General features: G+C 44.7%; 1 protein-coding gene across 1 annotated transcript; it reads right to left on the bottom strand.

The window, feature by feature from the left end:
- Positions 1-15,342: 15,342 nt before the first annotated feature.
- LOC146027148 (tetraspanin-3-like) lies at positions 15,343-62,329 on the bottom strand. Its single transcript, XM_083158112.1, has 7 exons — positions 62,176-62,329; positions 47,810-48,001; positions 45,513-45,587; positions 38,928-39,011; positions 19,671-19,823; positions 19,083-19,166; positions 15,343-15,547 (listed from the first exon to the last, which is right to left on the bottom strand). The coding sequence occupies exons 1-7, from the start codon at positions 62,236-62,238 to the stop codon at positions 15,461-15,463; spliced, it is 738 nt and encodes a 245-aa protein (XP_083014238.1). The 5' UTR covers positions 62,239-62,329; the 3' UTR covers positions 15,343-15,460.
- Positions 62,330-72,089: the final 9,760 nt, after the last annotated feature.

Here is a 72,089-nt window from a genome sequence, read left to right as displayed (position 1 = left end):
TTGTCAGAAAGAATGAACTAGAATAAACCCCTAAGTGAGAAAAGGTTTGAGCTCAAATTCACTATTTAAGCCTCTAGGGACTAATGTATCCATCGCATCTCGGTCCTAGAGAGGCGTTTTGCTAAATCATTAGTGCGGATTTTGGGTAGAATTAATTGAATATAACAGAATTTTTTTATATGACATTCATTGGCATTATGTATAATTCTAAAATGCTCAGACACAGTATGATTTTGAAATTATTTGCGAATGTTATATATGTGTTCTGATGTTCTAGTCTTAAGCTGCCTAGATGTCTTGCCAATATAGGCAAGACCGCATCTACATTCTAGAACATAAATCACATTACGAGAGTGACAGGTAATGAATTGTTTAATTGGAAATGATTGGCCATTCACAGTGCATTGGTCAAATTTTCTATCCTTTGATTTGACTGTCCTACACATCAGGCAGGATCCAGAACGGTGGAACCCGATGGTCCTGATTGGCGCAATTCACCATCTGTTGAACTATGGACAAGATGATCCCTTAAAGATGGGGCTTTTTTATAGATGAACTGCAGTTTTGAGGGGAGTTCTGGTCCTATAAGGGAATCACTTTGAAGTAAATGCCAGTTGTTACGGAAAATCTTTTCCACATCTTTGTGTACGGTGCTATATTTACTAATGAAGGCCCATTTAAACCTATCGTTATTTGCAGGTTTAGGTTTAACCTCCAATAAAGTAGATCTTTCAACATTTTCAATTCTTTCCTTTGCTTTCTTCAAAAGGCTGTTTGGATAACCTTTTACACTGAGACGTTCTGACACTTCATTAATTTGTTCATTACAGATTAATTGGTCAGTACAATTGCGTTTAATCCGTGAAAATTGGCCAAAAGGGATGGCATCAAGCCAATTTCTATGATGCTGACTTGTGATTTGAATAAAACTATTGGAGTCTGTCTCCTTCCTAAAAGTTTTAGTCTTTAACATATTATTATTAATATATAGCTTGAGATCCAGAAAGGAAACGCTCACCTGACTACAATCAAAAGTTAATTTGATTTTGCGGTCATTTTAATTTAGATGAGTACAGAAGACCAAAGATCAAGATCTGATTTCTCCCCAGACCAAATAAACAAGATGTCATCTATAAAACGACTCCAGGACACCAGGCCTACCCCCAGCTCGCCATCTGGCCACACTATTTGATCTTCCCAGTGTGCCATGAATAATTTCGCGTAGCTGGGGGCAAACCTGGTGCCCATTGCAGTCCCCATACATTGAAGGTAGTATGATCCCTCATGTAAAAAATAATTATCATGAGGATGAACGAAATACTATCTAACAAAAATGTTTTTAAGAGGTTCTGACAGATCACTTTTATTCAAAAAGTACGTTACTGCTTCCAAACCTTTGTTAATATCAATAATTGTATACAAAGTACCAACGTCAGCTGTGCATAGCCACTGATTGGCTGACCATTCTATATTTGTTATTTTATTAAGAATATGTCCAGTCTGAGGCATGGCCACGGAGAGCAGGGAGTGAGACGTGTGTCGCTGGTCTCTCCCGCTCCATGGAGTAACTAGATATCCTGGCCAAATCCCCCCCCCCCCCCAGAAACGAGTGACTACTGTGGGCAGGGGAAAAGAAAGGAGACGGTCCCATTACCTGGTGCTGCGGGATGTGTGTGAACCCGGGTGCTGGACAGAGGCTGGCGGTGATGGAGCGGTCCGGCGTGCGTCTCAAGCCGGAAACGTGAGGTCAGCGACGCCGGGTGAGAGCCGGAGAGCCGCTGCAGTGGGAGAGCCGTGGAGGAGAAGCGCTGACCCGGCTGCAGGGGACAAGCACCTCACAGAGGCAGAAGCAGCTCCGGCGGAAGAGTTCAGGACGGAGGCTGGTGGTGACGAAGCGGTCCGGCATGCGTCTCAAGCCGGAAGCGTGAGGTCAGCGGGGCAGCGACGCCGGGTGAGAGCCGGAGAGCTGCTGCAGCGGGAGAGCTGTGGAGGAGAAGCGCTGACCCGGCTGCAGGGGACAAGCACCTCACAGAGGCAGAAGCAGCTCCGGCGGAAGAGTTCAGGACGGAGGCTGGTGGTGACGAAGCGGTCCGGCATGCGTCTCAAGCCGGAAGCGTGAGGTCAGCGGGGCAGCGATGCCGGGTGAGAGCCGGAGAGCCGTGGAGGAGAAGCGCTGACCCGGCTGCAGGGGACAAGCACCTCACAGAGGCAGAAGCAGCTCCGGCGGAAGAGTTCAGGACGGAGGCAGGTGATGACGAAGCGGTCCGGCGTGCGTCTCAAGCCGGAAGCGTGAGGTCAGCGACGCTGGGTGAGAGCCGGAGAGCTGCTGCAGCGGGAGAGCTGTGGAGGAGAAGCGCTGACCCGGCTGCAGGGGACAAGCACCTCACAGAGGCAGAAGCAGCTCCGGCGGAAGAGTTCAGGACGGAGGCTGGTGGTGACGAAGCGGTCCGGCGTGCGTCTCAAGCCGGAAGCGTGAGGTCAGCGGGGCAGCGACGCCGGGTGAGAGCCAGAGAGCTGCTGCAGCGGGAGAGCTGTGGAGGAGAAGCGCTGACCCGACTGCAGGGAAAAAGCACCTCACAGAGGCAGCGGAGACAAGCCACAGGAGTAGCCGCTGGGGGATGTCACGTGAAGGGGGACAAGACCGCTTGGAGCCTGTAAAACAAGGTTTGGAAGGGGCAGTATTTCCTTCCCCCCCCCCCCATTATCTCCTAGACACTGGGGCTGCATCAGACTGTGAGTAAGACTGTTTACATACTTTTTCTGGCTAATACCTGCACGTATATTAGACCCGGTTTAAAACTATATGAACAGCAGCAAGTGTCTATAGGTAACATTACCATACAATAGGAGTCCCCCAAATACTCCCACCCCCGCTGCACAGACTGTGAAGCAAAAAACGTAAGGAAGGCTGATTATATAAAAACACTGTTGAAAACTACAGGAACCGCAATAGAAAACTACAGGAACCGCAATATTGGTAATAAGAAGTGTTACTATACAACAGGCGCTCTCCAGTCGTTTTTCACCCTCACTGTAAGATAAAAAGTGAAAGGAAGATAAAAGGGAAAAAAAAAACCCTCATTGAAAAGTGTTAATATGGGGAAGACTGAAAAAGCAGCCGCAGCCAATAAGCTTGCGAAATTCGCTAGACAACCCGTCACCCCAACACCCCCCACCAGAGCAGAGACCTCTCCCCCAGTCACCCCCCCCCCCCCCTCAGCTAGAGCCAAGTGACTCCTCCATCCAAAAAGTACTGGATGCTTTCACGGCAAGTGAGGGTCGATTAGCCAACAAAATTGAAAAGGTCCAGGAGGACCTGGATGTGATCCGGCAATCGGTTGAAAGGGTTAATGAACGAGTCAAGGAAGTAGAGAACCGTACCTCATTACTAGACGATATGGTGACTCCCCTGGCAGAAAAAGTAGAGAACATGGCCACTCAAAGAAAATTAATTAATACCAAACTGACAGATATGGAGGGGCGCTGCCGGAGAAGTAATTTAAGATTCGTGGGACTGCCTGAGAAAGTAGAGGGGGCAAATCCAGAGCAGTTCCTGGAAAATTGGTTAGTTAAAGAGTATGGTCAAGAGGCCTTCACCAGATATTTTTCGGTTGAGAGAGCCCATCGTGTCCCTATGAGGGCACCACCTCCGGGAGCACCGGCCCACACCTTTATTGCAAAAATGCTTCACCATTCAGACCAGGACACAATCTTGAAGTTAACCAGAGTTAAAGGGCCACTGATGTGGGAAAATAAGAGGATCTCAGTGTTCCCAGACTACGCAGTGGGCGTACAACGGGAAAGAGCACAGTACTACGAGGTTAAGAAATGCCTTAGAGAGCTGGAAATCCAGTATGCGGTGCTCTTTCCAGCCAAGCTTCGGGTGATCCACGAGGGCAACACTAAATTTTTCCTAACGTCGAAAGAAGCAACGGCCTGGTTGGACTTAAAATTTGCAGGCAAACGTGCAACAGACTCCAGTTAAATTGGCTAGTTGGAAATGTCTATAGTACGGGCATATGAAACCAAAGGAAATTATATATATATAAGACGAGACTTCCCCTTTTTTATTTCCTATCCCTCCCCCCACCCCCCTCAATCCCTATTTCCCTATTTCCTTTTTTTTTTTTTTTTTACTCAGAAATGTTATGTATGAACGATATAATAGCAGCTTGTAAAAGGCTAGTTGTTTTTAGGCATTACATTTATTAGAGTGGGAGGCGGGAGGAAGGGGGTAATAGACCACGAGGTGGTATGGGGTGGAGAACCCAATAAAGGTATATGTTCATTAGAGGGGGCCAGTGGGTAGTCTCCTTATGTGAGGGGAAGGGAAGGAAAATAAAATAAAAAAATAAATAAAACTCACTGGGGGGGGGGGGGGGTTTAAAAGGTATGAAGTTTTGGGGAGCGGGAGAGAGCTCCTAGCTCGTGGCCATTATATAAATTGCCTCAAGCGATGTATGTGTGTTTGTTAGTTAAGGGGATCAGACAAGGGGAGGGAGGGCAGGTAGTGAGGCATGTCAAATGTAAAAGAGAGGGAGGGCATGCAGGGTGGGGGGTGGGGGGGAGTGGGCACGGGAAGGGAATTAGGTTAACAAAATCAAAACTCAGTGTATGATCTACTCTTGAATGGCCCATCATGTGGGAAAGGTACAGCCCCCGTGGAGAGCTTTGACCCATGGTAATGGCGAAATATAGTCTCCTCACATGGAATGTGAGGGGGATCAATGATAAAATTAAAAGAGCATTGGTTATGCGCCAGTTCAAATGCTATGCGGCAGACAGTATTTGTTTGCAAGAGACGCATCTTGTCGGAAATAAACTCCTGTCTCTTAAAAAAACTTGGGTGGGTTGGGCATATCATGCCCCCTTCACAAGCGCCTCTAGAGGAGTTTCAATATTAATACGTAGGGGTATCCCATTTTCATTGATTGTTAGTCAAGTTGAACCAGGAGGGAGGTACATCTTCATTAAATGTAGGTTGGGTCCATTAGAAGTCTTAATTATGTCAGTGTACAAACCACCACCCTTCAACTATGAGGTTCTGAAAAAAGTGGCCGAATTTATGGCTTTATCCCCCAGTACCCCGGTTCTGATACTAGGAGACTTCAATAACACACAATTTATCCAGTCCTAGATAGGAAAAGTATCATAAACAGAAGCAGTAATGCCCAGGGGGAACGGGTTTTCAAATCTGGTTAAAGAGATGGGGTTAGTGGATGCTTGGAGAATAAGACACCCGGTGGAGCAGAAATTCTCCTGTTTCTCCAGCACACACTCCTCGTTTTCAAGAATTGATATGGCATTGGTATCAGGAGACTGGGTACCCCGGATTCAGAATGTAAAATACCTCACAAGGGGCATATCTGACCACTCCCCATTGGAAGTTAGTGTGGACCTGGGGGAGGAAAGGGGTTTCCCCTTGTGGAGATTAAATGCCTATTGGTTGACACATTTTAAGGTGGGGGACAATTCAGAACCTCAATGGCAGGAGTTTTTCGAAACTAACCAAGGGTCGGCACCTGCAGAAATTATCTGGGACACCTTTAAGGCAAACCTTAGAGGGCTGCTCATAAAGGATATAGCTAGGTTAAAAGCCAATCATAAAAAAAGAACAACAACTAGAGCTAACCTGTTGTACCCTGGAACAACAATACCTACAGGGGAAAACACAAACCGATAAGGAAGCGTGGGTAAAGGCCCAAGATGAATGGCGTAAGTGCCTTACAGATAAGACAATGTATAGAGAACTATTCGCTGGACATACCAGATATGCAGAAGGGGACAGGCCCGGGAGTTTCTTGGCTGGATTGGCAAGAGCAGACCGCTCTTCCAATACGGTTACAGAAATTAGGGTGGAGGAATAATTAGACAGACCCCCGAAATAGCCGAAAAATTTAGGCAATATTATAAAGAGCTCTATACATCCCAACAGCGCCATACTCTCGACAACACCTGAGCATACCTCAGGGAAATAGAACACCCTACTCTGTCAACTGAATCCAGGAACATGCTCGATAGTCCTATCACATTAACAGAAATAGAATCAGCAATAACGGACATTCCTGGAGGCAAAGCCCCTGGAATGGACGATATTCTTTAGGAACTGTACAAGAGGCACAGGAGTTTTTTTTTCACAGAAATTCCTGGACCTCTATACGGAGCTATACGCTGGAAAGAGTATACCCGCCTCCATGAGAAAAGCCTTAATTATTGTATTACCCAAAAAGGATAAAGATCCTGGGCTGGTAGAATCTTACCGACCAATTTCGCTACTAACAAACGATCTAAAGATTCTGGCCAAGATATTGGCAAAAAGACTTAATCAGATTATAAGCGAAATAATTCATCCGGATCAGTCCGGCTTTATGCCGGGGAGATCAACTACGACTAATCTGAGAAGGTTGTACTGCCATCTTCAGACCCCACAAAATAACAGGGTAGATCCAGCAGTCATTTCCTTGGATGCAGCCAAGGCTTTCAACAGCATTGAATGGGGTTATCTGTGGGAAGTCTTGGAATGGGTAGGAATAGGCCCGATATTTATTAACTGGATCAATATGTTGTACGCGGCCCCGGTGGCAAGGGTCTCTGTCAACGGCTATATCTCCCCCAGTTTTGAGGTAGGGAGGTGCCCAAGACAGGGATGTACTTTGTCACCGGGGCTGTTTGCAATAGCCATAGAACCCTTGGCCTGCTTGATTAGGGGCAGCCCAGTAATTCAGGGTTTAAAAAAATAGGAGTAAGGGAAGATCGCATTGCATTGTATGCGGATGACATATGGTTATTTATGGACAATTATAATGCAATGCCAGAAATCCTGGAGATAATAAACAATTTTGGAGGACACTCGGGCCTTAAGATAAATTGGGCTAAATCATGTATAATGCCTCTAACAGATACTCCGCCCACAGGGCGTATAATAAACAGTCCCTTAAAATGGGTAGAGGAGTTCCAATATTTAGGATTTCGGATCTCGAGGGAGATAAACAGGTTTGAGTTGCTCAACTTAACATCCTAAATTGAATATGTGAAATCTAAGATTGGACCATGGAGCAAATTACCCCTGACGTTGACAGGGCAGGTCAACCTAGTAAAAATGGTCATTCAACCAAAAATAGTATACATACTCAGGCACTCGCCAGTTTATCTCCCCCGTATTATCTTCCAGCTAATAGATGGTCTAATATTGTCCCTGTTGTGGGGCAACAAGAGAGCCCGACTCAGTAGGGATACCCTTACGAAATGTAAAGGGGAAGGTGGGTTGGCTCTACCAGACCTCTGGATATATTACCTCTCAACCCATCTGGCCAACATAAAAAACTGGGTACAGAAAGGGGGGGGGTATGATTTAATACACAAACTAGTGGGTATAATATCAGGCCACACCCCTCTGCAACTGCTCCTAAGCGGAAGTCCGAAGCAAAAATGGTCACCAATAATCAGACAAGGAATTATGGTATGGAGACAGGTGGAAGGGCTACTGAATAGTCAAGGCCTGGACCCTGAAACACGGTTGCAGAACTCTAATCCGCTGAAAGAGCTAAAAGAATTACAAATGAGGGAAACATGGGGAGAAAAAAGGTATTAGAGAAATAGGACAGCTATATAACGATACCGGGCTCCGTTCCTTTCAGTCATTAAAAACAGAACACACACTACCTAATAAATACGTGTTTAGGTATATTCAATTACGACATGGCCTAGAGAAACAGTTCAAAGGTGGGAAACCAGACATACAGGACTCAAAGACAAATAAAAGAATAAAAAAGATTCCTAGGAGGCATGAAATATCATTTTGCTATAAAGCCTTAATGCAAAGTAAACAGCAGGATAGTTTAACAAATATAAAAGCAAAATGGGAAAGGGACCTGGGCACTATATCGGAAGAAGGGTGGAACAAAGCCCTGGCAAATGTAAGATTAGTCACAAACCAAGTAAAGTTCCAACAGGTCCAATTGTATCTGTTACACAGGACATATATGACACCAGAGCGTTTGAATAAGTTCGGAGGCAGAGCGGAAGCAAAATGTCCCAAGTGCCGGGACACTAATGGAACGTTTTGGCACTTGATATTGACGTGTCCAGGGGTAACAGGATTTTGGACAGGGGTCATAGATACAATGGTAAGAAAGGGCAGCTGTACACCTAAAGCATGTAGTTTGGCAATATTAGAAGACGGAATGCAGGACAAATATGAGAGACAATATATGTACCCTGGCTAAAGCATAGCCAGAAAATGGATGGCAAAAGAGGGTCCAGAGGTGGCCATGTGGCGGGCATTAGTAGAGGAAACCATCCCCCATGAAAGATATGTACATGTTACCAGAGGAACAGAGAATAAATTTCACTCAATATGGAATAAATGGGGCATTTAGTTCAAGGAAAGATGGAGATAGACAAAAAATGATTTAAGTAGATTGAAACGTGGGCTGTTAACTTAAGGGGGGTGGGGTGGGATGGAAGGAGGGAGGATAACGGAATAAAAAAAAAAAAGATGGAAGTGTGTAATTGTTATGAGATAAATTTAAGTCAGGCTCGGCTCTGCATTAAGATCCCCGCACGTATTAAAGATAGATAGGGGGTAAGGGAAGTAGAAATAGTTAAGTCATAAGCACTTGAGAAATCTTTTTCTTTGGACACTTAATTTTGAACGTTGGCACGTATCGGAGAGGAAAACGGGAAAGTAAGACGAGAACCTCCCATATATACCTATACAAGTGAGAAATGATATATACACACCTAGTAAGTAGACACTATAAATCACGAGAGGAGACCCGGGGGAACACGAGAAGTATAATAATAAATCAGAACTAATTTTAGCACTGGTTCTCGATTTCGGTAGTAAATATAGACTAATATAATAATAAGAGAATATAAAAAGCGGACGAGAGATGGTGCTGCAGCGCCGAACTACGGAAAATAAAAGGGAAAAGACTAGGTGTGATACATAAGTACACAAAACACAGCACTGTAAAAAAGTATTTTAATGTATGATGTTAAAAGGAACTGTATATAAATTTTTGTACAAATAAAAATCGAATAAAAAAAAAAAAAAAAAGAATATGTCCAGTATCTCTGAGGTATGCTTTGGTATTTAATACTAACGGTTGCAGATATGAGTCTACGTACGCTGAGAGGTTGCTCGTGAGGCTATTGCAGCCCGATATGATCGGGTGGCCAGGGTTTTTTTTTGGATCTTTGTGGACCTTTGGAAGTACATACATTGAATTTTTGAATATATGTGAACCCAATATACCATCAAACTCTTGTTTTGAAATGATACCACCCATCAAAGCTTTAGTTGTTAATGTCAATAAGGATTTTTATATTTTGGATGTAGGGTCTCCCCTTAGTTTTTTGTATGTATCGCCCTAGTCCAGTTGTTTATTGATCTCAGCTAAATAAGCCTCTTTATTCATAAGTATGCCCCCCCCCCCTTATCTGCTGGCTTTGCAATTAGCGATTGGTCACCTTTCAAGCTTTTTAAGGCCTCAGACTCCTTTTAGTAAGATTTAATTTACTTTTTATGGAATAAATGGGGCATTTAGTTCAAGGAAAGATGGAGATAGACAAAAAATGATTTAAGTAGATTGAAACGTGGGCTGTTAACTTAAGGGGGGTGGGGTGGGATGGAAGGAGGGAGGATAACGGAATAAAAAAAAAAAAGATGGAAGTGTGTAATTGTTATGAGATAAATTTAAGTCAGGCTCGGCTCTGCATTAAGATCCCCGCACGTATTAAAGATAGATAGGGGGTAAGGGAAGTAGAAATAGTTAAGTCATAAGCACTTGAGAAATCTTTTTCTTTGGACACTTAATTTTGAACGTTGGCACGTATCGGAGAGGAAAACGGGAAAGTAAGACGAGAACCTCCCATATATACCTATACAAGTGAGAAATGATATATACACACCTAGTAAGTAGACACTATAAATCACGAGAGGAGACCCGGGGGAACACGAGAAGTATAATAATAAATCAGAACTAATTTTAGCACTGGTTCTCGATTTCGGTAGTAAATATAGACTAATATAATAATAAGAGAATATAAAAAGCGGACGAGAGATGGTGCTGCAGCGCCGAACTACGGAAAATAAAAGGGAAAAGACTAGGTGTGATACATAAGTACACAAAACACAGCACTGTAAAAAAGTATTTTAATGTATGATGTTAAAAGGAACTGTATATAAATTTTTGTACAAATAAAAATCGAATAAAAAAAAAAAAAAAAAGAATATGTCCAGTATCTCTGAGGTATGCTTTGGTATTTAATACTAACGGTTGCAGATATGAGTCTACGTACGCTGAGAGGTTGCTCGTGAGGCTATTGCAGCCCGATATGATCGGGTGGCCAGGGTTTTTTTTTGGATCTTTGTGGACCTTTGGAAGTACATACATTGAATTTTTGAATATATGTGAACCCAATATACCATCAAACTCTTGTTTTGAAATGATACCACCCATCAAAGCTTTAGTTGTTAATGTCAATAAGGATTTTTATATTTTGGATGTAGGGTCTCCCCTTAGTTTTTTGTATGTATCGCCCTAGTCCAGTTGTTTATTGATCTCAGCTAAATAAGCCTCTTTATTCATAAGTATGCCCCCCCCCCCCTTATCTGCTGGCTTTGCAATTAGCGATTGGTCACCTTTCAAGCTTTTTAAGGCCTCAGACTCCTTTTAGTAAGATTTAATTTACTTTTTTTTACTTCTTTTTGTAATATTCTCTAATTCTTCACATACAATGGTGTTAAAACAATCAAGGAAAGATCCCCTGCAGTGGGTGGGGTAGAAGGTGGATGCAACCTTGAATTTCGAATGTGATGTGCTAGGGTTGATGTAAGTAACCGGTGTATTCTATTTTTCCTTTTGTGCAAAAAAAGCGTTTTATCGCCAATTTACGTATATATTTTTGTACATCAAGAAATAAATCAAAAGATGTGGGTTGAAAGGAGGGAGCAAATTTGAGTCCTTTACTCAAAACACTCAGCTCAGCACTTGTTAAGGTGCGGTCTGATAGATTGAAAATTTTAGTTTCCATTTCATTTTTATCGCTGATAATGTTAAACCTAGACTCACCAATCTGACTGTCAAACAGAGAATCATAATTCGTCATTCCGCACAACATGTTTCCAATGCTGCACAGTCCAGTGTCTGTGTGCTTTATACTGCTCCATCCGACATTTGGTATTGGTGATGTGAGGCTTGCATGGAGTTGCTTGGCCACTAAAACACATTCCATAAAGCTCTAACAGCACAGTTTTTGTGCTTACGTTATTGCCAACAAACTTCTTTTGACTAGCTAACTATCTACCTGCCCTATCTATGGATAGGAGTCTGGGGTAGGCAGCAGTGGGTTGAAGTGGGCAGAGTTACATGGGAGTAGGATTCACGGGGACAGCCATTAAGCCAAGTTAATGGAGTCACAGTCAGTGATTGAATAAGTGTGTATGGGCAATATGTATAGAAGCAGACACGTTACAGGTAGCATTATGTGTGTAGGCAGGGCTGCTACTGGAGGAATTATGCATATAAACAGCTTCATACCTCCACACATGCCGAGAGAACAGTAGATAGTTAACCCTCTGAGTGCCAAGTGTGAGTAATCCTCAAAATATCCACTAAAAATACCAGCAGCGCTCACAGCACAGACATTCTTTTAGTATAGATACAAATACAGCCCAGTCAATTAATTTCAGTTTAGTTAAATATTGCATCCAAAAAAGAACAGTCGCTGTGAGCGGCGCTAGCATTTTTAACGGATATTTTGAGGATCCCTCACAGCAATATTGGCACTCAAAGGGTTAATAAAAAGGTTTGCATGGCAATTTTCACACCTTTTTTGGCACACTGTCTTGACACGAGGGTGGGTTGTTATGCTTTGTGGCTTTTTGATATTTGTGGTTATGTTTAATCCCCATCTTAGGTCGCTGGACATGGTTGTTCCTAGGAATTTGAAGGATGTGTTGGCTATTGTTAGCGGGACCAGTGCATTTGTTTTTTTCCTGTAGTCGACCACCATCTCAACTGTTTTGGTGGGGTTTAGATCAAGGTTGTTGCTGCTGCACCACTGTGTCAGCTTCTCCACTACACGCCTGTTTGCGGTCTCGTCATCATCCTTGATTAGGCCGATGAAAGTGGTGTCGTCTGCAAATTTGATGATTTTCAGCTGAGGTGCAGTCATTAATTTAGAGAGAGAAGAGCAGAGGGGAGAGGACACATCCTTGGGGGGCTCCAGTACTGATTGTTCGTGTGCTGGACGAGAAGGCACCGGCTTTGATCACATGTTCCCTTGCCGTTAGAAAGTCCACTATCCATGAGCATGTTTATCCTGGGATTCCTAAGGAGAGGAGTTTTGGCTGCAGAATGCTAGGGACGATAGTGTTAAATGCTGAGCTGAAGTCCACGAATAGGACTCTCACATTAGGTGCCTGGGTGGTCGAGGTGTTGTAAAATATGGTGTAGCCCGAGGTTCACTGCATCCTCTACACTTCTGTTCGCCCAGTAGGCAAACTGCATGGGGTCAAGGTGAGAGTTGGTCACTTCTCTCGGGTGCTTCAGTACTAGTCTTTCGAATGCTTTGATGGCTACTGAAGTTAGTACAATTGGCCTGAAGTCATTTAGGTCCTTCGCAGGTGTTTTCTTGGGGACCGGGACGATGATAGAGTGTTTGAAGCAGGCAGGAACCTTGCACAAGTCCAGGGAGGAGTTTTAATATCGTTATGAAGATGAGGCGAGCTGAGCTGCACAGGTCCTAAGGCTGGATGGCGACACACCATCCGGTCCCGCAGCCTTCCTAGGTTTTATTCTTTTGAGTACTGCTTCTACCTCGCCTTGGCCCACGTGGAGGGCCTGGGAGTGGTGGTCTTTGTGATAGAGTGGGGGAGGTATGGCCTTCTCAAATCTGCAGTAGAACTTGTTCAGGTCTTCTGCAAGTTCATGGCTGGTTTCAGACTGTGGTAGGGCTTTCTTGTAATTTGTGATGGTTTGCATGCCCTTCCATACTGCCACAGGGTCCTTTGCTGTGAGGTTGTGCGTCAGCTTGTTTTTATATTCCTTTTTGCGAGTTTGATACCCTGAGTCAAAGAGTTCCTTGCTCCTTTGTACTCTGCCCTGTCCTTGCTGCTGTATGCCTCCTCCTTGGCTCAGTGGAGTTTCCTGAGCTGGCTACCGAACCATGGCTTGTTGTTGTTGTTGAAGGATCGGATTCGCTTGGTTGGTACACATAAGTCCTCGCAGAAGCTGATGTAGGATGTGACTATCTGCTAGTTCATTTATGTCAGAGTCCAGTCAGTGCAGTCGAAGCAGGCCTGGAGCTTTTGTCTCGATTGACCAGTTTTTGACAGACTTGATACCAGGCTTAGCAGTCTTTAGTTTCTGGATATATATTGGAAGAAGGTGGACTGTGCAGTGGTCAGAGAGATCCAGTGCTGCATGGGGGAAGGATCGGTATGCAGACTTTATGGTGGTGTAGCATTGGTCTAGCGTTCGCTCCTCTCTTGTGTTGCACGTGACCTGCTGCGTGTATTTTGGGAGCTCCTGGCTCAGGTTGGCACAGTTGAAGTCACCGAGCACAATGATCTGGGTGTCTAAGTGTGAGTCTGGGTGTCTAAGTTCGGTGGCCGTTATCAGAGTGGCCAGCTGAAGTTGGGCTTCTGTTGGACTTGGTTGTGGGGGGATGTATACTCCTACTAAGATAATAGAGGCAATTTCCTGAGAACAGTAAAACGGTTTGCATTTGATGGTAAGAGTCTCTAGTTGGGGGCTGCATGACTTGCTTAGGGACTTTACGTCGGTGCACCACCTGTCATTTATGTAGAGGCAGATGCCCCCTCCTTTGGTTTTGCCCGAGAGCTCTTTGTCGTGGTCGGCCCTGAAGAGGCTGAAGCCTGACAGTCACTGAGGATTATCTTATGGAAAGTACATTTTGGGCCAGAACAGGTTCAGGTACCCAGTTCCTGATGATGCCATATTTAATTAGAGGTTCAGGAACAGAGCTCCTGCTGAACAATAGCACTGGGGATGTGTAGTTGCTCCACAACTGGAGAGACAGAGGTTGGCCAAGTCAGATATGATACTGAATTTAGGCATCATATCTATTTAGATAATATCCCAGTTTACCTATATGGTCAGGAATTTTCACCGTATTATCCAATCTTCTATCTTAATATTATTCTGCCATTTCTTCTGGAATAGTTTCTCACAACCTCAAAATTAAAGGTTTCTAAAACTGAGTTAATATTCCACCATCCAACAGAAATCACCTGCCTGACGTATTTTAAAACAACAATAAACTACTACCATCCAGCTTACCAAATAGGTGTTCTAATTGTCTAATTGCAAATAACTTATTTCATGCACTATTACTATTATTCAGAATTCCAACATCCTCCTTACTGGACTCCCCCCTAAACAGATATTCACAGCTAAATGTTGCGGCTAGACTACTGATGTTCTGCTCTTTATGGGGCAGATTTATTAAGCTCGGTGAAGTGATAAAGTGTTTTCTTTTTATCACCGGCCAATCAGCTCCTAACTATGAAGTTACAGGCTTGGTTTGTAAAATGACAGGTTGGAGCTGATTGGCCGGTGATAAAAACCAGACACTTTATCACATCACCGAGCTTAATAAATCTAGCCCTCAGTTTGTCCTTACATTGTTTGTATTTTAGAGAATCAAATGTAAAATATATCTACTGATTTACAAAGCTATCCCCAGAACTACTCTAACTGCATCTTTTTCTTCAAAGTCTCTCCCAACTCAAACCATGTTTTGTTTTTTATGCATGGTAACATTACACTGGTCATTGGATATAAAGGATTTGCGCGCAGGATCCTCATTAGTTAGAATTAGAAATGGCCGTGCGGGTCATTTGATATAAATGATTTGTGTCCACTAAGCAATATGGCCGTGTGGGTCACGACATACAACTAGGGTATTTTTACACATAACAGGTTCTCAGTATAAACAGGAAGAAGATGGCCGTGCGTTTCATTACATTATAGGAAGCCGGATCATCAGCGTGACCAAGAGCTAACTAGAAAGAAGATGGGTGTGCATTCCACGGCGCGCTTCAGGGGACTTCCGGTTATACGAATACCGGATCATTCATGAACTCGAACCAGAGCTTTTTTGTTCATTTATTATGTATTGTTGTACTTAGATTTTATAGTTATAAATGATAGATTTTCCATTATTAGCACATTGAAACTTTTCTTTGGTTTGCAATCTTTGTTACATCACAATCATCTGATATATTCATTGCTGTAATTTTGAAATAATAATAATAATAATACACAAATGAACACACATAAAACAGAATATAGATAAGTAACAAATATATTCATATTTTTAGAGATTTCACTGAGTAGATAAGTGATAAAGACATCAAAATACAAATAAATGAAAACAAAAACATAAATTGCATATGTTGCAGTGAAGTCTCTTTTTGGAAGAGGTACTATGCAAATACTCCAGAATCAAGTATCCGGAAATCTTGAAATGGGTTTCGAGTCATCAGTATCCCATCAAACACCGCAGCCAGTACCTGGTAATGGAGATTAATCCAACATTTCAGTCTATATTGCATACAATGATAAAAGCATACAGATCTTTAAAAGTTGAAGTGCTATTTCCAAGATCAAGATTATAGTCTAGTTTTCTAATAAATCATTATTCAAATCCCTACAAAGTTTCTCTCAGGCACCATTTTCTCATCAAAACACATACCATTACCTATAGACTATACTTACATACACCTTGTACACTACCTGCTCATAGGAGAAATGTTACAAAGATGGGAGTTCTATTTCACATGGGATGTTGCTATGAGGGTTGGCTACCTCTGGTCTAAACAGTGTACAGTTTGCATGAACATAGGTTAAAATTGCATTACAGTTTTTGTAGATTACACTATCTTTCTGCCACTTTACAGTATATGGAATTCCATGGGCCCACTTCTCTTCAAAATGCCCACTTTATAAATGAAAGCAGGACAATAAATATATGTATATGGGAAGATTATAGCAAAAGGATTAAGTGTCTCTTTGACATCAATGTCCACCTTCTCATCCAAAAAAATCTGTATCGGCTTTGCTATTGTGGCTTAGAATGCCACTGCCATAAAGTAGCAGTACATATTTTCCATCTGAACAGCTAAACTGGTCCTCTAGTGAACCAGAAAACATCCTACCAACTTTTTGTATTGAAGTTTATTTGGCCACGGACATCTTTCCACTCCATCTCAATTCATTTTCAACAATGGTTTTCTGGATTAAAAAAAATTATATTATAACATAATATAATATAATGAAACAAAGTCGGAAGACATAGGCATATATTCAATGCCGTGGGCGAGCGGTGACTGCGAGCAGGACTTTTTGCTCGCAGTCATCGCTCACCCTGTCAGTATTCAACTGACCCCCCTCATACGCAAATTCCCCCTCGCTCCGTTTTTTGAGCGAGGGAGAATTGGCGTATGTGCCTCCAAAAGCTGCGAGAATCGAGGCTAATTACAGCGAGTTTGCTGCAATAGCCTCGGCTCTCGCAGTTTAAGGGAATCCTCGCAGTTCTGTGACTGCGAGGATTCCCCCGGAACGTTGCATAGTGCGAGCGGCCAGCGCGGGGGTTAAACTGCGAGGATCACTGGTTTTCTGCGATCCTCGCAGTTTAACCCCCCCGCTGGCCGCTCGCAGCGGCATTGAATACATGCCATAGAATTGACCGGCAGGAAAGGCTTCAAAGCTGGTACTTTTTAAATCAACTATATTCCTGGGTGATGCCGACTTGTTTATTTCATTTAATTTATTTGCTGCTGCTCTATGGACACAATTCAGTATTTTTTCTAACGTCATGGAGTTCGCAAGGTGATTAGGCATCTGGGGGTGGAAATTGGACGTTTAGTGGGAGCATAAAAAAAAAAATATACAGACATGCCTATACAAATGCTGCTAGAGTCAGGGAAAATGCTAGACGTGCCTGAGCATTTTAGGGGAGTGTTTGCGACTTCAGCTCCAGGCCAGATATGCCATTTTCCATCACACCGCCAAGGCTCGGGTTAAGCAGCGCTGTGATAAGTTGTGCCCAGTGTAAAAATCATTTGACGGTGAGCCTGTTACGATGGGTTTTGCCCATTTTTGTACAGCTGCGAATGGATGTGTAGCCGTACACATTCATACGAACAGGGTGCACATTTAGTCGCATGGCGGGATTCTACTCTAGCGGGTCGGTGGCTTAATGTTGCGTATAGTGTAATTATGCCACACACCATAATGCCCATTACACTATATGCCACTTCTACAATACACTGTAATGCCCATTACACATATATTATATACATGTAGCATTGGGGAGCCGGTATTCAAGTATATATACTGTATACACAGACTGATATAAAAGGATATGGAGGGTTCTCTATATACCTACTGGAGGCAGAAGCTGCATTCCTGTCCTTGACATTGAAAGCCTCTTTCTTTCCAAGGCAGCTTTTCTACCATCAGCTCCTCATTGTTTGTGATGACGGAGATTCTCTTTCGCAGGACTGAGTGCAGTGAGTGGACTGTGGGAGGGCAGGGGAGTAGGGGGAAATTATCTGCATGAAAGCTGCTTTATTGACCCAACAGCCAGCCTCTGCTCACTCCCTCTCACCTCATTCAGATTCTGCTAAGCCCCGCATCTGGATCTAACTAAGCCCCACCCCCTTTGAGCCCCTGCATCCTAGGTGCCTGCTGAGGTCCCAACACAGCAGTGGGCAGCAGAGGCCTGTAAAACAGGGATGGGGAACCTTCGTCCCTCCAGCTGTTTTTGAACTACACATCCCAGGATGCCCTGCTACAGTTTTGCTATTTGGCCATGCTAAATTATTACATGGCATGCTGAGATATATAGTTCAACAACAGTTGGAGGGCCGAGGGTTCCCCATCCCTGCTGTAAACAGACAGTCAGAAGGCAGGGAGAGCTCCTTTATGGCTATCAGGTGTCCCTGCAGCAGCAGATACTGGCTCCACCAAGCCAATGTGGGGTCTGTGGCAACAAAGTTTTCTTTTAAAGTAGAAGACTTAAGCTGGATACACACTAGACAATATTTAGAATTTTTTGCCAGATTTTGACTCAATCTGAGGATATCACCAACGACCACATCATTCTTGATTTGGTCACGGACAATCTTTAGGTGCCAGATGTAATTGCCTCAGGGTGTGGTGGTCGTGTGGTCGTATGGGATAGCAGCCGAACTCAGAGGATTTTTTTTTAAGGGGGCAATAATTTAAAATGCAAAACCATCCTGCACAGCCCCTGAACTCATAGGCTATTCCATATGGGTGGCCCTAGGTCTTTTGCAAGATTGCACAGTGTGTCTGCACTATATCATTTGTCTGGGAGTTCAAGGGAAATCTTTAACAACATTGCATGGTTTGCCTGTCATCTAATGTGTTCCGTGATTAAAACAATGAGGCGGATTTAATAAGTGATATTCTAGTTAGCGCTCACTATTAATCTTAAATGGTGCTCCAACCTAGTCTTCATTCTAGCACCCGCCATCTTTGAAAACCCATGTAGTTCCTCTTCCCTGCCTGGGGTGTTGCTGTCTGCTGTGGGATTTCTAGGTCTGGTTTGCATATCAGTGCTGATATACAGACCACACTGTGCTAGAAGCACTACAGCAGACAAGGACACTCCAGGCAGGGCAGAGGAACTGCATGGGTTTTCAAAGATGGCGGGTGCTAGAATGAAGACTACCAATCAATGAGCTCCTGACTGTCATGTATTTGAAATATATGACAGAAGCTGATTGGTCTGAGCATCTTTGAATATCACTTGTACTGTAGTTAAATATTTGCCTTAGAATTCTCTCACATGCAGCACGCTGGTCCAGTTTATACAAGACCTTCTCTTTCCCTTTCAGCTCTTCTAGTCTGATTAGCAGCAACCATCAAGATTATAAAGGATTGCTGGAAAACCAAATAATTAAATCTAATAAGCCTCTCAGGACATGCAAATCTTGCAATTAATATAACAAGGGAGCTTTTACACTTTAAACACAGATCATTGAAACCGGTGTTTCTTAAAGAAAACTTTTTCCTTACCTCCACGCTGATTATAGCAATGCCAGACCAAAGCAACCAAATGAATAAGAAAGTAAGTCTGTGATGCAGTTTAACAAAGCAACCCTATGGAAAGAGCAAAGATTAAATCAGAGGAATAGGCGCGCGCACACACACACACTACACGATTCAGTTTTGCAGTGCAACCTAGGGGTCCCCATACACTGAGCGATTTACTTGCAATTTGGGTTATTTTCCCGTGTTTGCAGCAATCAATCACAGGAAAAGAGGCCAAATTCCAGATGACTCGCACCAGACCCTCTGAGTCGCCTTTGCTGTAGAAACCAATCTCCTGCATTGCTTCGGTGCCGGACAGACTTGGCTGGGATTGCATGCAATATATGCAAAAAGTCGCAGGCGGCTCAAGGGAGCACTGCGTGCGTCTTCTCCTTGGGAAGAAGTCACTGCAGTGTATGGGGGGGGGGGGGGGAGGGGTCTTTTGAATATTGGTAATTAAATTAAACAACTAAATTACTAGCGAATGAATTAGCAGAATAATTTGCATATTGCATAAGGATTTACGAGTGGATACCAGCAATCCATTCACAATGAAATGTGTGAGTTATTTACCTCTTTATATAATTTATTTGACTCTGTAATGTTTCCAGAGCATGATGAAAAAGCCAGATTACAGCAGCTCTTTGGTACATTGTGATTTCCAGAGTGTTTGTACCATGATGTTACTTCCCAGTCAGAATAGTTTTGAAGACCACAGCAGTGGAGCTAATAAAAAAGGGATGTTAAAAAGAATGTTTTGCATTACATAAGAATGTTGTGTTAATAAGATAACTACAAGCACTTAAGGCCCTTTTCTAACCAGCATTTATTATTATCCTTTCGTTACATGGTGCTAAAAAAGGTATATGCCGCACCCAATCAATCACAGAGTACATAAACAAATAGGCAAAACAATAAACAGTGAGTAAAGCCCCATACACACTATACTACCGTGGCTGATATAGTTAACCATATTGGCTATGGCCGGCATTGGCCTTACACACTGAACGGTATCAGCCACGATACCGTTCAGTGATGTCACTGGGGCATGCTGAATATGCAAGTCGTTTGGCTATATTGCCAAATTGACCTATAAGTTCAGTAGATTTCACTCATAGTTAACGATCCGGAATGTACACACCAGACGATATTGTGCATATTGCTCCAAAGCCCCTGTCGTCTAGTGTGTATGGGGGCTTTACAGTTTAAGACAATGTAGGACAAGTATAGGGTATATCAACATGGCTTCATCAGCAAACAAATTCAGGGATGGTAAGATAATATATTATGTGCATCAGGACTGAATTCAAATCACATGTATAAACATATAAAACTTTAATTTATTACACTATTATATTAATAGGTGTCCACCTATTAGAAAATATACACATTAAAAGTAAATAAGTACTGGCAGTACCAGGGGCAGATTGGGTTGGAAAAGCAGCCCGGGAAATCTTTGGAAACAGCCCTAATAGGGGGCAGGGGCAGCTGAGAGGCAGGGTCTGTTGACAGGGAAGGATGCTCTCCTCTCAGAGCTTTATCAAAAGGGAAACTGTTTTCCTGAAATGTTAGCGTATAAATCAGTGCTTACGTAAATACCACCTCCACCACAGCTATCAGAGGCCCTTTTGGTCACCGAACTTCCCACTCTTAGCAGGCACGTTTATTCAGTAAGGTCATCAGACCTCACCAAAAGTAGATGGCAACACAGACTCTGTTGCTTGGCTACCACCAGATACAGGGACATGACAGAATAAACAGTTACATTGAACTAATACAGTGGTCTCCATCCTTAATTGAGCGTGAGCTACTCAAGACAAAAAAAAAAACTCCCGGGGAGCTACTAAAATTTGTCCAGTGCCCCTGATACATTGCCCTTGCACAATATGCTGCACACTGTAATGCCTGACACATTATGCCACAGACCACAATTCCTCATGTGATGTCAAACACCACAATGCCTATGATACTGATACTCTGCTGCACGCTGTAATGCCCCTGACACATTATGCCTCACATTGCATACCTCCCAACTTTGTCAGCGGAGAAAGGAATACATGCGCGTGCCACAGGCAATTTTGTGGGCACCATTTTTGTCGGTGTGAAGGCATGGCCATGCCCCCAGCCCATCTGCCTGCCTGCTGGCCGCAGCAGCAGGGACATCGGCGGGTGGGTGGCCAGACACATGGGCAGGCGGGTGGATGGCTGTACACACAGGCGGTGGGCGGGCAACAGTGGTCGAGCCACCAGTTTTGCTCAGGCGAGCTACTGGTACCTCACGAGCGACGGGTTGGCGACCACTGCACTAATACATAGTAGAAGATATCATAGCACAGTATAAAAGCACCATTGGCCGTGGTAATCAGTTACTTATGTTAACATAATGAAAGCATGATTTAAAAAACAGAAAGATAAGCAATAAATGAATGAGAAACATTTAATCAATAACACTGAACAGACATTAGTTGTACTTCAAGCTAGAGCCTTTAAGATTAAGAACGATATTCAATACCGACGTGGACGGGGTTTGTGCAGCAAGGATGTCGTGTTTTCTGCGAGGATCGCAGAAAACAAGCCATCTTCGCCATCTAACCCCCTCACCAGCCGCTCACTGTGTTCAATGTTCCAGGGAAATCCTCGCCATCAGAGCACGGCGATTATTCTCAGAAATGCGCGGTACGCTGCAAATGCAGCAAGCCCACTGCGTTTTGATGGCCACACTCACCATTTCCACCTCACTGAAAAGAATCAGGGGGAGATTCTCTAAGAATCGCGGCTCAGCTCCGCCCCCTTCTCCGCTCATCGCAGACATAATTATCACATATGTTCTAACATATGCGATAATTATGGCAAAGGATAGCTCCTGAGTTAAGAGCTGTCCTTTGCGATAGAGTCAGCGGGTCCCATGGGGACCCCGCGGCTCTCCCCTCCCTCTCTTACCCGGCGCTGCTGCTGCTGCACCGGGCTCTCCTCCTCCCTGCACCCGGAAGAAGATCAGTGCAGGGAGGAGGTCACAGGTCCGGGCAGCACAGCTCTGTGCTGCCCGGACACAGGTGAGGGGGCGGCAGTGGGATGCGGTAGAAGCCCATTGGCTTCTATGGGGCATCGCCAGATTTTAACATGGCAGGGGATGCTTACAGCATCCCAAAATGCGGTAAAAACCCTGATAATGGGTTTTTTACCGCATTTTTAGCTTAGAGAATCTCCCCCCCCAGTGAGGTGGAAACGGCGAGTGAATGGCGGTTGGTTGAATAAAATGTGCCGGCCCACCAGGAAAAAGGCCGGTTTCCCACCAGGGCCAATCCAGGGGGGGCGATCAACACCCCCCCCCCCTTGTCGGGATTTCGGCGGTCGGAATTCCGGCGTCGGGATTTTGAACACAGGGATCCCGACCGCCGGGATTTAATTGGGAATCCCCATATACAGCAGTGTTGAAACAATATTCCTTACGTCTATAAAACAATGATTTGAAGGATAACGTGTCATGATTACACGTGGAGGTTTGTCGTCTGAGTAAATGGGATCTACCCCTAGATGTTGATTTACAGGTGGGGACATTTTTGTTTCTTTCCTTCTTAGATATTATCCAAATTTGTCCACATATAGATGGAAAAAAAGAAAAAATGCACAATGTGTGGTACAATTTCTCAACAACAGGAAATCAATTCAAGGTGGGTCGACAAATGGCATACCCCACTCACTCAAAAAGGATGCTAATACAGGGGTATCAAGATATCTTTAAGATGGGTGGCATACCCGTACTCACAATGTGGTATGCTATATAAAATAAATTAAAGGTTTCTTTTTTAATCTTCAATCCTTTTATTTGATATAAGAAACATACATAAAACCAAAATATAAAATTATTTAAAACTGCTTGAGACTCCGGGTAGGGGTAGTGATAGTGTGGAGTCAATACACCTAGCTGGGGATCCGGATCCAAGCAGGTGTGGACAACCACAATTACACTTACCCGTTCCTTGTATGTTCTCTTGCAGGTATAACACTAAATTTGGGTCAACATGTTTTGAGACTCTGGGTGACATTTAATGAGATGCAAAAATTAGATTTTTGCGATTTTTAGGCAAAAAAACGCAGATTTTGTCGCGAACTTGCACATTCTGAAGGTGCGATTTTTAGTATCGCCGGAACTCGCATCCAGAGATAAGTGTGCGCACATTAAGTGTTAGGGGTGCACAGGCACCCCCAAATGCTTTGCCCACCCAACCTCCCTGCCGCTACCTTTTACCAAAGACTTTTACTTTTTAGAACTGTATTCCATTAAAAGAAGCACCATCAATTATGTGTTTTTCATTGTTATTTGTTCTAGACTATTGTCATATCACTACATACTGTACCTGCATCATCCATATATGTTTTGACCGTATTTGCATGTACTGTTGCACAGAGTAATTAGAAGATTAAAGCTGAAATAGGTAGGTTATTATGGTGTGGCCGAAAGACGTTTTATATTGTAGTGAGTGCTAATAGATGATGGTACAGTAGACACGCCTGATTGGCGGTGTTAGACACACCCAATAGGTGGCGCTAGGCACACCCCTTTGACAGTGCTCCCCCTAATAAAATGTGCTGCACATGCCTATGCATCCAGATGTTAAAAAGGTAAAAAGATAAGGAGGTGGAAAGGAATCCAAATATTTGTATGCCAAAGAAATCAGTGCTTTGTATGTTGATTGGAGGTTATGAGAGATCAGACAGCAACTACTATTAACAACATCTGCCCATCACAGACTCACAAACTAATCTGGCTGCACAGTTTGCTGCAAGTAATAACATGTATTTAAAACTGCCAACTCTATGAAATTACACTTGAAATAAAGCAGCGGGTTTATCTCCTTATTTTCCGGATTCAAATTAATAAATAAGGATCAACCAACCAGAACATTTGCAAAAAAATATATATGTAAATTTAATGAGAGTGGAGGGACACCCAACTAAGGAAGTATTTAATATTTTTTCAGCTTTCTATTCTGTAAACAGGAAAGTGCAGAAGATACATGAATAGGTTACTAAAAATCGCCACACATGCAGACCAGGTTCTGACAGGCGAATTTGCCAGAACTATGCACAGATCATTGTGATCTGTGCATGGTCCGGTCTTTAAAAAACGTGTAAAATGTAATTTTGCAAAAAAAATCTGGGGGTCCCCCGTATTTTGAAACCAGCACTATCCAACAGCCCCCCGGCTGTGGCATGACACCGCGGGTTGTTGAAGCCCGGTGCTGGTTTCAAAATACAGGGGACCCCCAGATTTTTTGTTCCCCATATTTTTGGAACCAGGACCGGTCTTAGAGTCTGGGGCTGGTTTCAGAAATACGGGGACCCCTACGCTTTTTGTCCCCCGTATTTTTGGAACCAGGTCCAGCTCAATGAGCCCAGGACTGGTTATGCTCAGGAGGGGGAACCTCACGCCCCTTTTTTTTAAACACAAATTTGCACATTTTCATGGACTAAAAATCGCACTTTTTTGCCCGCAACACGCAGCTCATTAAATATGTGAATTTGCGGCAAAAAAAAGCTATTTCAAAAAGTGCGATAATGGTCGATTTTGAAATGTTACTAAAACTCTAATCCTATAAAATGTCACCCTCAGTCTCTTCTTCAGGGCTCAGACTAGTGTTAACAATGTGCCTTTTTTATATCCTTATTGGAGCCTAACTTCCGGTTCTGGTCTGAGACTCAAAATATGTTGACCCAGAGTTATACTGCTTTCACATTGCAGAAATGGGTAATGACACGGTATTCTTAAATGGGACTTTAAAACGGGTCTGAGCCTTGAGACCTTTCACATTGCAGGTGAAAACCGTTTTAAAAAGCATTTAATACCATTCAAAATTCAACCCGTTTAACCCCCAAGGGACACGTTTCAAGCCATTGAAATAGAGCCATTCACACTGCCTAAAATACAGCTTTAAAACGTGTAGGACTCTGCTTTTTAACCGTGTTGAAATACTGGTTATCTTTAACCGGTAAATCAACTTTGGCACTTTCACATTGCAGCCTTAAACGTTTTAAAATGGGAAAAAAACGGCAATATACCGTTTTAAAAGTGCAATGTGAAAGGGGTATTCGTGTAATACCTGCAAGAGAACATACAAGGAACGGGTAAGTAATTGTGGTCATCCACACCTGCTTGGATTCGGATCCCCAGCTAGGTGTGTTGACTCCACACTATCACTACCCCTACTCGGAGTCTCAAGCAGTTTCAAATGATTTTATATTTTGGTTTTATGATTTCAAGTTTTATGTATGTTACTTATATCAAATAAAAGATTAAAAAAGAAACCTTGATACATGTTATACAGCATACCACATCATGAGAACGGGTACCCACCCATCTTAAGGATACACCTTTATTAGCATCCTTTTGAGTGAGTGGGGTATGCCATTTGTCAAACCATCCCGGCCTCCAGTCCCCAGTGGAACACTCCGACCGCTGGTGCAGTCCTATTAATTGCGCTGATTCAGTCTATTAATTATCCGAGGGTATCCACTGGTTCCGTTTTGTGTGCTGCCAATAACTGTCCCCGCTGTCCTCTACGCCTCATAGATGCTCGGCGGCTACCTCAGGAGGTGGGGATTGGAGGCCGGGATCCCTACCCACTGCTGAGACCTATCCAAGTATATTTTCTAATACACCATGTGCACATAGGTGGGACGGACCATAAATAATACTGCATGTTAATATACTAACCAGTTAAAGCAAATAGGCTTGTTGCTGGCTATAATATTTTAATACTATATTTTTTTTAAATAACCAATATATTTTGCACAGCGCTGTTTAAATCCTTTCTTTTGTGTAGAGTTTCTTATCCTGAAGGGGTCTGGTAATCCCCCTCATCAGAAACAGCTGCAGTGCAGAATATAACAATCTGCGCTCAGAAGCTTTTTACATTTGGTCGGCCTGAACAATACCTGATTTATAATCTGTAGTTCAGTTCATTCCAATGGTGCTCGATGAGGTTGCAGTCAGGGCCCTGTGTAGGACAGTTCAGTTTTTCCTACAACAAACTCATTACACCATGGGGGAGATTCTCTAAGCTAAAAATGCGGTAAAAAACCAGTTATCAGGGTTTTTACCGCACTTTGGGATGCACTAAGCATCCCCCGCCGGGTTACCGCGGCGGGGGGCATCACCAGAAAAATCTGGCGATGCCCCATAGAAGCCTATGGGCTTCTACCGCATCCCACCGCCGCCCCGCAACGACCCTCGCCGCCCCGCAACGACCCTCGCCGCCCCGCATGGCCCCCACCCCCCCTCACCTGTGTCCGGGCAGCACAGAGCTGTGCTGCCCGGACCTGTGACCTCCTCCTTGGTGCAGGGAGGAGGAGAGCCCGGCGCAGGAGCGCCGGGTGTGGGAGGGAGGGGGGAGCCGCCAGGACCTGCTGGCACCTGGCGACTCTCACCGCAAAGGACAGCTCTTAACGCAAGAGCTGTCCTTTACTATAATTATCGCATATGTGCGATGGGCGGAGAAGGGGGGCGGGGATTCTTAGAGAATCTCCCCCCAAATCTTTATAGTCCTTGCTTTGTGCACTGGTTGGAATAAGCAATCTCCAAAGGGTCACCACAAATTTGTAGGTATAGCATTGTTCAAAATGTTATGTCAAAGCATTAATATTACCCTTCACTAGAGAAAAGGGCCCAAACCCTGGAAACATAGCCCCATACCATTATCCCTCCTCCACCAAACTTCACAGTTGGCATAATGCAGTCAGACAGGTAACCTTCTCCCAGCATCCATTAAAACCAGACTTGCCCACCTGACTGCCAAACAGAGAAAAATAATTTGTCACTACATAGAACACATTTCCCTTGCTTCACGGTCCAGTGCATTTGTGCTTTACATTACTCATTCCAATGTTCTCCATCCTGCCACAGTACCAGGCTTGGAGTTACTGAACTCTTCAGATGGATTCATTTTGTATTTCAAAAGTTTGCAAATGGAGACTGCATGGCTAGGCGCTTGATTTTATACACTTGTGGCCAACAGGTCAGACTAAATAATTAGTGGCCAAATACTTTTTTCCATATAGTGTAGCTAGATCTATTACCCCTTTCACACCGCACAAATAACCCAGGTCTGACCCGGGTTGTTGCCGGGTCACTGTTCTGTGTGAAAGAGCCATTTGAAAAAATCCAGTTCCAGCAACCTGGTATTCTGACCCAGGTTAAAAGAAGGGTTAATCCAGTTTAGGAATCTGGTTGCTGGGCAGTGTGCGACCCGGCATTTATGATGTAAAAGGGGTATATGTAAGGTAGGTGGTGTGGTGGGCAAATCCACCGGCCCTTGAGGGAGACTCACAATTTACGAACCCTAAAATTTTATTATATCTTGCCACTGCTTTCCAACATAAAAACCATTGACAAGGTGCTCATTTACGAACAAGCTTTAGCCATATAAAATCTTATTGCATACGATAAGGTGCCCCATCCAATCAGCTCCTAACAGTCATGTGTTTTAAAAATAACAGTTGGGGAGCTAACTGGTTGGTGCACACTGTATATAGGCAATAAGTTTCAGTAGCTAAAACTCATTGATAAATGGGCCCTAGAATAACAAAAACCTATATTTAATTTAAATGACTAGCAACACTGTGTTGAATACATTGTGTTAAGAGGAACCACTATGTATATTATATAAAAAACAATACAGGTTAGCCAATACTATATACATAATAACAAAAATAATTGGTAGGAGGCATCCCCTGTGACTGGCTACCTTGGCAGAGGGCAAAACGTGAGAGCTCTCTCCAACTACACAGTCATTGGGTGACATTCTATGGGATGAGAGGTGTGTTTTTTGGCGAATATTAGTAAAAAAAATGGCGACATCGCATTTTTCCGTGAAATCGCATATTTAATAGGATGCGCTAAGGGACGGATATCACATATTATGTGCGATAACTCATGCGGACCGAAAGTGTGAAAAAAAAAAAATCGCATTTTTATCGCATCCAGATGTTTTCGTACAGAAAAGTATACAAAGCGCTTATTTAATGGCATGCGTTTTAGAAAAATCGCACTTTTAAGGTGTCTAATAATCGCACTTTTTTCAGACCAGGTTCTGTTGGGTGATTTGGCCCAGAACTCACTTTGGTCAAGTGCACAAATGGTTAATTTCAACACAGGTGCCCTCAATTTCACTCAGAAACACCCCTACATATACCGCAACATCATTAAGGACACCTGTGAGGGTTTGAGACATGGAGATTTTGCAGAGTGGTTTGGAGTTGCTGATTTGTGATGTGGCACATTTGGAGGAGCTGCGCAGGAGGGAGGAAGCTGCACACCAGATCCAGGTAGCCCCCCGACTACTGCGTACCCTACGTATGTATCGTGCTCGGCTGTACCTGGACTCCCTCTCGGATCAACAGTTTGTGGGGATGTTTAGGCTGAACCGCAATAACCTGTTGGACTTATATGAACAGGTGAGAGATGATTTGGACCCTTTCGGGGGTGGCAACTATGCAGTGTCTGGGCTGCAGAAATTAATGTGTACCCTCTACTATTTGGCCACAGGCTCCACTCAGTCTGTGACCTCATGGTCCTTGGGGGTATCACAGCCCACTTTCTCTAAGCATTTTACTCAAGTGTTACTTGCTTTAAAGAAGTTGTGGCAGACATACATCAGATTTCCACGTTCTGAGTTGGAGTGGCAGGACCACAAGGTGGCTTTCTATAGACTCTCAGCATTCCCTCAAGTGCTGGGAGCTATAGACTGCACACACATTGGGATTAGGGCACCGCACGTGCGGGGATACGTCTATGTCAATCGGCGTGGGCGGCACTCTTTGAACGTTCAGGTGGTATGTGATGGTCATCTTAAAATCCTAAGTGTTGTAGCAGGCTTCCCTGGGAACTGCCATGATGCCTATATTCTGAGGCACTCAGCCCTCTGCAACCGATTCAACCAACAACAAATGCCAGAGGGCTGGCTACTTGGTAAGTACATTTTTACATATTACCCTGTCTGTCCTTATTTGTACCTGCTCAAATGTGTGTGTTTCCAGTTTCACAAGCATATTGCTCTTGTCCCAGTGACTCCTGTTTGCACAATGCACATACCTTACCATATAAGGCAATAACTTCCTATCTGTGTTTTAGGTGACTCAGGATATGGGTGTGTTTCCTGGCTCATGACACCTTTGCGCTCCCCAGAGGGCCCTGCACAGCACCGGTATAATGAATCCCATATTGCAACCCGCAATGTGGTGGAGCGTACATTTGGCATATTGAAAAGTAGATTCCGGTGTTTGGACCGGTCATCGGGTACGCTGCTTTACCACCCAGCAAAAGTAATGATGATCATCCAGGCTTGCTGCATGTTTCACAACAAATTATTTAGCAATACCATCCGTTTCCACCCACATTTAGCCTAATACACATAGCTCAACTGATGCAGCTGGTGGTGCTGACCTATCCCTTGCTGTAATCAACCTTATAAGTACATTTGTAACATGTATGAATTAATTTTGCTCTAAAACATGGCTCACCTGGTGTTGTGGAACTACACGTGCCAGCATGCCCTGACACACTATAACCATTACAGTCCAAACAATGAGTGCCAGAGCTTGCTGGAATATGTAGTTCCACAATCTTTGACGGGCCAGAAGTTACCCAACACTACTTTTCAGCAATCCCATTGTCATATACCATTACACTATGTCATATTTCACACAACAATGGTTTTAAAAATACACAGACAAAATGGTATGCGTTTAGACATTTTTACTGCACTATAGTAGGTCATAAACAACCTGCATTTTTGTCACTCAAACATTCGAACTGTCAGGGGATGTTACAAGATGTATTGCATATTGCATGCAAATTAAAAATATTAATTCTTTTCTCCCACCATCAGGCCACCCTAAACCACTTCTTGAAGCTGCACCCAGGCCACCCCGGGTCCTAATACTCCGACGGGGTGGGGAAGTGGGGGAGCCACTTACTGGGGTACTAGATACACTACTCAGTGTAGATGCTGCTGCACCTACGACATTGCCTTCCATCTGCTGAATTTGTGCCTGCATACCTATTAAGGCATTGGTCTGCACTGTACACGATTGGCTAAGTGCAGCTATACTTTGCGCAAGGCTGCCAATATGGCTATTCTGTTCCCTTACAGCAGAAGTAAAATCTGCAAAACGGGTGTCAATGCTATTAACCATGCGCACATGAGTACCTACACCAAACCGTACACTCCTTGAAATTTTTCTTAATTGAAGAAAAGTGTGACGCATGTACCCCTGGCTGTTCCCTATTTGCAGGCTTTGGGAGGCCATAAATTCAATTTGTTTCTCCTTGAAGGAGGAGTTAGCTACTTGTGCAGCAGAAGCTGCTGTATGGGGTGTGTTTGTGGGTGGGGGTGGGTTGGGTTGGGAGTCACCCCACTTGGGGGAAGATCACTCTGTGATGACGTCTGTATTTCCTCCTCAGCCGCAAAGGTCTCCACGGGTTCTAGAACGATGTCCATTTTGTCCAACATTATAACAGGATTCTGTTGGTTGTGTTCCTAGTTGTACAGAACCTGTGGATACAGATGAAGAGGTAAGTACTGATGCATATATAGGCCAGTCTCTCTTCAGTACTGTTTTTGAAAGGGCTTGAGATGCTGAACGCACATACCTAGGGGTATTATGTACTTACACATGTACCCCGATACTGCATGTAACATTGACATTAATAATAAGTGAGATGGCTAGGTCAGATTACATTAATTTCTGTTGCAATGTAGCAGCAGGAGATGAATGTAGTGTGAGATATTGTTGATGTGACATGGGTGTGTGTACTGTATGTGTAATGGCCTGTTTTTTGTTCCTTTACCTGCTTCCACAGATTCTGCTCCAACGGGCCTTCTTTTCTGTGATGCGTGAGCACTTCGGGACGGACAATCTGTGAAAGGAAAGATGGGCAGCCATTATCTACCTTGCAATGGATAAGCATTTATGCCAAATATGCATTGAAATGACATTACTGGACAATACATCCTTTTGTTAAGGACTACATTATTTAGTCCCCACATTATTTGACATGTTTTACACCTGATTTTTTTTTTTAAGATTATTATTAAACTATTTGACACATTACAACTGGTGGAAAATCTGTGGTATGTAGGCATGGCAGCTAAACCACCAGTACACCAATGTTTTTTGGGCCACATACATGTTAAGCTGCTAGAAAGTGTTGATCAATATCAGCAGTTGTGGATCTACAAGGCCCAGCATTATGACCAATTTGAAAGTAGGAGCAGGCAATTTTTATTGCCTGACCTTGCTGGGCTATGTAGTTCCACAGCAGCACTTAACTTAGCATAACAATACAAGTGAAGATTACAGTTTGAAAACATTGCCATGTATGTTTAAGATTGCATGTGGTCACACTTACCAGCTCTGGGTGGCGTCGCCGGCCTATCGGTATCCGCGACGTGCATGCCAGGCAGGACCTCAGGGGGTATGATTCGCTTTAACTTGACCTCATATGACGTGTAGCAGACAGTGGTGGGGCTTCCTCAGCCAGTCTTGGTGGCCTCCTCCAACTCCATCGCCATTTTACTTTTGAGCTCTCTCGGATATCGTTGAACCTCTTCTTGACGTTTCTGACCAGGCGCTTGTGCTGACTTACATCGTTCACCTGGGGTGATGTCCTTCCACATAGCCCTTTTCCGCTGTGCAGTGGTCTTGTGGTGACTTTTCCCCAGTAACCGGTCAAACACGGGTATGATAGCCCGGACAAGCGCAGCATTTTCCACTTTTTGTGCGGCCAGCTTCTACCTCCTCCTCATTTTCTACTCCAGCCATGTACCCCTCCTCCTCCATGCCAGTGTCTTCCTCCTCCTCACCTCCATCTTCCTCCACCTCTGACATGTGGCCCTCCTGCAGCTGCTCTGGGGTATGGAATAGGTCCTGGGTATAGGATGGGGATGCCAGCAGATCCTCCACCTCCTCCTGCTGGGGCTGGTCCGCCAGGGCCTGGTCTGGGGCTGGCCTTGCTGTGGCCATGCTGCCTGCCACACTGCTGCCACTCCCTGTAATGGAGGACGACCTCAGCAGTCCTCTGCTGCCTCTCCCACTTGGCTGGCTGCTGCCACTGCTCCCTCTGCCACTGCTCCCTCTGCCACCAACACCTCTTCCTCTGCTCACACTGCCACTGCTCCTCTCCATGCTCCTTACTTCCTATCAAAGAGTGAAATGGCGCCAAATGCCCCTTTATATAGGGGGTGTGATGCATAATGGAGGGGACAGAGGTGGGCCAATAGGTTAGGGGGTTCTTAGTCATGAGGAGACAGTCTTGTAAATCGCACTCCGGTAGGACCAAAACTCGCACATGACCGGCGGAAGATATCGCAATTTTTTGTGTCATAAAATCGCACCACTTTGCCGCAAATCGCACTACATCGCACTTTTCAGCCTCCAAATCGCATCCTATTAAATATGCGAATTATTACCAAAAAATGCAAATTAAAAAAGGGATAAGAGCGGCGATGTGGAGCGAGATAAAAAAATGCGCATTTATCTCATCCCATAGAATGTCACCCATTGTATTTACTCCTGGCAATCACTGGCTTTGTTCGATAGAGTATACAGATACCTCCCCAGTCAGTATGGTACTGTATGTACCTCATAATAGCAGGTACCGCCCAGTAATTATGTGTGGGGCCATAGATACAAGGAGCGTATGTGTGCAGTGCCCCATGCTCTGTAACTGTGCTGGGTATGGGTCGTTGGGGTGCTGGGTATGATGCTGCTGCACACTGTCTCTATGCCCAGCAATAGTCACCATAAATAAATATTACACCTGCAATCTCCGGTCACTTGAGAGAAGAGATCATGTGGCGATTTCCCATATGAGAGGTGCAGATGGTAAGTAAGAGATGGAATAAGATGAACAGGACTCACACATGAGACATTAAAGAAATGTGAAATAAAGCCGTTATGGGGAAGAGGTGGATGGAAACGGGTAATAGGGAACACAGGTTGGACATGTTTGTTTTTATAAAATTTAAAAAAAAATAGTATTACTCTATTTTTATTTTAGTCTCATTGCATCTGCCGAATCCATTGGAGTATCGGAGAAGTGGTTAAGTGGGATCGGTGGTGACGGAAATGTCTCTCCCATGAGGAGTTGGTCTAATGTTTCACAATTGTATTAACAGTTTCTTATATAGCGCAGCATATTCCGTTGTGCCTTACAATAGGAGACCGTAATACAACAAACTGGGTATTTACAGACAGTTAAAAGGTATTAGGACCTCGCAAGCTTACAATCTATAGGGAAATAGGCATTAGTTCCACCAGAATGCAAAGGTTTCTGGTGTGCTGTATAATACGATGACCCAGCAGTCTGGCCAGGGGTCAGGAGGATGGAAAATGTGAAAAAGAAGTGTGGACTGTACAGTAGGGATGTGGTTAGATAGGAACGGTATATGAAGGTTAAGTGGCTGGTTCTGGAATTTGATAAGCTTGCCTGAAGTGGTGAGTTTTCAGGGAGCGCTCATAGGTTTGGGGACTGGAGGAGTCTTATTGTGTGTGGGAGTGCATTCCACAGAGTGGGTGCAGCCCGACGAAAGTCCTGCAATTGGGAATGGAAGTGAGTAATGAGTGTGGATGAGAGACGATATGCAGATCTTGTGAGGTGCGTAGAGGTCGGGTTGGAAGATAATTAGAGATAAGAGAAGATATGTATGTTGGTGTACTTTGGTTTATGGCTATGTATGCAAGTAAAAGAATTTAGTATTGAATACAGGTAACCAATGAAGTGACTGACAGAGTAGCTTTGCGAACGATGAACATCTGGCTAGGAAGATTAGCCTCGCAGTGGCATTCATAATGAACTGTAGTGGTGATAGTCTGTATTGGAGAAGGCCAATAAGGAGACTATTGTAATAATCAATGCGTGAGATGTTGAGAGCATGGATTCGATTTTAGCAGTGTCTTGTGCTAGGTAAGGGCGAATTTTGAATGTGTTTTAGGTGCATGTGGCATGACTTCAAGACAGAATGTGGGGAACAAAGGAAAGTTCATAGTTAATGATGACACCTAGGCAGAGAGTTTGAGTGGTAATAGTGATTGTCATATTCTCAACAGCGATAGAGATATCTGGTTGGTAACTATTTTTTGGTGGAAATGTAATTCATTCCATTTTAGAAATATTCAGTTTGAGGTGGCGAGATGACATCCAGGAGGAAACAGAAAGGCATTCAGAGACACGGCCCAAAGCAGGTCCGGGGAGAGGTATCATCCGCATACAGATGATACTGAAATTCAAAAGAGCGGATTAGTTTGACAATAGAGGAGTTATAGATCGGAAAAAAGCAGAGGACCCTGTGGTATTCCAACTGATAGAGGGGTAGGGAAGAGGAGGTGGAATCAGAGATATGAACACTGAAGGAGCGGTTAAATAGGTAGGATGAAAACTTGGGAACTTGGGATTGTAGTGTTTGTAAGAGAAGTGTATGGTCAACAGTGTCAATATAATATATATATATATATATATATATATATATATATATATATATATATATATACACACATATACAGACATACACACATATACATATACATATATACATATTTGAGTATCCCTTATCCGAAATGCTCGGACCACGAGCATTCCGGATAAGGGAATTTTCTGTTTTTTTTGGAATAAAAGTGTGTGTTAGGCATACTTATCTGTCCCCTGGTGGTGCCTGGTGGTCCCTCGGCGTCCACGTTGTCCCCTGGAGTCCACAGCAGGACTTCAGCAACCTCTCCAGCGGTCCCAGGAGTGCTTTGCGCGAGTTCGTCACCGGCGCATGAGCGCACTCACGCAAAGCACTCCTGGGATCGCTGGAGACGCCGGAGAGGATGCTGAAGGCCTGCCATGGATGTCGGGGGACTTGGTAAGTATTAAAAAAGACAATTTTTTTTTTCGAATTATTCAAAAAAAAATACAAGGTTTTTGGAATAATTCGGATACGGGAGATAGAGAGATAGATAGAGAATAGAGAGATAGATAGAGAATATATATATATATATATATATATATATATAAATAAATGTGGTATAGCGCCTATAGTATTAAAATGTCCACAAGTTCAATAGAAATCAAAATAATGTATAAAGTGATGATTTTCCAATATTGTAGTTTATTCGATTCTTCAATTGTAGTATGAATACAATTTGTTATATATAATTTCTGATACCAGCATATAAGCGCTTGAGAATATACATAGATTTTGTTTTTTTTCCCCCTTTTCTTTAAGTGTTACACCCTGGACAAATTTTCCTAGGAGAAGGAAAGACTTCTTTGCTAACAAGCGCCCAGGGATTCATTGGTTATTTGGATGGAATTGTATGCATTTTATGAAGTTGTGTTTAATTTTAACCATTGGATCATTTACTCAGCTAGCGCATGGTAATCAATCTTATTTTTTGGTAGATTTCACGTCCCATTTTTACCACTCCCTAGAACGAAGTGGCCTGAAGTATGTTGTAGTGTGTACAGGAGCAACGATATATTGCATGTGTACAAAGGATGTAAAATATTGTTTGGTTCTTAATAAAACTGCAGTGTGTATATGCTCAATTTGGCTAGTTCTGAACTCAAGGTACATTGTCACCAAAGCCGGAATGATTGGTGGTCACTCCAGTGTGTACCCAGCCTTCATGTCCCTGTACTGTATTTGCTTAAACAACCTTAGGGAGCGGATTTTACAAGAAAAACAAAACATGTACCTGTATAGGTAGTGGAATAGTACTATTATAACACTGTAATAAAGGGTATGGATCGACATGCATTGGGTCGACACATGAAAAATGTTGACATGCCTAAGATTGACAGGGTCAAATGGTCGACATGGGTGTTTCGCGTTTTTTTGTCCTGAATGACAACCAGACTCAGGGCAGCATTCAATGACCATAATCACGATGTGCAGCGAATCCTGTTTAGGATTCGCTGCACAGTCGCCGTGTTCCAGAGGACTGAAGCCCTCGCTGACACACTATTCAATGCCGTAGGGGTGGCCGGACTTTTGTAACCCGGGATCTACTTTTTTTACACTTACTTATCGGTGATCTACCGGCATCTCCCCCTGTGCAAAATACACCCCCCCCCCCCAGTGCAAAATGCACAGAAGGTCCAGCACAGGGTACAATTGACAGCCAGTACATGGAGCACTTCCAGGTTTGTGGCATCATATTTACCAAAATCATATGTAAAGGGTGGCAGTACCAGCTCTGAGATCCCTCCCAGGGAGGTCAATCTGATGCTATACCAGAGCAGTCATGAGTTAGGGATGGTTCCAGCCTAAGACTACTTACAGGGGGCGCAGAGGATCAGGGCCGGCCCGAGCTTCATCTATTTGGAAAGCGAATCTAGAATTTTGGCAACCAGGAACAGAGTGCACTGAAGGCGCCACAAAAAAGGGTTGTGGTCTTGCAAGTAAGTGGCATGGCCACACAAAAGTTCCCCCAAGGGTAAAGGGAGATAGTAGATGACTGGTGAGGCTGGGGTGACAGGGAGGTAGCTGGTGACTGGGGAGGCTGAGATAGTGGGAGACTGGGGAGGCTGGGGGTGACAGAGATAGAGGGTGACTGGTGAGGCTGGGTGACAGGGTGATAGCTTGTTACTGGGAAGGCTAGGATAGCGGGTGTCTGGGGAAGCGGATATATATATATTTTGGGAGGTGGTCCGGCACAGCTACAAATAGGCCGATACTTTGGTGGGTGACCACACAGCAGGGACCAGGTATAGAAAAAGGAGGTGCAGCAATCCAACCAGTGTAAATCCTATTTAATCCAAATTTTGGAATAAAAAGGATTTACACTAGGTTGGAGAGCTGCACCGCTTGTGTGTGTGTGTGTGTGTGTGTGTGTGTGTGTGTGTGAGATTGTCTGTGCGCAGTGCAGAGCGGTAGACACTACTTCCAGGCCTGTCATTTCACATCCTGATCTGTCCTGCTGTATTGCTGTGGTACAGCTGCAAACACAGGCATGCAGGCGGATGACGGAAAGCACGGGCGGGCGGATGACGGAAGTCAGAGGCAGGCAGGCTGACGGATGGATGACGGGAGACACAGGTGGCCGGGAGGACGTCAAAAGGATGCATGCTTTCCAGTGTGGGGGGAGCGGGTGCCTGTTCCCCACTGTGCCGGGCACCTGGATCCTCATTTGCGGTGCACAGGTGACGTCATGACGTCACTGTACCTGCGCACTGCATCCTTGGGAACGCTGAAGCCTCTGAGAGCTTCTCAGAGGTTTCAGCAGCTGTTTCCACGGTACATTAGGGCACTTGATCGCGATCTACCGGCGGGAGCTCAGCGATGGACGGGTAGATCGCGATCGACCTAATTGGCCAGCCCTGGACAGTGGCAGGCAGGGAGATGGAAGTCTCCCTGCCTGCCCCTGAATATATGTCGGGGGTAGGAGGGCTCCCCGGGACCTAGGCAGCACAAGCTGTTCCCCTGGGAGAGCTAGCAGGGGACCTGGTAGGAGCCGCTATCACTGCTCCCGATCGTGCATCGGGAGCAGTGAATATATGAATATGTAATGAGCGGCTCTCGGCCCCCTGCTGGCTGTTATGTGTAAAAAAATATATATATTTTTTAAATTAAATATATATTCATGTGCTGTAAGCACATGAATAAAAATAACATGCCCCTTCACAGAATAAAATTCCTGATTTTTTTTTTTTTTTACACCAAATAAAAACAAAACAAAACAAAAAAATATTATTTCAAAAGTTCACATTCCACTTTACCATGAAAAGATGGAGATTGCTACACGGTGAAAATCACTTAGAAAGCAATTCGCCATCTTCTATTTGAATACACTCACAGCGAATCACATTGAAAAACCACAGCGAATTGCGGAGAGTATCAGACAGCGAATTGCCCGTCATTCACTGTTAGCCGTCGGCGAAAAGTGCACGTTAAATAGGGTGATTCACTTTCTGACAAAAAAAAATAAAAAATAAAAAATCACCTTCCAAAGTGAAAATAGCACAATTTTGCCATGAAACATGGCAAATTGGCCTCATTGAATACTGCCCTCAGAAAGAGTGCACCGCATCCCCTTGCATGGCTCGCTTCAGGCACTATTATATTCTCCCTCCATGCTCTAGTGCAGTGGTTCTCAAACTGTGGGTCCTGACCCCATAGTGGTTCCCGAACTCCTCAGCATGGGGTCGCGACTCCATGTTGCTGACCATCAGGCAGATGACTTTTCTAATCTCAGTCAGTGATTAAAGGAGTCTGAAATATCTGTTGAATTGTCTTTTACTTCAGGCTCCTCCCATAATTTTGGGCCTCCACAATGCTGCCATGTATGTGCAGTCTGCTGACTACACATGTGATGTGATGACCTTCTGCAGTAACTTTCTGGGGTCCTGTAACTATTTTTATTGTCTGATGGGGTCCCAGAGCAAAACAGTTTGAGGACCCCTGCTCTAGTGGATGGTAGGGAATCAAAAACCGATTGTCGGCTAAAAAAAAAACATGTCACCCTATTGACTGTCGACATTACCAAGGTCGACTTAATGCTTGTGTCAGCCTTTTGAACCTGTCAATCTTAGTCATGTCAACCTTTTGCACGTGTCAACCTAACAATGGTATAGTAATAAAAAAAAAAAACCCACACACACACACCACTACTGCATATTTACTACAACACGTAAATAACTATGATCAAATGCATTAGAAAATTAAATTAAAAATCTAGTTGTTATTAAGTATAGAAGTGTAATGAGCTTTTGCCTTTACAAATAAGAAAAATCTCCCCCCCCCCCTCAAAAAATAAATAAAAACATAAATAAAAAAAACACACACACACCTCAGTCTGAATTTTGTCGACAGTATTGCTGCTTTGATTATACTGATGGAATGCATTCTGCATTGGTCTTAGCTCATGGTCCATCTAGAAGATAAAAAGTACTAATAAATGTTTTAAGCAAATGCAATATGCAGAATCCAAAATGCTCGGAACCAGAAGAATTGTGGATAGAACATTATTCAGTATTTCAGAATATTTTCATATTTCAATGAGGTATCTTGCATTTATGCTGTAGAAGCACATGACATGCACATAAATATTTTATTTAAGCATGTAACAAATGTTTCAAAACATGAAACAAAGTCTTATTCCGTAAGCACCATATGTAATGCTAATGATAGGACCAGCACAGCCATGAGATGTAAGTATGAGCAAAGCACATTTATTGAAGAACAAACACAAAGGTCATTATACTTATCCACGGGCAGCAGCCGATCAACATTATTACAGCATGGATCTATAGCAGCATATCAAAGACTGAGGCCAAACCGTACCCTGACTGCCATTTTGTCGCTACTGCGCCTTTTTCAAAGGGTATCAAATGGTTAATGCCCAGACAGACCTTAAATAGTAGTGGACGAAACCATACTCACACATGGTAGGGATGCCGCAGACACCATCTCAGCTGCGATGCCATCATTGCTCCACTTCCGCCCAGCGCTATGGTCCGACACTCGTAACTAAAATTACCAGAAGCAGAACCATAAACACTGGTTCAGAATGTGTGGGGGAATGGTTAGGCCGCTGCACAAAACCTGATATGGTCATCGCGGCATGCCGGTAACCATGGAGAACAGGCATATCCATTAATACAATACATTACCAAATTCAATAGTACACCTTAAAGGTTGTCATTACCACACAAAGCATGGATAATCAAAAATAATACAAAAACGATAAAGGAAACTTATAAAACACAACTTTATACCAAGAAACATAACTTATATCAGGAATTCCCAAACTTTTTGGAATCACGGCACCCTGGAGTATCAGAATTTTTTTCGTGGCACCCCTAGGCCAAAATTTTCTTATTGAGTACTTTCAAAAAAAAATATATTAAATTAAATAAATTGTGTTTATATGTGATCCTTAGGTCCATTTATGTTGTGAGGGACAGTATTCACTTCAGTTTGTTCTCATATTGTATGATTGGAAGCCATAAGCACTGATTTTCCCTATTACATTGACCATAAATAAAATTAATTGTTCCTGGACCACCATCCCAGGGCACCCCTGCATGTGCTCTGAGGCACCCCAGGGTGCCGCGGCACACAGTTTGGGAACCACTGACTTATATGATAAATGCAACATGTGTATATAATTGCTAAGTTTCTTGGTATAAAGTTGTCTTTTATAAGTTTCCTTTATCGTTTATATTATTATATAAAATATCTATATCTATATCTAGCTTCCAACTTTCAATCAGGTGGTGGAGGGACACTCAAAACTTCAGGAGAAGGGCATATACTCGCAGCTCTCCCGTGAGGCCACGCCCCATTTTCGCCTCTGTGGGGGCATGCCCAGTAGCTCCGTGAGCTGCTGGCTATGCCCCCAGCCACCCTGGTTGCAGGAATAGACGCTGTGCACATGACGTCTATTCAGGCTGACACGGGGGTGGGGATGGACTCCCAACTGCCCCCCTCTGCCGCAGGACACTGCCGGCCCCAGGAGGGAATCCGATTGCTGGGATGCAAATTCACAGCCCAAGCGACTATCGAATGGGCGTGCATGCGCGAGCCATCCTTGTGAAGGCAGCTAGCAACGACAGTGATTTGGGTGGTAACTCTGCATTCTCTGGGAGGGTCTCAGAAAACACATGCATTCCCCGGATGTTGGTGATGTCAGCGGCCTCCTTTTCCCTAAGGCCATCGTCGTAAGTAAGTGCGAATAGTTTTCCCCTCATGTGCACAGCTGCAAATAAGATTTTCAGCCGTGCACAATGGTGGGAATTCACACAAGTGGGACCGGTTTATCTGATCGCTGGGCTGTGAAGATTCACAGCCCAGCAATCAGGTCTGAATCAGGCTCTAAGTGACATGATACATATTAAAATAGAAGAAAATACACACATGCACAGTTTATTGTGATGAGATTTGCATCTTAACCTTAATCCACCACCCCTCAGCCTTACCCGAACCCTATCCCTCTAACCCCCTCAGCATGGGTTCCAATGTTGTGAGAGAGAGAAATGATCCAAGAGTCAAATGAGATGACCAATTTTCTGGAAGCTTTACAAAAGTTTGACTAATGCCACCCATTATTTATTTATTATTTACAGTTTCTTACATAGTGCAGCAGATTCAGTTGCGCTTTACAAAAGGTAGACAGAGAAAAAACAAACTGGGTAACAGACAGACTTAGAGGTTAAAGGGCCCTGCTGCAAGCTTACAATCTATAGGATACATGGTGCGACAGAAAAAAATAAAATAAAAATCGAAGTATGATCGTAAATGTAATCCTTTAAGCTTGACTGACAGGACGCAGGCATTTGGGGTGGTGGAAACCTGCTGCTTTCTGGCTGCGTCTGAATAAAAATGTAGGCATGCCCAAGTGTTTTCTTTGAGGAGGGTCTGTGACATCAGCAATGACCACTTCCATTAGTGGATTAGTGGAAGCCTCAGACCTACTCACATTTGCACACACACACAATAAAATCCTTTTAATGGTTTGTGACTTGTTTATGGATATGAGAATGGATACCGATCCATTCGCAATTATGCAAGGGAAGGTTGCCCTGCTTGGGCAGTTACATTAGAAATCAAGTCTGAAAGTCAAGTCTATGGGCGGGATGTATTAATATACATCGCCGCCCTTCGCTTAACAGCCGCCGCATATGTACTAACATATTCGGCTAGCATCGGGTTGCGGTGACGGAGACCGCCGCGATACCGGTGATGTGGTCTGCGGGGGTCTCCGTCACATCCCGGTGGCTGCCAGTGTCCCCCTGCGTCTCCTCCTCCCCCCCAGCAGCCAGATGTCCTGCCGGCTGTGACACCTGCTGGGGGAGGAGGGGACAAAGGAGGACGGGAGGAAGGGGGGGGGGGGGCGCGCGGATGGCAGACGGCGATAGAAGCCCATAAGCTTCTATAGGGTATCGCCACCCTCTGGGTGGTTATACCCTGCCTCGCGAAAACGGGGCGGACCGGTATTGGTACATAGGAAGATGCGGTAAAAACCCCCCCATTTTACCGCATTTTCCCTTTAGTACATCCCGCCCTGTATGAGGCACTATGGACTGGTGTCTACAGAACTACCAACATAAAATAAAAAAATGGTAGGTTGCGCTAAATAAAATTCAGGTGTGCAAATTATAAAAATATATCATTTATTTAGAATTTAAATTAGCAAGACTTTAAAATAACATGCAAGTAATATAGGTGGCTGTGTACGTCCAATAACTATTATAGTCACCCATATAGCCCTCAGGCTAGGAATCTTCCAGTGTCCTTTCTTATATGGCCCAATAGTGGGTTATACAGTGACAAGAGATGGTTGATATTCCTGTAGCTCTTTAACAGAACTGGATACGAAGAAGAGCGTTCCTCCACAAAGTGGTTTTGCTGTAACCAAATGCTATCCTCTTTAATCCGGCTTTATTAGAGAGGTGGTGTTCCTCCACAGTACTGTTCTGCCGTGACCAAAATGAGGAATCCTTGAAAATGTGGGGGACAGTCAGCAGACCCAAAATGATCCAGATACGGGCTGGTTAGGTCATTGATCATAAAGGCCCCAATAGCAGGACCAGTGGCGTAACTACTAATTTTTCACCTCCCCGCCACAAATTTAGGCAGCGCCCCCACACCCAAGGACAGTTAACAAGCTCAAACCCCCCGTAGCTCCTAGCACTGGCGCTTCTGACAGGTCCCCGCGGCTCTCCCGGCTCTGGCTGCTAATAAAAAGTGACACTTGGAAAATGGCTGCCCCCATAATGTAGACAGCTTTTGAGGTATGGGGGCAGCCATTTTCCGTGTGTCACTTTCTGTTAGCAGCCGGAGCCGGCCTGGGACCCGACAGAAGCGCCAGCGGCAGGAGGTACCAGCGAGCGGGGTGCGCGTCGCTGGCAGCCAATGTAGGGAGCGTATCTCACCTACCCGACGGCCGGCAGCAGCAGCGGAGGGGGAGCGTCCTGGCCACACTGACAGCTAGCCGGAAAACCCGGCACAGGAGTAGCCAGCCGCCCGGCTCCCCGCTCCTAGAAGCACCGGCGGGCGGACAGCAGCAGGTAACTATAGCCCCGCAGACCCCCCGGCGCCCACACCTCCTTATCGCCTCCCCGCCACCGCGGGACTATAGTTAGGCCACTGAGTAGGACCATGTATTCAGACAGCTACAAACAGTCATCCAGTATGAGGGGTGACAAATGCCAAGCTTGAGGGGCAGACAGTCTGTATACTTAACTACGAGTAGGAGGGGGAGAATGGGCCATACTGCAGTCCACAGAAGAGCAGCCGCAAAAGCAGGACACAATTGCTGCATGGGAGTGGAGAGAGGGGGGCCACGTGCTGCCATACCACTGCTGGCCACAGACAGACATAACCTACTGGGCCTCCCCTGTATGTATGTCGCTAGGTCGACACTATGAAGGGTGACATACATTAGGTCGACCACTAAAGGTCGACAGAAAAATGGTCGATAGGAGTTTTTCATGTTAACAGATGCCGAGATAGACACTGACAAACAGGTGCAAACACAAATGCCGACACACAGACAGAGGCAGACACAGGTGCTGACAAACAGGAGCAAACACACAGACAGATGCCGACACGCATAGACACTGATGTACAATTGCAGTGCACAGTTTTTACAGCATTTTTAGTTTAGAAAATCTCCCAATTCAACTGATACAGAATCAGTCTGTGTGTTACCACCTGAAACTGACATATAGACATGTCATATAGACAATGCACAGGTGCTCAAAACGGTGTACACATTACAGGATATGGAAACCCAGCAACGTTCTGCGTAATGGGACCTGGCGGATGTGCCAGTGTTTTTAAGTGCATATAAACTTGCTGATGCCAGGCATTATGTGTGTAGGCGGGGGAGTGGAAGGGTGGCTCTCCCTAGCAATGTCCATCGTGCATGTACAGACACTGGGCCAGATGCACTAAGCTTCTAAAGTGATAAAATGGAGACAGTCTGTGACATGTCAGGCAGTAGTTGATTGGCTGGCTGTGTATCACTCTCCATTTTATCACTTTTAGTGCATCTGGCCCACCATCACTACCGAGCAACAGGAGCACGCAATGTTAATGATATAGTGTATACACACAAGACAATTTAAACGAAAATATTGGTAACAATACGGTTATCGTGTAGATTATAACACTGCGTTTACTCACCTTGACACTACAAACCGGTGCGGTGGCACAGAGACACGCTGGCACAAATACAGACAGAAGCTGACACTGGCATACAGGCACTGAAACACTGACACAGTTGTTGACACTAATACACAGACGCTGATGCACAGCTGATAACACACACAGACAAAGCCGTCTACAAAAAGGTGCTGACACTGGCACACAGATAAATGCTCATTTTGACACAGATGCTGACACATAGGCGCTGATGCAGAGACTGATAACAAAACAAAAAAAGATGCTGACACAGGTGCAGGCTCTAACAGATGCTACAACAGACACTGCTACATACATCCTGACACACAGACCTGTAGCTTCTGGGACACAGGTGTTGACACAGAACCAACATGGATGCTCATACTGGCCCTGACACACAGTCAGATGCTTATATAGGTGCTTTGCCTACCCATATGCCGCCGTGACACTTCTGGTTTCCTGCACTGTACACCTCTCTTCGCAGCCGCTAGTTGGGAGAGTTGAGACACTTGGCAAGGCACACCTGCCAAATGGAAGGGAGATGGGTTCCATGTGCCTCCCAATCACTGTTGACCATAGTGATCAAGTGGGATTGCTTGAAGTGCTGGTCTAATATACTGTATGAAGTTCCGGCATGGCATGAGTTATGTTCCTGGTTCGGGTCTCCCTATGCCATTCTGGTTTCCCATCTTCCATGCTCCACTCACGGTTCCTGCTCCATTTCTGGTTCCTGTCCTTAGTGTCTTGTTCTGGTCAACCAGCTCAATCACAGTCTGCGGTCCCAGAGTCCATATGTCCATCAGCGTATTACCAGTGTCTGCCCCAGTGCGTATAAAGATACCAAAGACCACAAACTGCATGTCCGGTGCAGCGAAGTCCAAACCTTGTTGGTTTGGGGGAGAGGAGGGGGGTATGTCCCTGGTAAATTTAGCACATCTGATGATGTAACTGGGAAAACAATGCTATTCACTACATACTGTATAATCAAATAGGGAAAAAGAACAGAATTAGCTACTGGCAAAATTGCAATATAACATACTTGTGTTTCTCTGTAGGATGACATCCTAGTTGTAGATAGCATAATAACCAAATGGTACAAACGATCTCCACTAGCTGTGATGCAGACTCTTGTGAATACAAGGCAATCCAACTCAGCAAAAACAATCAATAAACTTTTGACACTGTTTGCAGTATATTACGTCACATCAATAGAAAAATGACTGTTTTATAGGTTTGTTGTACTTACCCTGCTTATATAGACAGATGCCAATACCACTCCGGTGCTCAATAAGCAAAGCAAGACCACAATAATGTACATGAACTAAAAGATAAAATACACATATATGGTCACTAAATCATGTGAATCGACCCCCCCCCCCCCCCCCCATCTCTAAAAAAATAAAATAATAATATTATAATAATCATAATAATACCGAATTATAATAAAGGATTAGAACATTTTCTTTTCTTGGAGCATTGTACAATTATTTACAATACTATAGGTCTATTGGGACACATTGGGTTGGTGGACCAATTCAAAATATTTATGGTAAATGTAATTTACAAAATCAGTGCTTGGGGCTGCAATCATAACATATGTGGACAAACAGAAGCAAATACTGTCCCTCATCACATAACTGAACCTAAGGATGACCTATAGAGGAAAATAAGAGTAGAATGTTTAGATTTCTTTTGGACTAGGTGTGCCACTGTATGGCATAAAATAAGTGATAAACAGCTAGACTGCTATAATTTTATAGTGACACATGCTGAAAGACTGGTGTAAATATGCGTGGGAACAGCGTGCTTTTTTTCTTTAAAGAATTTTTGAATGTTATTGGACACTGGTTGTGTATGGCATACTGGTTATCTGGGTTGAACAGCATATTATAGCTAGCAATCCCTTTCTTGTCTTCACATGACTGTAGATACGGGCTAATGTTTACAGCCCTATCTTCAAAGGTATCTGGCTGGCTGCACTGGTCTTTGTCCTATATTGATTAGGCTGCAGAGCAATAGACAAGTCTCCTCCACTGCTCCCTATGAAATACAATGGCACTTGTATTTGATGAGTAGCTCGATAATGTAAAAAAAAAAAAAAAAAAAATAGATTTTTGAGCACCTTGACAAAGGGGTCACCGCGCCCCGAAACGTTGGTTTCTGCCTCACTGCATTAAAGTTTCCTCGGAGTGCCGCCCATCATTGCCAGTATATATATATATATATATATATATATATATATATATATATATATATATATATATATATATATATATATATATATATATATATATACATATACACATACACATGCATACATACACACACACACACACACACATATACATACACACACATACACACTTTAATGGAGTAAAATATCAATTGAAAAATGCTCCCTCGTATACTGTATCCTGCCTATGCAATTGGTGGTACTGGATGGACAGACAATAATTCTGCTCCTTATCTGGCTCCAGCAGCACCACAGATGCCACCAATATTTATTGTGGTGTGACAGGGTTAGCCTGGCAGCAGTGATTGGGATCAATGGCATCTGTAGTGTGGCAATCAGACAGCATTGATCCCACAGACTTAGAACAATTTACCCTCAGGTTGAGCCACGACACCACTTTTTTGAGAAGTCGATTATTCACAGCTCTTTGGGGCAGATTTACTAAGCATATTGACTGCTCTCCTTCACCTAATACGGAGGAAATAAACCTGGTTTCATTTGGATCCACAGAAGGGAATCTTGCTGCAATGAAGGGACTCTAGCTCCTCTTTTGGATGTAGTCAGATGTGTTTTAAAACGCAGAATCTTAAAAATGGCCCCATTCAGGTGTTTCTTTCATTGGTCTCCCTGGTCACCATAACCATGCCACCCACAAGTCACATATATAAAATTGTATAGAATCTTATATTTAAATTGTGGGATGAAGCCCATTATGTTCCGTGGGAAACTTCTATTACATGTTAAAAAAAAGGTGCTCATACACGTATCCGATTTGGGCCGATTTCACCCGATCCCAACAGACCGCTGGCACACACCAATGTGAAGGGATGGGCAGCGTGGGTTCCAGGCTGTCCGCAGTGTTTTTTTTAAATCTCTTGCCCCTGCAGCTCCCCAGGAATTATAGCATGCGATTCATCCCGTGTAAAAAATGGCACATCAAGTGCCAAATCGTTAATGAGCTCTCCTGTAGAGCTCAGGGGAAAGTTAGGTCCAGCTTATGGGGGCCTTGAGTCCCGCATATGACAGCCATGGTTGGGAGAGAAGGGAGGCTGTGTCTAGCAGGGAGCCAGTGAGAGCTGGGAGGGAGGGATGGATGGATGGATCTCTGATCTCTAATGCGCAGCTGCTAGACGTACAGCTAGCAGCATTACACATACACAATTCAAAAGACAGGAATAAATCAGGCCAAGACAGGAGGTGTAAACCTTTTGAGATGATTGACCTCTTACAACTAGTAAAAGTGTGAAGACCATAGCGCGAGGGTGTATCTTTTATGTAATATATTATACATATAAAGATTTCATACTCACCATTCCCTGTTGGCAACGAGAACCTCTCTTTGAGATTTTGAAGCCCAGTATACCGTTCACAAGAAGAAAGAAGACTCCAATAACAGCTAAAATACTGGGTAGCAGTATGTAGAAATCAAGGAAAAAAGGCTTGTAGTTCTTATATAGCAATATTATAAAGTACACAGCATACAGCAGGGCAGCACCAGAAGCCTAAAAAAGAAAAGAAAAGAAAAAATTACCTCTATGCTAATTGAGGGCCAAATCTATGAAGCTCACGTAAAATCTCTTTTGGCAGCACAGTACCTTGAAACCATTGAGACAATGATACCTTTTTGTGGGGAGGTATTCATTAATTAATGACAATGGCCCTTATTCAGATCTGATCACAGTACAAATATATTCTCAAAATGGACAAAACCATGTGGGGCAGATGTAACTTGTGCAGAGAGAGTTACATTCAAGTGAGTTATTATGTTTCTGTGCAGGGTAAATACCGGCTGCATTATTTTTACACTGCAATTTAGATTTCAGTTTCAACACACCCCACCCAAATTTAACTCTCTCTGCACGTTACATCTGCCCCACCTGCAGTGCACATGGTTTTGCCCATTTTGAGAACAAAGTTGTACTGCGATCAGATCTGAATAAGGGCCAATGTCATCATCTCAAGTCTTTCTCTCCAACAAGCAAGCGCTGTCATACAGTCCCGCCAGTAAAACCCTCCTCCCAAACTCAAACCAGGAAGTAAACTACCAGGACTAAATACATGGAACATTAAAAAAGAAATTCAAAACTGTGCAGTGGGATTTCAAGCCATTGGGCCCCATAGCAGGAGGGCTTGCAATCATTATCGTGGACCATTTACTCCCTTTTGCTAAGGTCACGCACCCATTTTGGCACGACCAGAAATTTGGGAACTTATGTTAGTTGGGCGCCACTAAGCTATTTGCTTAGTTTTCCATGACAGCGTGAGAGCTCATGGTGAGCCTGCTGTCAACACAGCACATTCTGTACATATGCTGCTGCTAAGGGGGAGGGAACAATAACACTTCCCCTTCAACTTAAGAGTGTTTTTTCACTCCCCTTAAACAGTTTTGGGGCGTGGCCTAATCACGGGAGGTGGCCAAGCCTCCCATGATTAGACCACGCCACTGAAATTTTACCGGGGCCCGGCATACCTCTCGGCGGCCCTGAGTGTATGTGGAGAGGGTGGGGTCTGTAGGATGGAGCGAAATACTACCTCTGTGTAGCGCCTGATTTTAAGTCAGACACAGTTGTGGCCTTCCTTGCATCTTTTTGCTGCAGTTGCATGTGGACATTATGCTAATAACTAGAGACAGGATGATATGCAACAAAAAAAAGCTTGAAATATGCATGCAAATATGCACATGAAAAGTGTTAAAATATGCTACATTAAATAAAAAAAGTCATTTTTAACTTATTTATTTAAAAATCAGCATACAATTAGTTGCAAATAAACCTCAAAAATAGGCCCACAGCATCTGCAGATTTCAGTATGCTTGCTGCTACAGCATACTGCAGCGTCCAAAGCTCTTCTTGCATCAACTGCACGGACCCTCATCTCCAGCGCTGATGGATCAAATGTTAGCATAGCGTGTGAGAGCAGCGCAGTGGAAGGCTTACTCCCTGCGCCGCATACTCACTGTGACACAGCATTTCCTCTGCGCCGCGTGATGTCACAACCCTTCTGCCCTCCTCCTCTGCTGCAGAAGTCTGTCTCTTGGTGTAAAGCCCAGGCCAGGGGCAGGCAAAGGTTCAGGAGTTTCGCAATGGCATCTGACTGACTTTTATCAACATGGATTGGCAGCCTAGAGCAGTATCAGACATAGCGTATATCCAAGGTTCCCCACTCTGCACACATATTGCCCCAGCCTGCACACTCTACCACTACCTGGCCAGCAGCAGCAGGGCAAAGCAGTGCTGTGGCTCACGGGTGGGGCCTAAAATATGCACCATCACTAGATTTTAGGTAAAATATGCAATAACCAGTGAGAATGGGCAAAATATGCAAATGAATATGCAAATATACAAATGCATATAATCTTGTCTCTACTAATAACACTACTCAGCAGTTCCCCAGTGTATAAGATACAGGGGGAGATTCTCTAAGCTAAGCATCCCCCGCCGGGTTACCGCGGCAGGGGGCATCGCCAGAAAAATCTGGTGATGCCCTATAGAAGCCAATGGGCTTCTACCACAACCCTCCACTGCCCCGCGCCGACCTGCACGGACCCACGCCGACCTGCATCGCTCCCCCCTCTCACCTGTGTCCGAGCAGCACAGAGCTGTGCTGCCCGGACCTGTGACCTCCTCCCTGCACTCCTCTTAACGCAAGAGCTGTCCTTTGCTATAATTATCGCATATGTTAGAACATATGTGATAATTATAATTGCGATGGGTGGCGAATGGGGGCGGAGATTTTTAGAGAATCTCCCCCACAGTTATTTCAGCCCAGAAGATTAAAATTACATTTTAAAATCGCCTTAGCCAAGGAACTTAACATTCAAGACTATTGTTAGTTCCATTATTTAATTCATATTATTTTGAAATATAAAGCCCCCCATATGCTGTGCGACTTCTCATACGGGAGAAGACGCATCCAATTCCCCTGGAGCCGCCTGGGACCCACCCGGATGGCAGGATCACATTCGATATCAAATGTGCCCTTCTCAATGCGGCGAATCGCATGTGATCCCCGCTCCCTCCTGCCAGAAAGGGGTTGTGCGCACAGGTAGGCATACAAACACCATTTTGAGAATACTCCAATCCATAAAAGTAATTACATTTAAAGTCTAGGTCATGCCAAGGAATAGTTCCTTGCAAAACATTAGTGGACAGTACTCCAAAACAATGCCGCCAAAGCTGCTACCTGCCCACGCACGCATTACATAACACCGCCGCCACCCCCCCCCCCTCCGTGCATGCGCATTACATACCACCACCGCCCCCCCCCCCCCCCCCCCCACTCCGGTCTAAAGTCCCAATCCGCCCCTGTATACAGGTGTCCTCATACACCCATCCTTTTTGCACAAAATGGTGAAACACCTGGGGCCAAATGTGAGTGTTGGAATTTTTTTAAAGCGGCAATCAATCAAATCTAGCTGGTTTTGCAGTGTGTAAGAAAAATAAAAACACAACAACATGAAAATACTCACAAAATCTCACACCTTATTACATTTGGGCCATGGTGTAACTCGTGTTGGTACTTTTCTCAATTTTGCCAAGCTTTTCTAATGTGCTATTTTTCCTCCTTTAATAGGCTTTGCTCATATATTGTGCAAAAGTTTTTTTAGTGCAAATAAATTGGTATACAACATTGATCTATAGGGAGATAACAATTTAAAAAGGTGCAGGTCACACCTATTAGAACAGTGGTTCTCAGCCTCGTTCCTCAGGACCCCCTAAGGCACATGTCTTCAACCTGTGGCCCTCCAGATGTTGTAGAACTACATGTCCCAGCATGCCCTGACAGTTTTGGCATGCTCTCATAGGAAAAAATGTGGCAATGCATGTTGGAACATGTAGTTTCACAACATCTGGAGGGCCACAGGTTGAAGACCCATGCCCTAAGGACTATTTCACACACTCGGCTCCTGCCAGGTGGCGAAATCCCGCACAGCCAGGAATCCAGGCCGCACACAGTAGTTTACAATGGTGGGGATGGCCACAGCCGCAGCCGTCCCTTCCAGTGGTGGGATCCGGCTGCAACTGGGCGGCTGGGCCAGGCCGTGGCTGTCCCGTGTGAATGGACACATTTGTAAACGTGAACTGTTGGGGGGTCCTGAGGACCAAGGTCGAGAACTACTGTATTAGAGACTTTTCTTGCCCAGGATTGTATATTTTTAACTTGGCCTATTATCAGGGGGTCACGATAACTTACACGTATGCATACTTGGCCACTCTTCTGGATGCTGGAGGAGGCTCCTGAATTTGTGTAGTCCCCCGCAGTTTCAGAAGAGTAGGCAGCTCTCCCATATAGTGGCTGCTTCCTTCCATTGAAGTACCCTGCCCTTACAAAGTAAGTTAGTATTTAGTGGCTCACTAAATAGGGCGATTGGAAGATATGTGGATAGATTAGATTATTTTTATAAATCTTTGACTATCAACACCAAAAGGTGCATACACACTGATCGATTTTTACCTGACCCAGCAGTTTTCACAGGGTGTGAACCACTTTCCATAGTAGGAGAATATGAAAAGTGGTTTATTCAGCTGGTAAAAACAGCCTGACAGATCACAGAGGCTGACAGTGATGCGGGAGTGCGCATCAGTGCTCCCTGCCAGGGGCGTAACTAGAACTTCATAGGCCCTGTAACTCTGAGTTAGTGTGATTAGACAGACAGAGGGCGGGATGTTCTAACATCCGAACCCCAGCTCCACCCCCCTTCGCATACATAATTATTGCATATGCTCTAACATATGCAATAATTATGGCAAAGGACAGCTCTTGCGTTAAGAGCTGTCCTTTGCGGTGAATCAGCGGCTCCTCCTCCCTCCCTTACTCGGCGCTGCTGCGTCGGGCTCTCCTCCTCCCTGCAACCGGAAGAGGATTGTAGTGCAGGGAGGAGGAGGAGGAGGAGGAGGAGGTCACAGGTCCGGGAAGCACAGCTCTGTGCTGCCCGTACACAGGTGAGGAGGGGGGTTGGTGTGGGACGGCGGTGGGTCGCAGTAGAAGCTCATAGGCTTCTATGGGGCATCGCCAGATTTTTCTGGAGATGCCCCCAGTTGTGGTAACCTGGCGGGGGATGTATTGAGCATCCCAAAATGCGGTAAAAACCCCATAACGGGGTTTTTACCGCATTTTTAGTTCAGAGAATCTCCCCCAGAGGCAACTGAGGTATGGGACAGAGGGGGACAGACACATGGAGCCAGACATGGAGGGACAACAGAGGGAGCGGGTAGGGGGACATGGAGTAGTCACAGTAAAATAGAGACTGGGAGAGTGGAAGCCAAGTGTAGAGGATGAGTGGGTCATACTGTGTGCTGCTGCTAGTTGTCCTCACACACTATGCTCAGCACACCATTATAATTGGGGGTTATTTTGGTTCACTCTTTCTGACAAATTAGACGTTCTGACCTTCTTAGATGCACAAACCCATGTGCTCTGCAGGTGGGGCAGATGTTACTTGTGCAGAGAAAAAAAAAATTTGAAACTCATGTCGACCTTTTGACCATGTCAATCTTCTTTATCTGTCAACCTTTTCACCAGTATTGGTCGACCTATCAACCACATACCCACAGGACTGGTGTATTTCTACAAGGCATTGCTGCTAATAATCTGATACATTATCATGCATGCACCAGATATAATCATGCATGCACCAGATATATCTCTATCTCAAGGGACCCAGCCAATACACTCACTAATGGTTAGGCAAACCAACACTGCCCCAGGACACAATGTATGCATCCAAATCCTGTATGTATGTATGTATGTATGTATGTTCCAAGATATCACGGTTCCAAAAATGAACACGTTGGGAGAATATGCATATGAGATTTTGGAGAAGGGAAGAGGTTGTGCAACAGAAGAAGGGTCTTCTTAGGGGACAGTGGCGTCACTAGGCAGGTGCACACCAAGGTGACACCAAAAAGACCTGTACTCACACCCACACCCCTGGCAATTAGTACCTGGCCGCTTCCCCTAGTCGACAATTAACACCCGGAGCCTGCACCCCGTTCAGAGCTGGATAATGGGTGTTACATACCCCGGGCCCCCCGTCTGAAAGTTCTCCCCTGCCACAGATGGATCTCTATTACAGATCTGATCTGCAGCTCTGTGGGATCCTGCTGTAGCAGCCGCTGGCGCAGTAGTCAGACATGTGACGGCTAAATAACTGACCAATTGCAGCCTGGCCTGCGGCTCAGTGGCGTGCAGGCTGCAGGCAGGGGATCCAGAGAAGAATTAGACTGGATCTACAGCATGATGACCAGGAGGCTGCCCATGCCACCACTGCCGGTCTCCCCATTATCACTTCCTCTGTCTCTGTGTCCCTGTTGTAATTTTCTCTGTCTCGGTCTCATAGGGTGGTACTGGAACCTGTTTATTTTCAGTTTATGGGCCAGATGCACTAAGCTTCAAAAGTGATAAAATGGAGAGTGATAAACAACCAATCAGCTCCTGCCTAACATTTTTCAAACACAGTATGGTAGGTAGGAGCTGATTTGCTGGCTGTTTATCTCCATTTTTTCACTTTTGAAGCTTAGTGCATCTGGCCCTATGTCTGTACTGGGGCTGGGGTGATGGGCACTGATTCCACTCAATGGTCTCCACCACCTTCCAAGCCCACATCACTCCCCTGCTACCTGTGTCGGCACCTTGGCAGCATTGACATTACATTCAGAGATTTACAGTACAGGAATTATATTTTACAAGTAAAGTTGCTCATATACTGGTGAGATGTACCTCAGCAATTGGTTGTATGCGGTTTGCTTGCAATGTGGGCAGGACCTTCCGGGGGGACAGGATTGCATATAATACATTGTATTCAAAAGGACCGCATACAATGTATCTCATGCGATCCTAGCATGGGTTACAATAACTATTAAGGACAGCCAGGGAGATCTGTGATTGAGATGCGAGGCACACGGGAGCGTGCTGCGCATCGCAATCACACCAAAACCACCTGTGATGTGCCAGTTTTCATGATATCCGTCGCAGCAATGCATCACAATCTCATGAAAACAGGCCATACTCCAGCAGTGTATGGGCACCTTAACACGAGTGCAAAAACATTACTAAGAATTCCATATGGTGTTATAAGGGAGGAAGTCCATGGAGGGAGGAGAGGGGGGGGTGACACCAAGCCCTAGTCCTCGAGAGTTACCAACAGTGCATGTTTTGCAGGTCTCCTCACAGAATCACAAGTGAGCTAATTAGCTCCATCTGTGTATCTTTTAAAATGTGTCAGTGATTAATGAGTGCAGCAGCTAGGTTGTCTGGAAAATGTGAACTGTTGGTAGCTCTAGAGGGCTAGGGTTGGCTACCACTGGTCTAGAGGAATCCCTGAGCCTGCCAGTAAGATAAGACAGTTGTTCACTGTGCAGGCTCAGTGATTCAGTACTATGGATTAGATTCATGCATCGGTGAGCCAACTCTCGACTCAGTTCAGCGAATCAATTTGCCCATGACTACACTGATGTTGAACATACCATGGGTCATCAATAGTATGCAACTATGTTATGGTGCATAAACCATCATTTTTCATACATACATAATATATGTGTGGCTTTGACAGCAGCCACTGTACTGCAGCTGTACAGGAGTTTGGACATGGTGGACTCCCCCACTGCCTGCTAGGCACTGCTGACCTCAATGGAGAACAGCCAATGCCTAACCCAGGGCTGGGCAACAGTGGCCCTCCAGCTGTTGATGAACTACACATCCCAGGATACTTTGCATTAGTTTTGCTATGTGGCCATGCTGAAACTGATGCAAGGCATGCTGGGATGTTTAGTTCATCAACATCTGGAGGGCCGCTATTGCCCAGCCCTGGCCTAACCCCACACGCTTCTATGCAGACACCTTCAAACTTCCTCCTACAGAGCGAGTAAAGGTGTGCATTAAAGTACAGATGGATTGTCAGATTGGGCTTGTTGGAACAAAAACCTGGTAATATCTAAATTACAGTTTTGGGCATTTTTCCAGCATTTCAAAGCAAATGGTCAACGGTCATTTGCTTTCATCCATTATCAGGATTTTGTTCCAACCAGCCCAATCTGACAATCGATCTGTAGATGTATGGCCATCTTAATACCCTAATCAAGGTGGAATTATGGCCAGCTCCCAGGATAACAGACTTCCGGATTGGGTGTCCGGCTTGTCACTTTTTATGCAATGTTGGTGAGAAATGTTAGTAATGGCAGCATTATGTCTGCAGTGCAGCCAGCATTCTAGAAGCTCACTCTGTTAACATTACAAAAAAAATCCCCACTCCATCAGTCCCTCTTCAACCACGATGGTGGGAAACAATTTTAGGAGTATGTGTAAAAACCCGGACTGGACATCAAACTCATTCTGAAGCTTTTAGCGTCCAGTCCATTTTCTTCACATGACAGCTGTCACCAGGGAGAAGAGGAGATGGAGAATAAAGCCTCCCTTGGTTATGGTCGGGGCATGTAGCAAAAAACTGAAAGGTCTGGGCCACACGAGGAGGCTGTAATCTGCGCTCGGCACACTATATTTGTTCTCCCTCCACGCCCTACTGGATGGTAGGGTATGAAATACCACCTGTTGGCACATGTCGGCTCAAAATTTAGTAAAAAAAAATAATAATAAATGCTTGTCGACCTTTTCCCCATGTTGACTTATTATCTGTCGACCTTTAAACCCGGTCGACCTTTAGACTGTCGACCAATAGTGGTTGAACTTATGACTGTTGACCTAGAAGAGTCATTCTATGATCAGTCCGGATACCATTTTAGCTAATGTCATTAATGGTAAAACTAGTTAACATTGAGACCAGACCATTCATTATTTTAAATTATTGGTGATCGATGGCTAACCCTAGTTCTGAGGGCAGACTTTGACTACAGGGAGGTAGATAAAATGGGTGGGTCCCTGATTGAGAATCTCACTCAGTGCATGTTGTGCAAGATGTATGCGCACCTGGAGCAAGAGTCCCAGTGCGAATACATCTGCACGAGATGTGAGCGAACGTCCGCCCTGGAAGCCCAGGTCACTGATCTAGAGCGGACCGTTCAGCGACTGAGGGATATTTCCAATCTTGAGCAAAGCCTAAATAGAACGGTGGAGGAGTTGCAGATGGGGTCACTGGTAGAGGAGGAGGATCAGGTAGCCAGCTGGTTCACGGTTAGAAGGGGAAACAAGAGGGACAGGAGGGACAGGAACGACATCTCGGATCTATCACACCCGAACAAATTTGCCCGGTTGGACGAAGTTTCGGGGGAGGATGGAGACGAAATGACGGAGCTGGAGGAGACGGCTCCCTCTAGCAACCAGAGGAGCGGTCCCTCTAGCTCAAACGGGATGACAGTTAGTGAGGTACCAAGGCAGATAGTGGTGGTAGGGGATTCCATCATTAGGAGAACAGACAGGGCAATCTGCTATCGGGACCGCGATCGCCGCACGGTCTGTTGCCTCCCGGGTGCTCGGGTACGGCACATCGCGGACCGAGTCGACAGATTGTTGGGAGGGGCTTGGAGCAACCCGGCGGTCTTGGTGCACAATCGGCACCAACGACAAAGTCAATAGTAGGTGGAATGTCCTCAAGAAAGAGTATAGGGAATTAGGTAAGAAATTAAAGGAGAGGACATCTAGGGTAATTTTCTCGGAAATATTACCAGTGCCACGCGCTAGCTCAGGGAGGCAGAGGGAGATCAGGGAGGTAAATGTGTGGCTTAAGGATTGGTGTAGGAAAGAGGGATTCGTGTTCATGGAACACTGGGCGGACTTCTCGGTCAGGCGCCATCTTTTTTGCCGTGATGGATTGCACCTGAACGAGGAGGGGGCTGCGGTGCTGGGGGGGAAGGATGGTTAGAGGGTTGGAGGAGATTTTAAACTAGGCGACGGGGGGGTGGGGGCAACAAGACATTATGGGACCATCAGGGAGAGAAGCCGGACTGGGATCAGGAATCATATGGGGGAAGGAGATGGGGGGGGGGGGGGGGGACGGAGACATAGACAAAGCCCTGGGACATAACAAGGGTATAATCGGGAGTAACTCTCAGGGTGCATCAGGAATGTCATGTAATAAAATGTTATGTTGTAACAGTCACGTTACCCCATTACAGTTCTTAGGTACAGATGATCTTAGTATACGGGAAGGAGGGAATGACAGAGGAAGAATTCCCGGAACTATGGAGAGGGCAGGCAGTGTGCATGGTTGGGAGGCCTGTAGAGAGCCTATTGAAGGGGAGAGGGGAAAGAGGAAGCTAGTAAAGAATTCAAATGGGTCCTGGGGTGAAACTAATCACAATATTAGAGCCATATCTAAAAATAAACATAAATTAAAATGCTTACTGGCTAATGCAAGAAGCTTAGTGAGTAAAATCGGGGAGCTTGAAACGGTGATCAGTAGGGATGACTACGACATCATTGGCATTACAGAAACATGGTGTAATGAGTCGCATGACTGGGCATTAAACATGGAGGGATATACACTCTACAGGAAAGACAGGGAAAATAGAAGGGGCGGGGGTGTGTGCCTATATGTAAATAATAACTTAACATCATGTGAGAAAAATATGAGCACAGACCTAGAAGACGACAACTCGGAGACAGTGTGGGCAGAGATAACCGACAATAATAAGAAACCAAAAAACAAATTTATAATAGGGGTATGCTATAGACCACCAAATATAAATGAAAGGGAAGAGTATCTTCTTTTAAACCAAATCAAACAAGCATCAAATCAGGGTCAGGTATTAATTATGGGGGATTTTAATTTACCCGACATTGATTGGGAAAACGAAACAGGTAAATCAGCAAGAAGCAATGGGTTCTTAAGCTTACTTAAAGACCAGTTTATTACACAAACGGTAGAAACTCCAACTCGTGATGAGGCGCTCTTGGACTTAGTATTAACAAATAACACAGACTTAGTTTCAAACACAAAAGTAATTGAACAATTAGGGAATAGTGATCACAATATGGTTTCACTGGAAATCAACTTCAGTAAATTACATCAAAAAGGATCTGCAAAAATACTAAACTTCAGAAAAGCGAACTTTGAATTATTCAGGAAAGCCCTAACAGGAATTGGGTGGGAAACGGTTATGGAGGGAAAAAATGCAGAGGAAATGTGGGATACTCTAAAAAAGGTGCTTGATTCACTAACTATTGAATACATTCCTAAAGTAACTAAAGGTAAATTCAACAAAAAAAAGCAACCATGGTTGGACAAAGAAGTAAGGTCAGCTATCAACAATAAAACCAGAGCCTTTAAATTCTATAAAAATAACTTGAATGAGGAGGCGTTCGCAAAATACAAAGAATCAAACAAAACTTGTAAAGGGGTAATCAAAGCAGCTAAAATATTATATGAAGAGTGCATAGCCACTGAAAGCAAAACCAACCCAAAGAAGTTTTTTAAATACATAAATAGTAAACGTTTAATTAAGGAAAACATAGGCCCACTAACTGATACTAGTGGAAAAAGTGTTACTGAGGACAAGGGAAAAGCAAAACTGTTAAATGAGTTCTTCTCATCAGTATTTACTAAGGGAGAGCAGACTGTGGAACGAACATTTACCACAAACGGGACAAATAAGCCAGATCTCATTGTGGATTTCACGCCGAAGGAAATAATACTGAGGCTAAGCAATCTCAAAACAAATAATTTACCAGGGCCAGATGGGATTCATCCGAGGGTATTAATGGAATTAAGGGATGAACTAGCTACCCCCCTACATTATATCGGTACTTATGTAATATCTGGACTCCCGTTTTTCTTATGAGACCGCGTCCGCTCGCCACGCTTCGGGCGCGGTGGCTCGCTGCGCTCGCCACACTATATAAAATCAACTCCATGCGTAGTTGGATAGTAGGGGTATGAAAAAATGGGGTGCATTTAACATGGGAGTCCAGATAATACATAAGTACCATTATATCTTTAGCAAGTCACTATCGTCAGGTATAGTACCAAAAGATTGGAGAATAGCAGAGGTAGTGCCAATATTCAAAAAAGGAAAAAAGGAAGATCCCGCTAATTACAGACCCGTTAGTTTAACATCAATTGTGGGTAAACTATTTGAAGGATTTTTAAGGGATGGTATCCAGGAATATTTAGATCATCACCATCTACTCAGTGCTAACCAACATGGGTTCGTGAAAAATCGTTCATGCCAAACTAATCTACTAGGGTTCTATGAAGAGGTTAGCAAAAACCTTGATAATGGAAATGCTGTAGATGTGATTTTCCTAGATTTCGCTAAAGCATTTGATACTGTCCCACACAAGAGATTGATTAATAAAATGGAGAACCTAGGATTGGGTGAAAATATCTGCAGATGGGTAGGGAATTGGCTATGTAATAGAGAACAAAGAGTGGTTGTGAATGGTGCCGTATCAGATATGATACCGGTACTAAGTGGAGTGCCCCAGGGTTCGGTTTTGGGGCCCATTTTGTTTAACATTTTTATTAACGATATTGGGATAGGGTTACTCAGCAATGTATCCATCTTTGCGGACGATACAAAACTTAGCAAAGTCATCAAATCACCAGAAGATGTCACCATGCTTCAAAATGATCTTGCAATTCTAGATGAGTGGGCAAAAAAATGGAAGATGAGGTTCAATGTAGATAAATGTAAGGTTATGCACCTTGGGAGACACAACCAGTGTGCAAGTTACAACCTTAGCGGAGAGGAACTGGGTAATTCCATACTTGAAAAGGATCTAGGAGTCCAAATAGACAGCAATCTAGGATGTAGTGCCCATTGTAATGTAGCTACAAAAAAGGCCAACAAAATTCTGGCATGTATTAAGAGGGGAATGGAAACTAGGGACTCAAGGGTAATTATGCCACTATATAAAGCATTGGTGAGACCTCACCTAGAGTACGGAGTACAGTTCTGGGCCCCACACTATAAAAAAGAAAACATCATAGAATTAGAAAAAGTCCAAAGGCGAGCAACAAAGCTTATTAGGGGAATGGAGAATTTAAGCTACGGGGAGAGATTAAGCAATTTGGGACTATTTACATTAGAAAAGAGACGTTTAAGGGGGGACATGCTCAACATGTACAAGTATATCAAGGGCCAATATAAGGAACTGTCACACACCCTATTTTCTACTAGAAAAGAATCTAGGACGCGAGGGCATGAGTATAGATTAGAAGAAAAAAGATTTCATTGAGCTAGTAGAAAGAATTTCTTTACGGTCAGAACAGTCAAACTCTGGAACTCTCTTCCCAGAGGCATACCTCCCAACTGTCACGATTCCGTCGGGACAGTCCCGATTTTCGGGTCCTGTCCCGACGTCCCACCCGCGGCAGGCATTGTCCCGCTGCGGGGGGTGGCAGTTGGGAGACCCCCCAATCTAGTAGAATAGACGCTGTGCGCATGCGCACAGCGTCTATTCTCGTATGAAAATGAGGTCGCGGATAATTAGCATAAGCCGCACCCTCATTTGCATACACCCCGCCCCCTTTTCGGGCGCTCGCGCGGCAAGTTGGGAGGTATGCAGAGAGGTGGTAACGGCTGGCTCATTAAATGCGTTCAAGGCAAAGTTGGACAAACATTTACTGGAGAAAAACATCCATGGGTACAAATAAGAAATATAATTTGTCTGTAAAATACCAGAACCTACCAAATCAGCAATGGATATCTATACCAGGTTGAACTAGATGGACGCAAGTCTTTTTTCAGCCTTACCTACTATGTAACTATGTACCAGGGTTGCCGACTTTAAAAAAATCCTCTCCGGGAGAAGCCCGGAGAGGAATCTTGCATTACGCGTTTTGGGGGCGGCGCTTAACTGTGACGTCATAAAGCCCCGCCCCCATTACGACAAATAGCCGAGATAACTGTTATCCATGGAGGGGGCGGGGCTAAAACGACACGATTGTGCCGTTTTAGCTCCGCCCCCTCCCCTGAGACCCGTGGATTGCGGCATATAAATGCCGCGATCGGGGGGCTCAGTGGGGGTCCCCCTGATTCCGGGAGGGTTGCCCACCCTTCCGGGGGCCGGGAGGAAGGACCCGATTTTCGGGAGACTCCCGCAAATTCCAGGAGGGTCAGCAACCCTGCTATGTACATAAAATAAATTTAGAGACTGCTGAGACCCCGCGTATAATAAATTTAAAGACAATATAAACTGCATAATAATAATAATAATATTAGTAATAATAATAATAATAATAAAAATACCACTACACAGAATGTACATGCCAAGTCTCAAGTTCCTTTACAGTTGCAAAAGGTTTTACTAAACATGTAAAAAGGATGAGTGGGAGGTCCCTGAATATATATATATGCAATAGTGTTAACGATCTCTAAAGTGATAAGGCTGTAGCCTGTAGATCTATTCTGACAGGACTTCTAATATTGGAGTGTAAATGGAAGGAAGCAATGACAACTCAGTAGAAAAGCAACGAACGCAGCTCCTTCTGTATTCAGAGAACCACAAATGCTGTACACTGCAAAATACCTTACTATGCATTTATTATTACTTTGTGCCAACTCACAGGAAATACTTTACAGAGCCCCTAACATTTACACAGCACGCAAAAGGAATAAGCAACAGCTTAAATATATACTTCTTAGCTTACAAACAAGACTCCAAAGCACTGGGTATTGTAGCAGGTAATAAAGCAAAAGTTAAATTGACCTTAGTCAATCAAAAAGGCAACAAACAAAACGAATGATACGCAGCATAATAAATCATGACTGAGGTTCCTTACCCAAAACAAGAAAGCAAGAAACCCTATGCACACCCGCGCTGTCCGGTCCGTGTACCGGCCCATGGTAACATGCAGAGCAACGGGACCGTGGAAAGAGACCTGTTTCCCTGTTTAAAACCACTTGTCACGCCCTTTACACTCACATGATCTTCTCTGACTTCATTCCTTTATTATAAGGCATAGCAATTTAAAGGGACACAGGTTGGCAGGTAAGATTACGGTGTTACCAGGGGTTGTTAGCTCCTAAATCCTGTATTTTATTTACTGTGACTCCTTTACACAGTTTAGGAATAGTCGGATTGCTTTACTTATTTCACAACCTTAATATTCTGTGTTTACTGTTATTAACTGATGTTTTAAAGTGGTAAACATTCCTTGTGGCAGGTTCTGTGAAAGATCTAGTTTAGAAAATTGTCTCCAATGTTATATTGATATTATAAATATTATTATATTGATATTATTATTAAATATTATTGATATTATCTGTTTAAAGGTTCCAGATTTTTTTTACTGACGTCACAATTTTAATAACATATTCCAATTTCAGGTACTTACATATTTGGCTGCATGTGCTGAATTCCAAGTTTTCATACCAGAAAAAGATTTGCATCCTAAAAAATCCTGTTGACTTCAATATTACTCCCCAAATCAGATCTATGTCACTCTATATGGGACTGAAAAAAGGGCCTAATTCAAACCTGATCGCACTACTGTGAATTTGACGGCTGGGCTTCTATCAATAGACTGCGCATGCATATAGCCTATAGCTATAGATCACAAGTATGGCATACCTCCCAACATGACCCTCTCCAGGAGGGACACATTGCAATCAGGTCTGAATTAGGCTAAAAAACCAAAACCACCTTAAGTGACCTCTCTACCTCTCACGAAATCAGGGCCTTATTCAGGTTTACTCGGTCCCCTACGAATTCGCTATGGTACTGATGTTTTCGGGTCATCCCAATGTGACCATCAAATGATTTTTCACCCATACAAGAATGGATGTGTAAGCATACACATTCATTCACATGCTAGCACGGACATTCACGCAGCAGGGGGCGGGCATTCGCTTGCCCGGCGGGAGGTGGTTACCCGCTATCTAAGCATTAGTCTGCGGACATAGGCGAGGCACTGTCAATACTGATTAGAGAAGGAATTAATATACAGTGGGCAGTATTCAATGAGAAAAATTCGCTGTGATTTCTGGAGAGTTTGTGCTTTTCACGCGGTGGAGAGAGGTTTTTTTTCTCCAAAGGCGAGCCACCCTATTCAATGTGAAATATTCTCCGTCTTTCTAAGTGATTCTCGCCGTCTCTCTCCGTGTAGAAATTCTCCATCTTTTGATGGAGAGCAGGAATGTGAACTTTTAAACTAAAAGGGTGTTTTTTTTTTCATTTTGGTGTCAAAAAATCAGGTTTTTTTTTCTGTGAAGGGCCATGTTATTTTTATTCATGTGCCTATAGCACATGAATATATATTTAATTTTAAAAAAAATATTTTTTTACATTTTTTTTTTTTTTACACAGTGCAGCCAGCAGGGGGCCGGAGCGCTCGAGCCGCTCATTAGATATTCATATATTCACTGCACCCGATGCACGTTCGGGTACAGTGAATACTGGGTCCCCCGCTGGCTATAGGGGGGGCAGCCTGTGCTGCCTGGGTCCAGGGGAGCCCTGCTCCCCACCCCATATCCCCTGCAGCAGCCAAGAGAGACTTTAATCTCTCTTGGCTGCTACGTCCCCCGGCTCCCTGACAGCTCCCTGCCGCGGACGCTCGTCCGCAGCAGGGGTTAAGACTCGCCGCGAGTGGCGGCGAGTCTTTAACACGTTGAATAGGGGGAGCAGGAGGCTCCGGAACACGGAGAGTGCATGGCGAGAGAAAAAATCTCTCGCCATGCACGGAGAATATTTGACATTGGGCGGTATTCAATGAGGCAGAATCGCCAAGTTTTATGGCGATTCTGTGTTTTTTTCGTGTGTGCCGGCGATTTTTTGAGCTGAAAAAGCGAATCACCCTATTCAACGTCTTCTATTCGCCGATGACGACCGGTGAATGAAGCACCAATCGCCAAATGTTATTCTCTACAAATCGCCGGTTTTTGTGTATAGGGATTTTCATGGGGATTCGCCGGTAGTCGACGGGAATCGCCAAAAGTGTATTCAATGAGAAGTTGGCGATTCTTATTTCTTGTTTCATATCGCCGTTCCTCACCGAGTGTCCCTCGTCATCTTTTTGTGGTGAACTTTTATCGGAACCTGTGAAATAATTGGTTTTAAGTGTTCAATTTAACTCTGCAAGTGTAATGTATTATTATTTGCTGCCCTTTTGTGATGTGATGGTCGTAGAAGTGCTATACAAATATATATTTAATTTTTTCTGGTATTTTTTTTTTCCCCCACAACGCACTGTTCTTACCCATGGTGCACCTCACTTACCCATGATTCTCCTCCCCACCTCACTCCTTCGTTTGGCCTTTGAGGAGATTACACAGCTTTTGCAGTCTGCTGTATTGGACTCGTTTTTTCAGGGTAATTTGCATTTTTCTTGCATTTCACTGCGATTTCTTACAGTACTGAAGCTGTTTAGGGAAACGCCGGATTGGCTGAGAATCGCCGTTGGGGGCGGCGATTCTCAGCCACGTTGAATAGGGTGACACAGCTAGTCCCGGCGACTCCCGAAGCTTGGCGAATCGACGTAAAAAAACGGTGAATGGCTGGCGAATGTAAAATCGGAATCGCTGTGACCAACGATTCAGGTCATTGAATACCGCCCATTGAATACTGCCCAGTGAATAAATACACATTATCTATCATCTGTACTACATTGCAACAGATATGGGGGCCCATTTATCAATAATTGCGTTATTGTGATCTGGTGAGATCTGGGCTGGGTATAATGTTAACTCCCAAGATCACATGGCATAATGTGCATACATCAGCTAGATGTATGAAGCAGACAGAGTGGAGCCTGTTCCTGCAATGTGCAGAGCTGTCATTTTGTTATGCGCAGGAACTAGTTGCGCTACTAGTTTCCATTCGCTGCAGGGACCCCGTCGAATACTGCCCATTCACCGAACGGACCCCGCTGCCACCCAACAATGCATGGACCCCGCTGCCCGGATCCCAGCGCGCAGGCAAGCACATACTGTAGTAGATAGTATCTCCCCTCCCTGTGGCTACACCTGCCACTCCCGATGCCTCCATAGCAGCCCCTCCTCCCCGGGTATCCCTACTCCCCCCTTCTCTGCCTTAGCCATACTCTATACCAGGCCCCTGGTCTCTGTGTAATCTGTGTTCTCCTCCCCAGCAGGTCCGGTCTGCACCTCTCCAGGCTACAGGAAGGCAGCGGATGATGAGATGTCCGGGGCCATGTCCCGTTCTGAGCAGGTGGAGGCAGCCGCCAGCATCATCCTCATCAATCAGCCGCAGTCCTGCAAATTCAGGGATAACCAAGTACTTCCGCTTTCACAAGTACCAGGGGAGGGATGGGGGGGAGCGCTGACAAGTGCCAGTGGAGGGGAAGGGGAGGGGAGAGACCCTGCTGCCTGGATCCCCGCGCTGGCCAGGTACCAGGGAATGGGTGAAAACGGGTTCAATGTGAGAGGGACAAAAATGGTAATTAACCAGTATTATACCATTTACAACATGAAACGTGAAAGGGGTTTAACATGCTCTGACCCGTTTTAAGAAATGTTTCAAAAACCGGGTCAAAGCAGGTTTTGCAGTGTGAAAGCAGCACAAGAGACAGACCGCGCAGGGAGCAACAGCCTAACATTAGCATCAGCAAAGGAGGCAGGAGCAGTGAGTACTACTAGAGACATTATATGCAAATGGCACTTCTGGGGGCATTGGACCTTTTTCCGAGTCACTGCCTCATTTCCCTAGGAATGCCCAGCGTCCTCATAGGAAAGTGCCCGTTCGCACCCGGCATTCTGCACATGCGCATATTTTGCATCTGCGCATGCGCAGTCGCAAATCATCGGTCCTCTGTGCGAACAAGCAGAGGACAGAGTCAACCAGAATAAAGTCCATTATGTGTAATGGTGGACCTTCTGGGCATCATGGGGTTTATTCTAGTTCATTCTTTCTGACAAAATCCTTCTTAGATTGACAAAACCATGTGCACTGCAGGGGGGCAGATGTAACATGTGCAGAGAGAATTAAATTTGGGTGAGTTATTTTGTTTCTGTGCAGAGAAAATACTGACTGCATGATTTTACACTTCAATATAGATCTCACTTTGAAGAAAAACCCCACCCAAATCTAATTCTCTCTGCACAAGTTACATCTGCCCCACCCGCAGTGCACATGGTTTTGTCCATCTAAGAAGGATTTTGTCAGAAAGAATGGACTAGAATAACCCCCTATGTGTGTGTAGGTAACACCATTGGGGAGTTTATGTGTATATTTGGCACTACTGAAGGTATTGAATGTAAAACGCACTACTGGGGACATTATAGGTGTAGGTGGACCTACTGGGGCATTGTGTGTATAGGTGGCACTACTGTTGGCATTATGTGTAAGTAGCACTAAAATGCAGGGGGCAGATGGGTGCAAGATGCAGAAAGCTGCCTCTTCTGCCATGAAATCCCTGGTAGGTAATTTTAGAGTAATTAGAAGCCATAAGGCGTAGAAATTAAGCAGACTTCCGGAGGGCGGGCCAAGCATACGGCCGCGTTTCAAGTCGGCTCCCAGCTCCGGTCTGATTAGCCGATAGAATACCGGCAATCAGGCTCCACACGCCGGAGGAAAAACCCCACAGAGACTCAGGGTCTGAAGGAGCTACCTGAACCCCCGGAATCTAAGCGCACATAGCGGCGCAATACTCACGTACCGGAGGCAGAACACGCGCCCCGGCCGCTCAGGGCAGCGGTGATACACGCTATACAGCCTGCTGCAGGAGGGGAAGCCGGACGCTGACTATTTCCGGCCCGGCACAGCCCCGTCGCATTGTGACAGCGGAGGTAGCGGCGTGTCTGGAGGTCGAGGTGGGAGAGCCGGGACCTCACTGAGAGGGACCTGACGGCGGTGGCACGCGACCTGAGGGGGACAACACTCACTGCCCGGAGTCAAGCGGCATACCAGCCGGGTGGTTCAGGGTTGAGAGGACATCCGCCACAGTAGAGCGGCACAAGACGCCGGGGATCGCGCTGCCCTGAGGGGAGGCAGAGGGTCGTGGACGGCACCATCCACGGACCAGAAGGCCCAGCATCATATATTGTACCAGCGAGGGAAAGGACAACCCTGAGCCCAGACCGGCCACCTCCAAAAGGAACTGCATTGATTGACCACAGGACAATACGTGGTCAGAGGAGGTACAGGGGGGCTGGGAGTGAGTGAACTGGCATAAGAGTACAGCAGGGGGCTACATTGTGACTGAGATTGGGGGTGACTGGTAGGAGGTCAGTGGCAGGGACCCCTATCAAAACTTTAACTCCCTAAAAGTAATTTGGTTTGGCGGGGCCACGGCTGTGCGTGCGTGAGGAAGCGTGTCCTGACCTCCTCCATGCCGGCTGAATAAACTCGCTCCCGTCTTACCCCCATGCAGGGAGAAAGGGAAAACTGTCCCCCAGGCGAGCGGTGTGTTGCGGCTGATGACTCTTTGATACAGCGCTGTGCGGGGAGGCCTGGTGCACAGAGGCGGCTGACCGCGTTCGTGGAATACAGCGGCTGACGTCATCAAGTGGAGACGCGGCCGGCTGCACGTGCTGTGAACGGGGACCGACAAGCGCTTGTGGAGGAAGGAGGTAGCAGCGCGGTCCAGCACAGACAGCGGTACTATCCCAGAGGCCTGCGCAGATCTTTTTGCCTGGGACACACGGCTGGGGACAGTTATCCGGTAGCCCGGTACCGGTGAGTGGTGCCCGGAGCACGCATTTAATACTACATTTATGACATTTTGACCAAGCTGCCGCTTGCTGAAGTATATTTAAGGTCGAGGACAGATCTATTAGCAGTCCTGCTGAGTAGCATTTGGAGTACAATATATTGAACTGCTTACACGGTGCTTTTGATTGCGGTGGTATCAACTGAAGTGTGATAGCCGGTCACCTGTGGACATATCAGCCTTATTTTCTGACTATCTGGCACAAGTGGTGCGCAGTGGAGTGTTGGCCCAATCTGTGTTAGTGAAGTGGGCTGTGGTTTTACTGCCTGGTGGCAATTAATCACAACTCAGGAGAAAATGGGTAAAACTGGGCAAAGCTCGGCTGCCGCCAGGCTCGAGAAATATGCTCGCGGACAGATGCAGCCTGGGAGCAGTTCTCAGCTAAGTACCCCCTCAACCACTCCTGTAAAAGCAAATACCACTCCTGTAGCTCCTGAGGTGTCATTGCAGCAGGTGCTGGAAGCTATTAATAATTGTGAATCTCGGCTTATGGAGCAGATGCAGAAGGTTCAATCTGATATCATGTTATTACGAAATGATGCACAAAAGATCCAAGAAAGGGTAACAGAGGTGGAGAATAGGGTCTCCTCGCTGGAAGATATGCTTAATCCTGTGCAAGCAAAAGTGGAGGCTATGTCAGGCCAACTTGCTGATATGAGGCATAGATTTTCAGATATGGAAGGGAGACTTAGAAGGAACAACATCCGTTTTGTGGGGTTTGAGGAGAGGGTGGAAGGGACTCAACCAGAAAAGTTTCTGGAGGACTGGTTAGTCCAGAAATTTGGAAGGGACACACTCTCACCTCAATTCGCAATAGAACGGGCACATAGAGTTCCAGGTCGGCCCTTTGCTCCTGGTCTCCCTCCCCGTACAATAATCGCCAGAATCCTTAATTTCAAAGACAGAGACTGTATCCTGAGATTGTCAAGAAGCAAAACTGACTTAATATTTAATGGCCAGAAAATTGCCTTGTTTCCGGACTTTCCAATTGAGGTCCGTAATGAACGTGCTAAATTTAAAGATATTAAAAGCCGCTTGAGGGAACTTGGCCTCAGCTACTCAATGATTTTTCCTTCCAAACTGCGCATTATTGAAGGGGACAATACCAAGTTCTTCTCTTCTCCGGCAGAAGCAGCCAGGTGGCTTGATGTATCGTACCCAGCAAAAAAGCAGTTGCTGTCATAATAATTTGAAGAAAATGGTCATTTTGTGTAGTTGATCTGCATGGGGGGGGGGTGGGGGGGAAGTGGGAAGAGTAACGTTAAAGATATCCGTGTTGATACAGTCCGGGCATGGGGGGGTGGGATGGGTTTTTTTCTTTAGTGGCTATTAGAAGTTTGCCCTTGGGAGAGGAATTGTGAAGAAAGTGGTGCGTAGGTGGGTTAAACAGGTATGCCTAGAGGGGTAGGTAATACAGGGTGGGGGAGGGGGGCGGGGAGTATGTGTTTTGTCATGTTTTTGTTTGTAGTATTGTATGTTTCAGGCTGGTTAATTATGGTTTATGGGAAAATGGTAGCAGATCTGTGTTTCCATCAATTCGAGAATGGTTAAAATTATTACCTGGAATGTCAGGGGGTTAAATAACCGTTTTAAAAGAGCTTTAGTTCTAAAACAATGCAAAGAAACTGACGCAGAAATTATATGTCTTCAAGAGACGCATCTATGTAAAGACAGGATACTCTCTCTCAAACGTCCATGGATTGGGCATAATTATCATTCCTGCTTCACATCTTCATCGCGAGGGGTGTCTGTGTTGATCAAAAAAACTGCTCATTTTGTTCCAGGAGAGGTTAAGATTGACCCACGGGGGCGTTTTATTTTTATTCAGGGTGTTATAAGTCATGTTAAAATTTGCATCCTTACAGTTTATGTTCCCCCTCCCTTCTCTTATGAGGTGATTAAAGCTGCCGTTGAATTTTCAGTTAATCATCAAGATAGCCAGGTAGTATGCTTAGGCGATTTTAATAACGTAGTTGACCCACGACTTGATAGATGGAAAAGTAATTTTGGGGATGTATCAAAGCAAGGTAGTAACTTTGCAGAGTTTATTAGAGAGATTGGGTGGTGGGACCCTTGGAGACTTAAAAATCCTGATTCTCAACAATTCTCTTTTTACTCCCCTGTACATAAGGTTTTTTCCCGTATTGACTTGATATTAGTCTCCGAAGGCCTTCTTAACGATATCACCCGGATCGAGTATAAAGCTCGCGGTATTTCTGACCATTCCCCGGTTATAATACACTTGGAATTGGAGGGGGATCAGGGATTTAGATATTGGAAATTACAGCCATTCTGGATATCTCAAATGGGTGATAAAAAGCTGCTGGAGGACACAATGGCTGAGTTTTTCTCTTTGAACTCTGGGACCTCAAGTAATATTATTGTGTGGGATGCCTTTAAGGCATTTATTCGGGGAGTCCTAATCAAGAAAATCGCCACTTTGAAGAAGGAACATAGGGTTAAGGCCTCTGAACTAGAAAGAAGAGCGGGGGACCGAGAAAGGTGTTATCTTGGGAGTAAAAATGAGCTGGATAGAGAAGCATGGCAACTGGCGCAAAGGGAATGGGTAGATTATCTACAAGATATCACGTCGAGAAGACTGATTGCTAACTCCCATCGTTGGTACTCGGTGGCAGACAGAGCAGGGAAGTGGATGGCCTACTTGGCAAAACAAGATCAGCCCTCTAATGTGATATCTAAAATACAACTAGGAACTGGGGAAGTGATAAGTGAGACCCCACGGATAGTTCAGGCATTCGTTGATCACTTTAGCTCTTTGTATAAATCCCAACTTACTATGAGTAGTAGAGATGTGGAGGAATATCTGGGCCAGATCCAGCTACCCCAGATATCGCAGGAGCATGTTGAACTTCTGGAGGCTCCAATACAATTGGAGGAAATAAGTGAGGCGATTAAATCAATACCGGCAAATAAAGCTCCCGGATTAGATGGACTTCCTGGGGAGATGTATCGTGAGTTTGCTCCATTTATTGCTCCACACCTCTTGGACCTTTTTCAGTCAATGGAAAGGGAAGAAAATACCCCCTCCTCCATGACTGAGGCCTCAATTATTGTAATTCCCAAGAGTGGGAAGGACCCTTCTCGGGTAGAGTCGTACCGCCCGATATCATTGATCACTTCAGACGCCAAGATTTTTGCAAAAATTCTGGCAGTACGTCTTGGTAAAGTGATCAATGATATCGTACATCCCGACCAGACGGGTTTTATGTCTGGTAAATCTACTTTGACTAACCTGAGAAGGCTCTTTTCATTCCTGCAAACGGCAGCAAATAGAGAGGAAAACGTTACAGTGGCCTCATTTGACGCAAACAAAGCGTTTGACTCTATTGAGTGGCCTTATCTCTGGGCTACTTTAAAAAGATTTGGTTTTGGGGACCAGTATATGGGGTGGATAAAACTTCTGTATAAAGACCCGAAGGCTAGGATGACCATAAATGGATATTCTTCCCCCCTATTTTCATTATTTCGGGGTACAAGGCAGGGGTGTCCGCTTTCTCCGCTACTTTTTGCGGTGGCAGTGGAGCCCCTGGCTTGTGTGCTCCGAGATATTCTACAGGAGTCAGATGCCGCCCACAATATGATATCATTATACGCGGACGACCTATTGGTGGGGGTCTCGAACCCAGGGAGGGATATTCTTAGAATAATAGAGAAGATACAGGTATTTGGGCTGCATTCTGGTCTAAGTATGAACTGGGGAAAATCGTGTTTGCTCCATACGGCTGATCAATCTCCTATGGGCTTGGAAAATATCCCTATTCAATCCATTTCCAAATTTAAATATTTGGGTATTGTTGTATCTAAAGATGCGAATGAGTTTATTGGGGATAACCTACTGCCATTGTTAAAAGATATTAAGAGCAAGTGCAGATGTTGGAGCAAATTGCCGCTAACTCAAATTGGACGGGTTAATCTTATTAAGATGGCCATTCTTCCTAGACTATTGTACATTTTTCAGCAGTCTCCTGTATATATTAAAGATGCATATTTTCGGAAAATTAAAAGCA

The sequence above is a fragment of the Crinia signifera genome, chromosome 1 (assembly GCF_055691185.1).
Source record: "Crinia signifera chromosome 1, ASM5569118v1, whole genome shotgun sequence".
Lineage (NCBI taxonomy): Eukaryota > Metazoa > Chordata > Amphibia > Anura > Myobatrachidae > Crinia > Crinia signifera.
The sequence above is the reverse complement of the archived record's forward strand: the minus strand, read 5'-3'. Positions and strand labels throughout refer to the sequence as shown.

Bases quoted from the DNA above. Each gene is read 5' to 3' on its own strand.
- LOC146027148 (XM_083158112.1), bottom strand. From the start codon at position 62,238: ATGGGCCGGTACACGGACCGGACAGCGCGGGTGTGCATAGGGTTTCTT. The intron at 48,002-62,175 runs GTAAGGAACCTC...TTTCTTTTTTAG, and splicing joins TTCTTGCTTTCTTGTTTTGG to GCTTCTGGTGCTGCCCTGCT. The intron at 45,588-47,809 runs GTGAGTATGAAA...TTTATCTTTTAG, and splicing joins CTCGTTGCCAACAGGGAATG to TTCATGTACATTATTGTGGT.